Below are 66,343 nucleotides of genomic sequence, written 5' to 3' on the forward strand. Positions count from 1 at the left end.
ATCAAGTATTCTTTCGCCATGCGAGTCATTAGCAACCTTAGATATGACCCTTGGATTAAGACCAAGACGAATTTTATCATCCGGGTTTTATCAAAGCATTGCCAGTGTTACCACCTCCTTGAACCTCAAAGCTGGTGCTCCGAATTTTATCATCCGGGTTGGGGAATGAAGCTACAGCAGCCAGGAAGTCAACACTGGCCATTCCAACACCTCAGACAATGCGATTTTTGGGGTGCAGCGGATTCCACATTTTCAGCTTGAAACTTCAATGAATTTCAGGTAGAATAACAGAGTTTTTGAGGTTGTGCACCAAGTAGTTGTGGTCAGAGAGAGAGAGAGAGAGAGAGAGATGGGAAGGATATTTGTGGTCAATATGGAAGGGAGGACTTACAGGTGCAAATTCTACATCACGCCATCTACAACTACAACTGCTATTTACCATAGGAGGGTTCGTCGACCTGCTGCCCTCTCTGCTTCGCCGGAACCAAAAACCACCGGTGAAGGCCCCAACCTCACCGGATCTGTTGCTGCACCGCCAGATCTGCCTTACTGGTCCGTCGCCGGAAGGAGTTACTGCCTCGTATGCTCGCCGCCGTACCCACAACTTGCCGGAGAAGAACCTCGCTGCTACTCACTACCGACGGTTACTACTTAGCCGCCAAGTCTCGCCATCTCGCCTCACAGGAGTCACAACAACGCTGGTCTAAACAAGATTAGAAGAATAAGACATAAAAAGACAGAAAAGTCCTTCTAATTCAGGGTCAACAAACGGCTTCATTGACGGAGGATCAAAACTGTCCAACGACCAATAACAGTGTCTACTAAGTGGCAATTTTTATTATGGAGGATGAAAAGTGTCAATGCATCAATAAGTCTAGGACCAAAAATGGCATTAACTCCAAAATACAATACAAGAATATTTAATTATGGTTATATTATTATTGCGCCTCACGACCATTATATACTAACAGTACTTGAAAAGAAAACTAATAATAATAATATAATAATAATAATAATATAAGTGGTAATAATAATATCTAAAAGTAATTAAATGTTAATAATAATAGTAAGAATATTAACGTAAGAGTTGTAACATAGAATAAATTGTAATAATTAATAATTATAGTCTAGGATTAAATTTGGAATTGTTAGGAAAGATAGACGACCTCTGGTAAAATTAACTCTTAAATAATTATATATCGATTTAAATATTCTTAATATATTACAACAATTCCATTCCGTGCATCGCACGGGTGAAAATACTAGTTATCTATAAAAACAAAATCCTGAAATTTTAACTTCCCGCCCAATTCCTAAAAAATCTCTCTTCCTAATAAAATATATTGATTTCTACTTTCCTATTCGTACAATAATTTTGGGTTAAAATTCTATTCTAATATTATAAAATAGTGTAATATAATTCCTATTGTAATCTATATCGATACTATATATAAAAACATAATTAAAATTCTATTCTAATATTATAAAACAGTGTAATATAATTCCTATTGTAATCTATATCGATACTATATATAAAAACATAATTAAAATTATATTCTAATATTATAAAATAGTGTAATACAACTCCTATTGTAATCTATACTATATATAAAAACAAAATCCTGAAATTTTAACTTCCCGCCGAATTCCTAAAAAATTTCTCTTCTTAATAAAATATATTAATTTATACTTTCCCATTCGTACAATAATTCTGGGTTAAAATTCTATTCTAATATTATTAAATAGTATAATAAAATTCTATTGTAATCTATACTATATATAAAAACAAAATCTTGAACTTTTAACTTCCCGCCCAATTCCTAAAAAATCTATTTTCCTAATAAAATATATTGATTTCTACTTTCCCATTCGTACAATAATTTTGGGTTAAAATTCTATTCTAATATTATAAAATTGTGTAATACTATTCCTATTCTATCTATACTATATATCAGTGTTGCAAAAATCGTGCCGCTGGCCGCGGCGAGGAAGGCCGGAATCGGCCTCCTCCGCGGCCGCCTCGCCGGCTGAACCCGCGATTATTATTATTATTATTATTATTATTTTAAGTTGTAAAGTGTCAAAAGTTCGGCAAGGCATAACTTTTGATTCGGTTGTCCGTTTTGGACAAATGTTTTTTGAAATCGCGTATTTTTTCGAGATCTATCCACTTGCTGTAGGCGGTTTGGCCCACCAATTTCTAAAAAAAAATGTTTTATTAAATAATTTCTTAAGAAAAAATTATGAGAACCTTATGTTTTATTAATGAATTTTTAAAATTTTTAATTAAAAAATTGTCCCGTGCATTATTTAATAATCTCTCTTTATAATTGGTCAAATTATTTAATTATGGTAAATTAGGGAATAATTAATGATGGTAATAGAAATCCTAGAATAATATAGAATTGAAGAATATTTAATTATTGTTATATTATTATTGTGACTCACGAAATACAATACAATAATATTTAATTATGGTTATATTATTATTGTGCCTCACGGCCATTATATACTAACAGAACTTGAAAAGAAACTAATAATAATAATATAATAATAATAATATATAGTGGTAAAAATAATATCTAAAAGTAATTAAGTGTTAATAACAATAGTAAGGGCATTCTCAATAGTTGAAAATTTTGAGGAGATTTTGCATGTGTGGTTAGGAAAGAGAAAATGGGAGAGAAGAAAAAAAAGAAAAGGAAAAAAAAAAACAAAACAAAAATCTGGAAATAAAAAAAAAAACAAAAAAAAAAATTAAATTACGCGTCTGCCTGGGCGCGAGAGTTGCGCCTCACGCAACGTGATGGTTGGACCAAGGATTTTGTTTTCCATGGAGGATGGGAAGAAAAGTTGAGATGGTATGCCTATTTTACCCTTACTTTCTTTTTTAATTATATTACTCTTATTAATTTGTAGGGGCATATAGATCTTTATACTCATTATTCCTTACAATTCCAAATCTAACCAAACAATAGAATTAGTATTCCCAGTAATTCTTTTTCCACCAACCAAACAATGAAATTCATATTCCTAGTAATTGTTTTTCCATGGAATTCCAATTCCACTTCCCTTAAAATATTTTTCGCGAACCAAACGAGCCCGTAACCGACCACAGTCGCACAGACCCAATTGGCTGAGACCCTGTTCTCGGATTTTGCTTCTCGCATACCTGAGACGGTGAGACCACGATTCTCCGGCTGACGGCTCGACGCCCTCGCTCAGTCGCTCCGCTCCGACTCTCCCGTCTCCCTCACGCTCTCCGGCTGACAACCTCACTGCCTCAGCCATCAGCCAGTCGCCCAGTCAGAGATAAATTATTTTTAATTTTATAATGTAAGTCTGTATTTTTTAAAATTTTATATTGTTTAATTGCTTATACTATTATACTGTAACTACTAAGTCTGAAAGTGTGTAGCTAATTTTTTTTTTTTAATTTGTTTAATTTTATATTGTAAGTCTGTTCCTTTCAAAAAAAAATAAAATTTAAGTCTGTAATTGTATGATTTATCAGTTTGTTTGTATGCCACTATGCCAGTGCTAACTGTTCAGTGTGTTATACAGAAATTAGGCAGTGGTAATGTGGTAGTTTCTATTATTTTATTTCAATTTTGGAGACTTGAATATTGAATAATGGGTTATTTTTCGGTTTTTGATCGGTTATAGCATTTAGGTCGGTCCGTTTCGGTCGGTTATAGCGGTCAAAAATCCCCGTACTCACCCCTAGGCATAACTGTTCATTTGCATCCCCAACTCCCTAAGTGCAACGGACTAACGGGCTATTAGTTTGGGATATTTGTGTTATTTAGTGGGCTCCGATTCGAATAAGAAAAGCGAGTACAACATGGACTAAGAGCAGCGCTTCTCCTCTCCTACACACCCGCCTTACCATTACAGAATATATATATCACTCTGCTAAAACCCTTTGGCTATGAGCAGCTTCGCACTCAAACTTCAGCCTTCGCCTTCTCTTTCACCTCCCAAGCTCATTTCTTTCTTCAATTTCTCTCCGCATCTACCCGCCTCCCGTAAGCACTCTTTCTCATTCTCTTCTTTCCTTTTTTATCATTTTTTTTTTCTTTCAAAAGATTAGTCTTTATTTATTTATTTATTAATTTCTGCTTAGCTATGGAGTATATGAGTTTTCTTTGGTAGAAGTGTTATGTTATTATTATTTTTTTTTTTGGGATTTATACTCTGGATTTTAAAATATGGGGTTTCTTTTGTACGGAGCAATTCATTGAGATTCCTCCACTGTATTTTCATGTGCAGCTTAGGCGAAGTGTAGACAATGACTTTTTAAGGTTTAAAGTTTGCCTAATAAACTGTGATTGAAATCCTATGTTAATGTTTAATGCACCCTGTGGTAAGAACTCAATAATACAGTTCTTACCACAGTTTTCTCATGTGGCAACAACTTACAGCACCCTGTGGTAATTTTCTTGCTTTTCTCATGTAAAACTGTGAACTTGCTTTCTAAGAATTGAGATTTGATAAATTTGGAAGTTTTAGAATATTGGGAAAGCTGAGAATGCTTTCCTTGTCTGGTAATTAATATTTTTTATGTACACAACAGCTTAGGAATCATATAGGTCTTGCTGTAAGTTGTTGATAATTGTTGGATTGCTGATTTGTTAATCATTTGGTGTGGTTGCTGGCAAACTAGACAGGTACACTCAGATCAACAGCTAGTAGATTTCGTTGTGTGGGGAAAGTAACTGCAAAGCCGATTTCAACCATGACGGCTGTAAGTTCATATATGCTTTGTCTAGTTCTGTCACACGTGTACAGAGTTATTATTAGAGATATGGCTTTCAGTGGTGCTTCTAGACTGAGTTGTCTTTTAATTTTCCTCTTTTTCTAAATGGAATAAGGTGGGGAGTGTTAAAGAGCAATTAGCAAAATTATTTGAAGAATCTCTTAAATCAACGTTTCCTGATGAATCGGATGTACAACCAATGATGGCTATTTGCAACAATCCCAAATTTGGAGACTATCAATGGTATGGTTTACATTCTTATTTCATTCTAGGTTTCCTGTCTTTTATCTTTTCTATTGAAAAGCATTTGAAGTTTCAGTGCCAGTTGAGAGTTGAACTATGTTCTCTCTTAGTGCTTGGGGTGTTTTATGCTATTTATATTCTACAATTTCTTATTAAGCAAGTCTTATTTTGGTAGTAACAACGCCATGAGCTTATGGGCTAAAATTAAAGGGAAGGGTACTCAGTTCAAGGGCCCTCAACCTGTTGGACAGGTAATGGCACTGATTTTTGCTGTGCTTGGTACATCACAATTCTGTTTCAACCAACACAGTGCACGTCAATATCCTTTGACAATCAAATGGTTTCTCATTTGCAGGCTATTATGAACAATCTTCCTCAATCAGACATAATAGAAAAATGTAGTATTGCTGGACCTGGGTTTGTCAATGTAGTATTGTCGAGGGAATGGATTGCTCAGGTAGTTACTATTTTTGGTTAAGAGTTGTTGATTCCTTGAGAATGCAAGAAACTTATTATGACATATTATCATTGCTATCTCAGAGCATCCAAAAGATGCTAGTAGATGGTATTGAAACATGGGCTCCAAAGCTTCCGGTCAAAAAGACAGTGGTTGACTTTTCATCACCAAACATAGCGAAGGAGATGCATGTTGGTCATTTAAGATCTACTATCATTGGAGACACCCTTGCACGTATGCTTGAGTTTTCTAATGTTGATGTTCTTCGAAGAAATCATGTTGGTGATTGGGGCACACAGGTAGATTCATATTTCATTTGATGCCTCCATAAGAGAATATGGTTCTAAATTCTGTTTCTATTCTATATGAAATTAATTCTGAGTTTTAATATGTTTTTGTAGTTTGGTATGCTAATTGAATACCTTTTTGAAAAATTCCCAAACTGGGAAGCCGCTAGTCCTCAAGCTATTGGAGATTTAGAGGTAAGTGGTGATACTTTGGTTAGTTTGTTCTGTCTCTAGCTGATTGACACTGATTTATGATGCCGAAAACTTCCCTTATTGATTGGAGTTCATCCTTTTTAGGCATTTTATAAGGCTTCAAAACAAAGATTTGATAGTGATCCTGATTTCAAGGAGAGGGCACAAAAGGCTGTAGTCAGTATTCAGGTGAACTTTTTACTATCTTATTTTAAACAGTTGAATGGTCTAGACTCAACAGATACATCATATTATTGAAAGAGCTTGCAGAAACTGCTGAATAAGCATTCCTTTCTCCCAACAGAGAAGGAACTCTCTTAGTAGAGAGTTATATTAGGCAGATGGTCTCTGTATTTTTTTCTTCATAACTGTGACCACACAAGTCAACTTGTTATTCTTTTATTAATTGAAAGATTGTTTCATCTTTCCTACTATGCAGTTAGAGATTTATTTTGGTAATGGTTCTTGTGTTGCATTCTTTCTTTGTAAATAGGGCGGGGAGGAGAAGTACAGAAAAGCATGGTCACAGATTTGTGAAATTAGTCGAAGAGAATTTGAAAAGGTTTATCAGCGACTTGGAGTACACTTGGAAGAAAGGGTACTACATTGACCTTTTTTGTTCCATTAAATGGTTTTAAATAGCCCTATTCTCAAATCTCAACCATGGGATTTATAGTAAATTAGTAATACATTCTCTGATCTTGTATTTAATTGTTATTCCTTCTACACTATGTAATAAAATGTAATAATGCACTGTCCATTTATTAATTGTGTTTTTGCTGGGAAATAATTGTGTTTTCTTGATTTCCTTCTCAGGGAGAAAGCTTTTACAATCCTTTTATTCCAAAGACTATAGAGCTTTTAAATGAAAAGGGATTGGTTGAAGAAAGTGAAGGTGCTCGTGTCATCTTCATTGAAGGGAAAAAAATTCCACTCATTGTTGTAAAGAGGGATGGTGGTTACAACTATGCTTCAACTGATCTTACTGCTATATGGTAAGTTTAACTTGGAAGGTTGATTTCTGGATGTGCTGCAGGGTGCCAGGGTAAATTCATTAAGAAGTTCACTGTAAATAGGAATATGGTTCATGCTGAAAATACTTGATATATGTTAAGGAGCATGCTAGACTGCATATCTTTATTTGGGAAGTGGGTAGTCTGTTAACTTGTAGAAAGATATGCTTTTGCTTAAAATCTGTAAAAGGTTTGAATGCACTCAAATGTTTTAATATCACTTTTGTGATAAAATATATGTGGGGTTTTAGTAAGATGCTTTAATATCATATTTGCAAATTTATAGGTACCGCCTTAATGAAGAAAAAGCAGAGTGGATGATTTATGTCACTGATGTTGGCCAGCGTGAACACTTTGAAATGGTTTTTGCTGTAGGTGTTTAATACCACATCTTCATGTATATGTCCTATTTGTCACAGGAAACAGGTTCTGATATATTGAAAATTATAACTGCTTTATGTTTTACCCCAAATTTTTTCCAGGCTGCAAGACTTGCAGGTTGGTTTCCATCTGATGAGAATGCATATCCCAAAGCTAGCCATGTGGGGTTTGGTCTGGTTTTAGGAGAAGATGGGAAACGGTTCCGAACTCGGAGTACTGAAGTTGTCAAGTTGATTGATTTACTTGATGAGGCCAAGAGTCGGTGTAAAACTGCTCTCATTGAAAGAGGTATGTCATTAATTGCATGGTTGTTGTCTCTTTAGTTTGACATTTTGAGGCTGGCTTAGTTTTGCCTTCTTGTATTCCCTTTTTGTTCAATAAATTATTTTGGCATAATGTTGACAAAAAATGCAATAGACAATGTATCCTACTCTGACTCTAACTTATCATCAGGCAAAGCGGAAGAGTGGACTGAAGAGGAGCTTGAGCAAACTGCTGAAGCTGTTGGATATGGTGCTGTTAAGTAAGTCCCTTTCAACTATGCACACTTATGCTGCAGCTCTCTCTATCTCTCATCTTGACAAGGGAAATACAATGAAATTCCATGAATCCATGCTGGAGTCGCTTGTTGTAAACTGGGCATTGATGTCCTGTAGACTCGAGCTCAATAGATTTGATAAATCTTTGCGCTGACAGTCTGCAAGCTAACATGGGTTGGACTTTTGGCCAGCTATCCTCATGTTATAAATGGAGACTTTAAATAAGAAACTGGACAGATTAGATTTGAGCTGAGATTTCCCTGCTCAAAGGGATGAAAGAAGAATAACATCTGGAAGAAGAGTTTTGCTATTTTGCTGGGTTACTTTCCCTTTAATACACTGGAAAAGGAAAAACAGTCAACCCTAGGCCACTTTATCAGCTTGCCTCTACTTAGATATCCATGAACTGATTTCTCTGTATTTCAATGGACAATAAAATTCTTAACAGCGGAAAAATGGCTGTGACCAACTGACCAATGAATGGTGACATGATGTGGTTGCTATTGAGTTTTTATTTTTCTGCGTGGGAATGTCTAACAATTTTTTGTTGGGTGTTTGATATTTGATTTAAAACAGATATGCCGACCTGAAAAACAATAGATTGACCAATTACACCTTCAATTTTGATCAGATGCTCAGCGACAAGGTTTGTTGCTAGAATTGCTTCCTTGTAACTACATATCTAATTTTCAACTCAAAAGTTAGTTCTCTTGTTTCTTTCCTTAGTCAATTCCAAGTACTATATTGATCTTACTTGGCTTATTCTCAATTATCAGGGTAATACTGCTGTATATTTACTGTATGCACATGCACGAATCTGTTCAATCATCAGGAAATCAGGAAAAGACATAGAGGAGCTAAAAAAGGTATTTTACCTTCATTTTCTATGTAGTGTTCATTTGGGATGTTATGCTAATTTTATAGGGGTACTTTGTCTTGGAGATTTGGAGCTAATTTATATAGCACATCATCAGGGGGTTTAGATTTTCATCTGGAAAAACATGTGAAGTAATTGAGTTGAGTTTTTTTTTTTTTATCAATATCATACCTGATGTGTCTTATCACCCCTCCCCACCTCCCAAAGAAAAGAAAAATACTGAAGTAACAGAGGAAAGATGATCCTATAACATTCACTTTTTAATTTCCTTTATCTTATTTCAGCTCCATTTTCATCTTCACTTTAACAACCCACCCACCCACTTTATGGCAACTGAGATGAGCTAAGCCTGGCTTTAGGGATTTTTTTTATTGATTGCCCAAGTATCCTTGTAAAAAAGCACAGACCATGGCAATGTTGTAGTGCCTGTGAATGATTGCAGACTTACAATCTCCAAACTAGAATTCTCCACTGTTTTAGTTAATTTTTTGGACTGATGTTATGGTTATTGAACAGACTGGGACACTAGATTTAGCTCATCAAGATGAGCGAATGTTGGGACTCCATTTACTCCAATTTCCTGAGGTAAATTAATAATCCCTATTCTCATCTGCTTGGCATCAATCTTAGCTACGAGAGTATCAATTTTGCATTTTCTTTTCTTTTCACTCTTGTAGGTTGTTGAAGAAGCTTGTACGAATCTTCTACCGAATTTATTGTGCGAGTATCTCTATAACTTATCCGAGGACTTCACAAGATTCTACACAAATTGTCAGGTATGCAAGCTCTCTATGGATAATTATATGAAACTAGTAGAATAAAAACAAAATCTAAAACAGGAAAACCTTCTTTACATAGTTAATTAATGTAGGGAGCCTAGAAGATTAAAGTAGGAAGATAACAAATCTAATCATGGTTGCATTTACCAATTTTCAATATACCTCCTTAGTTGACTGTGTTATCCTTTTGTAAAAAAAAAGAAGTAAATTTGGTTTTGAATATGAAGTGATACGTACTTCCATGGCGTAAACCATCAAATAACATGTCTTGCTGCATTACCCTCAACATGTTGTTCCCATTTGCTGAGGTGGATAAATCATTTTGTGGAATAAGAACTTAGCTGTATCTTATCTTGAGGACCACTATTTCCCTTATAGATTATTGTCTGAATATGATGGTGGTTGCTAAGGTGTCTAAACTTCCCTATATGTGGAGTTTCTCGAAATTAAATAAAACACCTTAGAATTTTGTTGCAATTTAGAAGCTAAAAATGCTATGTTATGCCATGTTTTATCGGTGAAAAAGTACTTTTACATTATCCAACGACTTGACTTTGCGGTTTTCAGGTGGTTGGCTCGGCCCAGGAAACAAGTAGGCTCTTGCTTTGTGAAGCAACCGCAGTTGTGATGAGAAAGTGCTTCCACTTATTGGGTATCACCCCAGTTTACAAGATCTGATGACCTATTTATACTCACCCTCTTGATACTTTTAATGATATTGCTTTGTTATTTCCTGGTATTTAAACCAGGAAATATCCTTGCTTTATACACAAACTTGCCTTTGTAATTTTAGCATGAACATGCATTAACTAGTTACATGAGTTTTTTGCCTGTTTCATGAATTACTTTATGAGAGATAAAGAATCTGTTTATTCTCTCTGAGGTAATATAACATTTGTGAGAGGGAAAATGGTGATTTTACTCCGTTAGTTATGTCTAAATTGTAGACTCAGTTTAGAATTTATTTTGATTTCTCAAATTATTAGAGGACAAATTGTTCATTTTGTTAATTTTTTCTAAGTATATAAAAAGAAACTTTTTAACATTGATTATTTCAAGTGAATGTTGGGTTTATTGTAATGTTGATTACATGAGAACAAAGTGGCCATTATTTATTTATAAATTTCAGGGAAATGAATTCTATAATTGAAAATATATAATATGAATTTCTATATTACACTCATTCACGTGTCTTTACTATGTAAGTGCAATTAAGTCTTTCTACTAATTATTTTTAATAATTTATTTTTCACTGATATATCAAGAACATATTTCTCAAAATTTTTATTGCATTGCGATTTTAATCATGTCATATTACAATTTTAATTATTGATAAAAATTTGCTTTCTAATTATTTATTACGAGAAGGTCAAAATTGAAACACGATTAAAAATTTAAGAATTATTTATACCTCATTAAACATTTAAGAATTAAATTTTTTAATAATAGAGAAAATTCATCTCATATTTTTGTATAATCAACATTACAACAAAGAACTAAATTTAATGTTTAATAATGGAAAAAATTCATCTCATATTTTCGTGTAATTAACGTTACAACAAACTCAACAAAGAACTAAATTTGTATTTAATAATAGAGAAAATTCGTCTTATATTTTCGTGTAATAAAAATATTACAACAAACTCAATATTTACTATTATTAACAAAGCTATTTTGTTATACTAAAAAATGGGCAAATCAAAATAAAAATTTAATTTTAACAAAGTTTATAAGTATTGGATTGAAACAACAACATAACTAAAGGAAAAAAGTTGTATAGAGCAATCATTTATGAGATGTGTCTATAATTTAGGCATAATTAAAAAAAAAAAAAAAAACTCATCTCACAATTTCCTTATTAATCACTTTTATATTCACGTTCATAAGGAAAACCAAATACCTTTGTTTGCATAAATTGTGACTGACTACTTGTTTAGAAGGCTATTTGAAATACTACAGTTGGAATGATTAGAACAATTAATCATTTTGATTGCAAAAATTTTAGTTAGAGAAGTAAAACAAGAGCGGTTTAACTTTTCTAATTTTATCTTCTTTATTCTATTATTCCAATTTTATTAAATGTAAATTTCTAACATTCTAATAAAATGAAATGTATGTGACAATTTCTCAAATTATCCGTTGTTTTGATTTAAGAATTATTGACCAAATATTTAATTGTTTTGCTTTTATTAATTTTATTGCTAGCGAAGGTATCAAATGTTTAGGATATGCAAAAATTCCTTTTTAGTCAAAATAGTGTTATAGTTAGATTATTGTTTTGGAATCCTAGTTGAGAGTTGATTTTAGATGCCCTTAGTTGCTACAAGTGTCTATGCATATAATTATTATTAAAGGAACATTTTCTTATTATTATTATTATTATTTTGAAGATTATTATTATTATTATTATTTTGGGCAGCATAGTTAAAAATAGAAAGAGATGATAATTTGATGGTATCAAAAGTAATGACATTGTATTGGCAAAACTTTATGTAATTATTATTATTTAATAAAATAAAATAAAAAATACACAGCCAAATATTATGAAGTGCGTGCAATCAAATCCGTCGCACGCACCCATTTAAAATGGCAGTAATTAATTGAAAAGCATACAAAACCAAAACAGGAAACAAAAAATGTTATAAAAATAAAAATAAAAAACTCCATTGTTGAAGACTTGTTGAAGAATCCAGAAACAGATTGCATCTATCACTGCTACTTGCAGTACTTTGGCTCTCTGCTCCGACTCATTTTATAATAACCTTAAACCTGAATTTCCAAAAACCAAACATTATTAGATATAAACAAAACTAATTAAGGATGTTATATATTATTGTAAGACAAAAATATATATGTATATACGTACCAATTCAGATGAAGATGATTGATTGATTAGTAACCCTGATCAACCAAATAATCTCCAAGCCTCTCGACAACCATGTTGCACTGCCCAGGAGTCATTGGCTCGTCATATAGTCCAAACAGTAAGCATTGAGTAGTCTTCTTGACGCAAAGACCACCGGGTCCCTAAATTCAATATTTATGAATGGTTTAGATAAGAATTAAGCTAAGTTGATTCTTAGATGATAGATGGTAAGTACAGTTTACGGGGACTAAATACGAGTCTTTTCACTATAATGAGTTATTGAATTAACGTGATTAGGGGTGACAGGGATACCTTTTTGCCTCGGACAACGGCACCCGGCTCGCCTTGAATGACCATGTATTTTTGGCCACCGAGGTGGAGGCCGGTGGGGGCAAGTGACCCGGGTTCATCAAAATCCCTGAGGATGGCTGCGATTTCCTGTGGGTTGAACTGCAATAAATATAGAAATAAATTAGTTAGAGATATATTTATATATAGATATGAATGAATGAATGAGAAGACGATGAGACCTTAGGGAAGTTGGCGCTCTGGGCCCAGAGGCTGCCGTCGTGGCCGAGGATGGCGGCGGCGGTGAGTTTGTTGCCTTCGATGTCGCACATGAGGTGCTCATCAACGTAAGTTTGCCACGACATCTTGGGATAGGGAATGAACTTAGAACAATAAAAGAATGTTAAACGATAGAGCAGAGGAGAGGAGGAGGATAGATAGATAGATAGATAGGCAAAAGCAGGATGAATTATTAAGCGGAGTGGAATGGGATTTATATATGATTTTCAGTTGGAAATAAACGGAGGGGGGAGATGGAGACGACGATCATCGCGGGGGCGGGGAGAGCCACTCACCCAGAGAGGATTACGCACATCCTCACCATTTTTTTTTTTTTAATGAAATCAAATAATAACGGTTTATTAATTATTGATTCTTTATTAATTTTAATTAATAGCTAAATTTGAACGGATGCATGATTATTTTCTTTAATTAATTGTATAAGTTTAGTTTCAGCAAGCGTTGGAAGGTCACTATTGTATTTTGTAATTTTTTTTTTTATTATGTTTGTCTAGCAATTATGTTAATTTTACATGTTGTCAATAAATTCTATGTGAATAACAAATAAAGTAATATATACACACTAATTAATATCAAAATGAAATACATTGTTTACACTAATTAATATACGACGACAATAAGAGATGATATATAATATCACGCAAATGTATATGCATTTCTAAAAAACACACACAAAAATTAAAAGTTATTATTTTCTACTCATACACAACTAAAAATATATTTTGTTTTAAATAACTCTATAAGTTGTTACCAGTGCTGATTTGGAACAAAGAAGCAAGCCCTAAACTAGAAAGAAGAGTAAAAATGGATGAATCGTGAATTGGAATAAATTAAATGAGTTGAAATATGCAGATGTGTATTTAAATAGTCAAACTTCAATTACGTCCCACGAACACTGTAAGTCGGTGTATAATCAAACCAACCATCTTTACTTCTTACATACTAGTCATGTGGGTATTAACGTCCAACTCATCATAATTTCTATCAAACGATATATGTTCGAAGGATATTCCGACCAACTTACTGCCCATTTATCTTCACCATATGAAAGGTATATATGGTTTTTTGAAGAATACCGACTAATTAATATTAAGTTGGACGAAAATGTTGATCAAAACTAGAGAACTTTGCAGCGCGCAATGATAGCATGTCATCAAGACAATATAATTATATATACTAGTTGGTGGTTAGTGGCTCATTGAGAAGAGTTTTTATGTGGCATTGATGCTTGTGTGGTTCTTTAGGGCTATTATTATTAGCTCGAAACCCACCATCATAATTTGGGTTTAATTTATTTATTCACCAAATTAAAGAAGTCTCTTGACTTTAAGAATATAATTGTCATTATATTATTATTATAACTTATAAGGTGTGTCCAATATATGGATGCCATACTTCATTCATCAAATTCCATCTATCCATGCACGCATGCTGCAGCTATCATTCTGGCAACCGTAGCTTCATTAACATTCAACAATATAATTCATCAAAACAACTAACATTGAGTAACAATATAATATAATATAATGATATACGTGCATGGTGGATGATGATTCTCAAATTTCTTCGTAACATAATTTAATATAATCTCTCTCTCTCTCTCTTGGGTGAAATGATTCATCCAAACCCATTCACAAAAATATAATTCTTTCAAACTCACACAAGATTTTAAGATATATTCAAAATTGTGACACGAGATTCTTATTTAATTTCATTATTTTAATGATCCGATTACCTCTAAGTGAATTACAATCAAATTCCAATAAAAGTGAGAACGTACTTATCTCAACCACCTATTAGAGTTCAATTCATCAATGACTGTAAAAAAATATATGTCAATTTTAATTCTAAAATTGACCTTTTTTTTGTGAAAAAATATTCTAAATCTGACCTTAAATATTTTTGTTCTCTTTTATGTTTTAACAACTATTAACTGTCAAATGAATAAATCAGATCAATTTTCACTTTTTTTTTTTCTTTTATAAACATCAGACCGGAAATAGAAGCTAAAGTCAGCTAACTCTCGAGGTTTGACTTGTAATATAAAATTTGGGGTAATTATATGTATGTATAGTACAGTGTTTATGATAAAAGAAAAAAACATGATGACACATGATGTCAAATTAATTTTGTCAAACATTCTTTTCAGTATTTTGTGTCACTTTCTCCTCATTATATCTGTGTTGGTTGGTGGGGGGCCCATTCAATTGGATTGTAACAGAAGTAAAGGGAATTGCCAAATTCCATCTATGCCAGCCTTGTGCATCCAATTACAATGAACTTCTTTCATCAATTTATTTTTTATAATATTTATAAAAATATTATTCCTTCACAATTAATTGTGAAAACAACACTTTTAACATCTAAATTATATCCGTAATATAAACTTTCTTTGTAAATAATTTGAAATGTAAACTTAGTGTCAACTATAATTGTGTTTTTAGTTCGATCTTCATATTAATAAGAATTTTATGTAATTTTCATTAGTCTTTCGGGGATCTTAACTAGAAAGACAAAGAACAATACGTACTTCAACCAAAATTCAAATATTAAACTTATACCCTTTTTTGTTTTTTCTTTTTGATCTCTTCCCAGCAGTTATTAACCCCAACAAGTAATATTGCCAAGATAATTTATAACTAATTATAGGGTGTGTTTGACAATTAGATGATAGATAAAAGTTGTCTTGACTAGTTGATAATAGTATTAGCTAGTTGTAGAAAAAATATTTTGTAAATTAATTATTTACTATTAGCTGATTATATATAAAATGACATATAAGAGTAATAAGTGTATTGTATTATTTTAAACTTTAAATATAAATTTTAAAATAATTTAAATTTATAAATTATTGTTATTGTTGTTTTTATTATTACTAATTATTTTTTTGTTTTATTATTAATAATTAATAATTTTATAATAATAACAAAAGTTAATAAAAATAAAATAAACATAAAGCAATTAATAATAATTTAGTATAACAGTTAATAAAATGATTTAAAAAAATAGCTCATAATACTCTAGAAACGTAGTTTCTATCAAACTACAGACAATGCTATTCTGAATAATTGTCATCTTGGATTTTCATATCATTATCGTTTTAGAGTATTTCGAAATTTGAAAAATGACTTCTGAAAATTATTTTTTAAAAAATAATTTAATTTTTAAAAAATATTTTTATTTTCTGTGTTTGGTTGCATTTTAGAAAATTGTCTTTGTATGTTTGATTCATTTTTCAAAAAATGAGCTATGGTTTCATAAAAAAAAACAGTGTTAATTATTTATATAAAATTTAAAAAATGAACAATGGTTTCATATAAAAAAATTGGTTTCAGAAGCTAGAAACCAGTTAATCATGTTTCTGATTTCGAACTGTATCCGTCGAGAACCAGAGATTGGTTCCTGATGGGAATCATCGATGTGGGTTTTCGTCCGGAGATGGAGAAAGCTGCGCTGGGAAATAACTTCCCCCAAAAAGAGGGTAAGTTATTTTCTAAAAAATTGGCTTTGTTTTTCCATTTATGGGAATCAATTTTCATTGACTCTAATTTTTTCCTTCTGACAAACACTGAAAACCCAGAAAAAATCATTTTCTAGGTTTTCAAAGAAACCATTAGTGTAGAATTAACTTTAACATCTTAAAAAATATTAGGAGGTATGCTATGAATCTTGATCAGTGATTCTAAATCCTAGGACACTAATTGTGCCTTTTCTAATTAATGCAATTTTGCAAAAAACACGAATAAATTATTTTATTTGATCCATTAATGAATATATTTGCATTTTTTTTGAAATGTCTTATATCAAACCTTAAAAATACCAAAAACTCTCTAAATGCAACTTCTTAAGGATGAATGAGCTTGATTATATTAAATATTTCTATAGATCCCCTTGAATTTGCTCTATGAAACTCTGACTAATGATATCTTGTCTTAGAGTAAGACGTCAAATATTCTTATCTTTTTAGAAAGCCTTTATTCACCAAATAATACTTGCTTAGATATATACAAAAATTATTATATAATTATTAAAATTTACTACAATTTTTACCCATATCTTTCTATGTGTCAGTAAAATGGCCATATGTATGGTAACCATCAATCTTTATCTATAATCTTGGGGTTGTATTGGTTCGTAGGCTATTAAAAAAGTACAATAAAATTTTGTGTTCTACACTTCTACATTGCAGTTAATTTTAATTTTAAAGAACAAATACTTGAAGAAAAGGGAAAAAAGTACTGAGATTAGATGAGCACAATTCAATTCAAATTAAACTAGAATCAAGGGTTAAGGGAGTCTTTAAAAAAAAACAGTAAAATCATGCTAAAACATAAGAGCTTTTCAAGTATTAATAACTCGCCTTTAAAAAAAATTTACAATAAGTCGATAAGAAATATGCATTACAGTGGTGTTTTGAAAATCAACTTATTATAGAACCAAATAGCTATGTCAAATTGTCAATAAGCTATTTTATCAAATACCAATTTAATTATTTAATCAAGTTAAACGGTTTCAATTGATCAAATCAGTTAAAAAATATTAATCAGATATTTTACAAAAACTCTCATATATGTGCAAAAAAAAAAAAAAAAAACCAGAAAAACCCATTATCTTAAATAGAGAACTTAAATACAGGGGTCTGCTAAAATTCCATAAAATTTAATGTCGTTTCAGTCCTATCCAAAATGCATCAACTTTCATAGGTGTAAACATCCAAGCAAATAAATAGCTGTCTGCTTGTCCACACAACCATGTCGTGGTAGTTGCTTTTGATAGCTCATCTTCCAAACAAACTTGACAGCTTCGAAAAGGACAACATCAAATTAATATATATTTATAAATCATACAGAGAAAAGTGCACATTCTAGAATAAAAAATAAAAACAAAATACAGGAATACGTAAAGATATTACAGAACATATAATATATAATATATAATAATAATATAAGCAAATCAAAATGAGATAGGCAGCTTGGCGACAATCTTGTTAACAACTGTCAATGAATAAGAAAAAAGGTATACGATGAGGCTGTTTCGAGATAGACTGAGTGTTGGATTTGGCCATTACAGAGATTTAATCAGCCTGAGTTTAATCATCGAGTACTAGATATAGCCCCCAGCCTTGCCCTTTAAGGGGATTTTATCGGGCCTGGGTTCGGCCACCGAGTACTAAATGCAATTATTAGTATCAAGCTCTTACCACTCGCGTCAAAAGTTATAGTTAGTAGCAAAGATGTAACTTATTTCCTTACTTACAGACTGTCATCACATTATTTGAGACAGACTAGGTGCTGGACTTGGCCCTCAAGGACTTTATCCGCCTTTGCCTAACAATCTCCCAGTCTCGAGATACTAGACATGGCCACTTACCGACCCTACCTAATAATCCTAAATACATATATAATAAACATGTAATTTTAATGAAAGTGCAAAAGAGAAACATTATCCCATGCATCGTATCATATCATATATTATTATAATTGACAATTCACACAACGTTGTTGGCAACAATGGTGACAACAACCTCCAGGCAAGAGTAAGTGTTTTATTAATTAGTATTCCATTGTTATAAATTTTGTGTAATTAATGGTTAGTGTACTTTCTTTCTTACTTCAGAAAGGGTTTTCATTTTTCAACCCTAACATCAACTGATTTTGTTTGAGGTTGCCCATCCTTTCACCAACTTCTTATGCATTTCCAATCTTTTTCACCAACATTTGTCCTTACACCTAAATATATTTTATTTTGATTTAGGTGTGTGACGAGGGTACCTCGCAGCCACACAGAATTAACAAGTCTAGGTTACCTAATCTATAGCTGATCATTTTAAATCGAGAAGTTGAACTTGAAACTTTGTGGTTACCAAGCCAACTGTTCATATTCATCGTGTTAAGATTATATTTAATTTTCTACCATTTATAAGTTATAACGAGTAACACTTGTGTAGTAAAACGTAAATTTTTAAAACACTTTTACAAATGTTGTAAAATGGTTGGAGGGCTAGTAGATAAAAAAGAGGAATGGGGATAAATAGAGCGTATTGGAAGAAGTTGATAAAGAGATTGACAGCCATAGCCAAGCTGTTATGGGACCTTCTTCAATTCGGGTCCTACTAGGTTGTCCACCAATTAACAAGACCTACCTACCTCAATTTATCTTCTCTTCAACTTCCAACTCTCATTTCAAATACATACTATATATACACACTATCAAAAACTAATTATATATTCATAAAAGTAAGTTATAGAAAATATTAGAGTTGACATATCAAATTTAGATTCCAAACTGAAATTCATCCAAATATTATAATTTTAGCATGGGTTGGTGTATATAAAAAAAAATCCAATACAACAATATATATAAGATATAATTATACCTGGTATTATTGTCATCTTATAGATCAATACCAAATAGCAAATATTTTCTAGGGTTTAGTTAGTACGTACAATAGCTTATGAAAACCTCAAACTAAGAATATAATGTGTCTTTTTTCTTTCAAAAAAAAAATGTGACACTATTTAGTAAAATAGTTAGCTCTAATTTTGACTTGTTTGACCACTATTAGTTGTTTGACTTAATTAAACAATCAATATAAGTGTGTGGTTAATTAGCTTTTTTGTAACAGCTTATTACTCCAAAAAGTTAAAATTTGAAAAACTGCTCTAAGTAGCTTATTGGATTAGCTTTTAAAAAAAGTCATTTTGCATATAATCAGCTATCAGCTAACATCTAATTTACCAAATATTTTTCTACAATAAGTCAATACTATATACTAATCAAACCCACTGTATCTTTTTATTTTTATAAAATTAAAGGTAAAATTTTACTAAATATAAAATAATGTGACATAAATCACTTGTATGTTGATAATCTATGGAATCCCATATATAGTAAAAGATAAATACTAAATATAAAATTATGTGACATAACTCACTTGTATGTTGATAATTTATGAAATCCCATATATAGTAAAATGTCATCTAATCCATCTTTGGAAAATAGAATAGTAAAGAAAAAATCATGGATATATATATATTCTGACTGGTTCATAAGATTTAAGATATAGTATGACGAAATTGGATATTAAAAAATAAAATAATAAAGAGGAAGTCAAATTTAATAGAGTATATACATATATAGAGTATAGTAGTATAGTTATTGACGAGAGGGAATTTGTCTGACTACCTGACAAGAAAAAGAAGCTTTTCCAGAGAGGAAGAAAGAAAGACTGAAATATTTGAAGCAGATGAGAGCCCACTTTCATTCATTCATTGCCGCTATCTATTCATGATTCCATTTCTTCTTCCCCTCACCTCCATCACTTCACTTCACCATTCCCATCTCTCTGTGGTTTGAAGAAGATGGATCCATGCCCATTTGTACGTTTGATCATCGAGTCAATGGCGGTTAAGCTCCCCTCCGCCACTAAACCCGCCGGTCCCGGAGTTCACCCCTCCACCACTCCATGCTACGCCAAGCTCAAGCTAAAGAATTTCCCATCATCCCAGACCGCCATTCTCCCGCTCTGCTCCGCCGCCACCAAGGACTCGTCTCCGCCGGACTCCTGCGCCTCCGCCGCCGCGTTCCACCTCGACCCGCCCACCCTCAAGCGCCTCTCCGGCAAGCCCGTCGCCTTAAAAGTCTCGGTTTTCACGGGGCGGATGGGGCGCAGCTGTGGGGTCACCTCCGGGAAGCTGCTCGGGGAGGTGCAGGTCAGCGTTGATCTCAGCGGGGCGGAGTCGAGGCCCGTCGTGTTCCAGAACGGGTGGACCAAGCTCGGCGGCGAACCGGTCCTGCATTTGGTCGTCCGGTCTGAACCGGACCCCCGGTTCGTTTTCCAGTTCGAGGGTGAACCGGAGTGCAGCCCCGTGGTTTTCCAGATTCAGGGGAATATCCGGCAGCCAGTTTTTAGCTGCAAGTTTAGCGCCGACAGAAACAACCGGACACGGTGATTAATTGTTATCTTTTATCTCATATATAAGGATTAGGAATTATGAGAAATTCTTTTGACATTTTATTTTTTTTTAATGTTTCATCATCAGATCTCTGCCATCGGAATTTACCTTAAAGAACAGAGGGTGGATGAGAACATTTTCCGGCGAAAGCAGGGAGAAACCTGGGAGGGATCGAAAGGGGTGGATGATAATAATCTACGATCTCTCAGGCTCATCTGTCGCCGCAGCTTCAATGATAACTCCGTTCGTTCCATCCTCCCCAGGATCCGACCGCGTTTCCCGATCGAATCCCGGCGCGTGGCTGATCCTCCGGCCGAACGGCGGCTCCGTGAGCAGCTGGAAGCCGTGGGGGCGGCTGGAAGCGTGGCGGGAGAGAGGGCCGGTGGACGGGCTGGGCTACAAATTCGAGCTGGTTTCGGATTCGGGTTTGAACAACGGAGCGCCCATTGCAGAGGGCACCATGAACGTGAAGAAAGGCGGGGTTTTCTGCATAGACAACGCGGCGGCGAGGAAACAGTCGCCGGCGATTCGGGGATTTGTGATGAGCTCGAGCGTTGAAGGTGAAGGGAAAAATGGGTGCCCTTGGGTTCAGGTTGGGGTGAAACACGTGACCTGCATGCCGGATGCGGCTCTCTTTGTTGCGGTTTCAGCCGCCATTGATCTTAGCATGGATGCTTGCAAGCTTTTCTCCCAGAAACTCAGGAAGGAGCTTTGCCATGATCATGACCATCACTACTCTTTCTCTTAAACCTTTATTCATCATCTTCAAAAAAAATATTTTTGGCCATTGGTCTGAGCATGAAGATGCACAATACAAATTTTTTTTTTTAATTGGTTAACCAATCGACCCAAGAGAACCCATTCTTGACATTATATTATCCTTAGGGAAGTTATGTTTGTGCGCACAAGAGATCTGTCTACTTTGAGAAATATTATTTCTTCTTCTAAATACTGTCTACTGAACTATTGAGCTAAGTTCGTGTGAACGAGTGTGACCTGTATTGATCTGATGAGTGAATTTTTTAAAATTTTTTTTTGGGCTTAGCTTCAATGTACCATAAATATGAAGTTTGTAACAGTTTGTGTGTTACAGATTGATATTGTACAGACAAATTAAACAGTGAGCAATTTGTTTGTCAAAATTTATTAATTTATCATATTCTATATTTGATCCAATAGTGGTCATTCGATTTGGTTCATTTTTTTTGTTCAATTAATTATCGAGACGAGGAACACCCGAAATGAAATACTAATTACAAAGACACTCTCTTCTATAGGATGGATGTTATTAGGTTGTGGTATTTTTATTCAATCTAATTGTCATAATTGAGAAAATATTTGGTGTACTTTCATTTTAAACTCCCAACTTGTATTCCCTCTCATATTTTTTTTTTTTTGAATGAACCACTGAGGCTCGAACTCGTAACTTTCTAAATGGAAGTTTAACCCGAATACCATTAGAACCACATAGTAATGATACAATCAGATATAGTAAGAATATAAATATTCATTTATAATATACAACTAGATATAGTAATGATATAAATATTCATTTGGGAAGAAGAATAAATATTCATTTATAATATAAATGATGACGTATATGATGACATATATGTCTGTTTTAAGTTTCACTCCTGCAGAGGACTCACGACGCCACACACTGAACAATCAGGCATGGCTTTGGCTCGAAACGTCGTCGTTACAACGTTCTTCATCTTCCTCCCATTGATTTCCACATCTGCCGCCCAATCAGTTTTCCCCTTCACGGCGGAACTCGGCGACCTCTTCGCCATCGATCGGATAGTCCGTCACCGGAAAATTCCGAAAGATGATGATTTGTACTGCGATAGCTGGAAGTTCACCGTCGAGACCAATGACGCTCCCAGCTGGATTGTGATCCCGGAGAGATGTCGGGTATTTGTACAGGATTACATGACGGGCGACAGGTACCGCTCGGATTCCGATGCCGTTGCAAACGCTTCTCTGGCGTTCGCGAAGACAGTGAGTGTCGCCGGCGATGGGAAGGATGCTTGGGTCTTCGACATTGATGAGACGTTGCTGTCGAACGTTCCCTACTACGATGCTCATGGATTCGGGTGAGTGAGCTTTTATCTTGGGTATTAGGATATGGTATATTTCGTCGTTTAGTAAAAAAATGAGGAGTATAATTTCATATCAGTATGAAAGAATAAAATCTAATTTTTCTGAGAAGAAAGTACATAATTTCACTAAATTCTTTGAATGTTGAAAAATTGAAACATATAAATTATGCTGAATTCATATTCATCCTGAAAGATTGTATGAGTGTATGAGTATGACATTTCTTATTTTGTTCTTCAACCTATGAATTTTCTCTGGAAAAAAAACCATAAAAACTTTAGGGAAAGACAAAAAATGCAATTTTCCAATGCTTGTATTATTGCTCTTGATTTCAGCTTTATAAATGGTTGTGATTCATAGCATGAGCTCTTTATTACTGTGGATCAATCTTATTATGTAGCCTATGGTGTATACAAAGTCACTCAAGAAAAAACACTCTGCCTAGTTAATTGAATCTAAGACTGCAATTTAATTCATTATATTTAAAACTGAACCACTTGCAATATTACAAGTTAAAATCCACATATGCCCGTTATTTTAAACCAAACACTAGAATCCCAATAATCATGGTGCAATTAGTGAAAAAGAACTTTATTCTGAAAATGGATTTCATTAACAGGTCTGGCATGCTAATTTTTGTTTTTGTCGGTGTCTCTGCCCACCAATGTTTGGAAGAATAATATGTTAATCTCATTCATATTGAGTTCCAAGGTTGCATAAACATTATGTGAACAATAAAATGTTAAAATATCATTTATGACAAACTCACTTTGAAAAGTTAGTGAGTCCTGCCTTGTAATAACAAAAGCCATTCTACACTCTTAGTTACTTTCATAAAGTCATTCTAAACTCTTAGCACTTTTAGTCTCTCAATTGTGATTGTAGTGTTGATTTAATCCCTAGATTAATAGCAAAATGGCAGATTTGGTCCCTACCCTAATGTCAGAACCAAATCCATACTTCATTAAAAACCTATAGAGTATAGACTAAATCTACACAAAAGGGACTAAATGTGTCATTTTTCTAGATGAATAATTTGTTTTATTGTGTATTGTATAATAAGCCTTAGTCTTCATTTTGAGAGTGTGATGGGGGAATAGTTAGATTTGGAGCCTATTGATGATTACCTTGATAAACAGTCACACAACTTCAAATGCTTTTAGTGTGTACAAGGGGCTTGAAATTTTGCCTGCCTGCTTTCTATATATCTTTGTGCTGTTATTGTATAATAATAATGAATTAATGATTGAGTAGATATTTATTTTTCTTTGATTCTGGATAAATAAGAAGAATATAGGGTATTTAAGAGCTTTGTTTATTTGTGTTCTTGCTAAAAACTTTTGACTTTTTTGGCATCTAAAGCTTTGTAATGGCAAGTGCTTTTAATCCTTCTCAGCTATACCTGTGTTGGTTATAAGCTACTCTTTTGGATGCAGGGCAGATATCTTTGATGAAAGTTCCTTTGATGAATGGGTGGATTTGGCTGAAGCCCCTGCCATACCTGCAAGTTTAAGATTGTACAAGGAGCTACGGAAGCAAGGGTTTACAATTTTCTTGCTGACAGGTCGGAGTGAATATCAAAGGGAAAGTACAGAAAAGAATCTGCAATATGCTGGATATAGCAATTGGGAAAGGCTAATTTTGAGGTACTGGGAATTAGGAAACACACACACCCCTATCAAAAACCAAAATTTGTACATCATATCAAACATTTTAGAAAAAAAAAATGCTTGACCAAATAATTTGATGATTGATTATACAATGTTGTTATGAAACAGGGGGCCCTCTGATCAAGGGACATTGGCCACTGTCTACAAATCCCAGAAGAGAAAGGAATTAGAGGATGAAGGCTACAGGATCCATGGATGCTCTGGAGATCAGTGGAGTGACTTGGTGGGATTTGCAGTAGCCGAAAGGTCTTTTAAACTCCCCAATCCCATGTACTACATTGCCTGATGACAATTCTCCAACTTTTATACTTCCTATAACCAAAAAGGCTTTCAACATTTCCTTTTTAGTACATCCCAAATTGTTGTCTACTATGGAAAAACCAATATGGCCAGCACTTTGCCCCTTAATTGGGCCGGCCCTGTGCGAATGTGGATTAGTCTGAGTATGGTACGAGCTTAAAGGTGCCTCCTACATTAGGGCATGCTCAGGACACCTCATGGCCTGACCAAAAAAATTGTTGTCTACTATCCTAAAATAAACACAATTTTTATTCATGTCATCATTCATGGGCAAAAGGAGTAAAAATGTGTACTTTTCATTAAAATTTGTATTATATTTTACAGTATGTAATGAATTTGGGAGAGAGGGAGTAATCCCATTGTTGTACAACCATTTTAAACTGTTTTCTCAAGCCAGGCCTCTTCTGTTGAGATTACTCTTACACCTGGATACATGTTTTCCTTGTGACAGTCTGGATTTACTTGATGAGATCAGATATGCTGATCTGAATTTACTTTCAAGAAATCTCTGAAATTTATCCATTTCTGATCTACCTGACTTATAGTGATATGTTTGTAGTTGATTCATGTGGCAAAAAAGGTGCTTTTCACAACACCATAGGGAAGTCCTCACATGAAGCAGCTGAACTCTTTTCTCAGTTACTATAACCTGAAAATGACCTGCTAGTGGAGTGGTGGACAAGAGGACTAATCAATGGTCATTTCCAACAATTGCCAGTCACATGTTGGGCCAATTTTTTTTTGTCCCAGCATGGATCCATGTGATGTCAAAATGGGAAAAATGACATTCCAAAATCAATCATCTTTTCTCACATGTGAAATTGTTGTCATGGGGCTCATGATATTCGACCCACAATAACAAAAAAGTTCATTAAAAATGATTTGGGTGAATAAAAACAAAATGGGTTATAATGATTCATGCATTTCAGTTTTCACCCACTAGGAGGTTCTCCAAAGTGTTTGTTATGCTCACAACGAGGCAAATTCATATCACTCAGTGACTATTGAAAAAACTTTTAACCTTATTTTGAATTGACTGACCAGCTAAGTAGTGACTCGGACAAGTTCCCCCTTCATACCACTCAGTGGTTACCAGAAAAATTTGAACCACTCAGAAGGATGCAGTTGCCAATAAAGAAATATATTAACCTTATTTTGGATCGACTGGCTAGTTAAGTTGTAATTCGGGCAAGTTTAGCCTTCATACTAGCAATGAAATGGTAGTTATCCTCTGCCAACTAGAGATTTAGTTAAAGCATTTCAACCATACAAGGTACAAGGTAGATGTTGGCATTCTGTTTTGGCATGTTTGACAGATCATAAACTTACATATCTATATGCATTAGTCTTGAAGAAATAGGCCAAGAATGCTACAATGCTCAAGGTATAACAACTCTCCAAGTTGCAATGAGAGTTAGCCAGTACTAACCTGTATTACAACAAGAAAATTCTAAGGTTAAACTAACCTGAATTTAGGTTGAACAATCTCAATTGTCTTGAAACTGCGAGTCTAACAGTAGAATTTTCCACCTTTCTCCTTGACCCAAATCAATGAGAAGGAGGGCTTTGATTACTAGTCTCCTGATCACCAAGCAATGTTCCACAAACAATAGGCTTAACTGCAGGAATTCTAAGACAACTGAGGCTACCACCTGGGACGATAGAGCAATCTGGTTGGGGCCTTTGCATCTGCTTTCCCGGAATGCAGTTGAGGGAGAAATCAAACCCCACATTCCTTAAAGAGAGGTGGTTGCATTCTTGGCTCAACCCGGAGAAGAAATTGTAAGCCAATGTCAAATTCACGAGACTCCTGAGTGAGCAAACCAGGTCTGCTAATTCCCCAGTGAGCTTGTTGTGTGCCAAGTTGAGGACTTCAATGTCACCCAAGCAAGAAATGGAGTCAGGCAAATGACCCATCAAAGAATTGTGGCTCACATCAAGAACCTGCAAATCTGCCCACATCCCAATCCCTTCAGGGATGCAGCCTGTTAGCTGGTTATTGAGGAACAAGATTTCCTTGGCTCTTGAACCCATGTACCCCAAACTGAAGGGGATCTCCCCAGAGAGCTTGTTGTTAGCCAGATTTATTACAGAAGCTGGAGAATTCCCCAGATTCTGAGGCAATTCCCCACTGAACTGATTGTTGTTGAGGAAAATTGCATCAAGGTTCTTGTTGAAGAGGTCATTAGGGATGGGCCCAGAGAAGGCATTGAATCTGAGGTCTAAGTAGAGGAGATTTGGGATGAAAAGAACAGTTGTGGGAAAAGGACCTGAGAATTGGTTGTTACTGAGGTCAAGCTCAGTGAGTGATGTGAGGTCTCTCAAGGTTTCTGGGATTGTCCCTGAAAACCTATTGGTGTTGAGGTGGAGAAGAGAGAGGTCTGTTAACAAAGACAGCTCCTTTACAAGAATGCCTTGAAGATTTGCATGGTTGAGATCTATACCTGCCACAACTGCCTCTTCTTCTTGAGAAGATGATGAGCAGAAAACCCCTTTGTAGTTGCACACATTTGAGCCAACCCAGGAGCTCAAAATCCCCAATGGGTCATTTGAGATTGCAGATTTCCATGCTTGGAGAGCAGTGTAAGCTTTCTGGAGCTTTGATTCTGAGCCACCACTCCCAGATGGGCTTGGACTACCAACCCCTCCACCCCCAATCCACACCCCCCCACCCCCACCCCCACCACCTATTCCAACTCCCACTCCAACACCAAAACCACCACCACCACCACCAACACTCACGGCAGCTTCAATGGCAATGGCTTGGAGGAGAGCTGCAGCCAGAATCCAGGCCTTTCCCATTTTGAGATGAATAGTGAAAGATGCATACATGAATATGATGGAGTTTCTTGTATGGTTGTGTAAATATGGTTGCAATAGCCCACGCTATTTAGTCAGTTCGACCGATCATCTTAAAGCCTTACTCTAACAGTAGTGTGAGTATTCGAATCTCACTGAAAATAAGGTGATAAAGATCATTTATGCGCAAAATGTACACGCAAGAGGTGTGAACCTAGCGCTAACGGAGCGATTCACGATTTAATTCCTTCAATAACTTTTGGAAATGTTTCACGATTTAAAATTAGTTTGGCATAATCGGGAAAATATTTCAAAAAAAAAAAAAAAAAAGTTGAAGCATTGATGATAAAACAGGGTGTGGGGTTTGCATTGTTGGACATCTTCTGGCCTACATATACACAAATTTTCTTCATTTTGCATACATTAATTATTCATACATATTCAACTGTTCATGCAGTGAAATGACTGAAACCTGTTAACACCTAAATGGATTTTTTTTTTTTTTTCTTTCTTGGGATTTTTTGCAGCTTTTAATGCCAATTCGGTGGTTGGTAATGGATTAATCAAACACAACCAATACATTCTGTCACTGTGCCACAAACCCTATAAATACTGTAACATATTCAAACTCTCATTTTCAGACCAAAAAAAAAAAAAAAAGAAGAAGCAGAAATTAAATTTGGGGAAGACAATATTCGAAAATTTGAACATTGTCTAATTAAGTATCATAATTCTCGACGAAGAACATTTATGATACTCGTTCTTTTCGCTTAAGTCACAGGCTATTAGTGTCTAAGTATTACAGAGATGAGTTTTCCAGATCTATTGAGATTATTACAGGAATTTTTTAATGTTTTTGCAGTGGTCATTTTGTAACATGAAGATGTTCCCGACCGTGAAACCATACGAAATATGTCAAATTTAAGACAGCCAAGATTCTTTGTACTAAATCTTGGTAAATTATACCATGGACCATGGTCCACCTTACATTATGAACCTAAATCTAAAATTGACATCTAGATTATGTATCTGCATAATGAATTAATTGAAGGTACATAATACGTAGTTGTAATAGGTACGGAGTATATAATTTATTAACTACAGGTATATAAAATATTAATTGTAATATGCATATAATTTATTAACTGAATATATATAATATGTTAATTACATGTACATAATCTGAATGCATTTTGGACTAAGAGCAACCTTATTCATGTGCATTTTTTGTTAATTTTTTCAAGTCCATGTAGGAGAGAGGAGAGAGGAGGGAAGAGAGAAGAAGAAAAAAGAGAGAGAAAAAAAAAACAAATTTTGACAAAAAAAGAGAAAAAGAAATAGTTTCTTTACGCGCCCAACTGGGCGTTGAGTTTCCCACACACGAGAGTGGCGCGGGTGCTTTCTCTTCTTTCCCCATTTAGTGGACCCTACAATTTTTTTTTTATTTGCAAGAGTAAAAACCACTAAAAATCCCACCCCTCCGGCCATTTGTTAAAAACCCACCATAATTTTTTCCTTTTCTTTTCTACAAAAAATCACTTATGTGATTGCCTTAAGGTCAATTCATTATTCCATGGACCATGATCCACACAGCTCTGTGGACTATAATTAAAAAGTTCATTTTTAATATACTAAAAGTATATTATTTGAGTATTGAAAGTATATTATTTTGTATATTATCAAATAATGTACATTCAATACACAAATAATGTACTTTTAGTATATTAAAATGTATTTTATATTCATGGTCCACGCTTCTATGGACCATGGTTCATAGAAAAATTTGCCCCTAAGGTCCACAATACAAAATGAATATTGGTAAATGCCAAATGGTATAACAATTGCTAAATCTTTGGGGCCGGTAATGGTTCTGACTTCTTACCACAAGGGAAAATTATGACGTGGACCCGAGTTCAAAACGACGTCATCTGAATTTAAAAAAAAAGAAAAAAATTACTTCCTTCCTTTAACTTGCCGTTTGTTTCCAGAATTCGTTTTTCTATATTCACAATTTTTGAACTTTATATTCATAATTTTTGAACTCTATATTCACAATTTTAAAACTCTATATTCACAATTTAGAACTGACTATTCACAATTTTAGATCTCAATATACAAAATTACAGAACTCAATATTCACAATTGCAGAACTTTATATTCTCAATTTTTAAACTCTATATTCGCAATTACAGAACTCTATATTCACAATTTCATAATTCTATATTCACACTTACAGAACTCTATCTTCAACAGTATAACACAATTTTTAAATCTATATTCACAATTTTTAAACTCTATATTCACAAAATAACATATCATTGACTGAAAAAGCGGTGTCACTAATGACACTGTTATTCCATACACGTAAAGCTGCATCATTTTGGACTTGGGTCCACCTTGTCTGGTGGACTCGGGTCCATGGCATAACAATTGGAACACAAGGTTATGGGTCTAATACTAAAGCAGAAGTATTTGAGGGCCTAGCCCAATTGTATATTTGCGGGCCTTACAGTGTGTTTGGCTTTCTTGGCAAATTATGCTGTGCATCCGTATGCACCATGCATGGTGCATACGGATGCAAAAACGACGCCGTTTTATTAAAAACGCGCATCTTCCCTTAAAAAAAAAATTTAGGTTCGATTCTCAGCAACAACATATGAATTAAAATTCCATAATCGATGAACTATAATTCCAGAATCTATGAACTAAAATTCCAGAATCTAATCTATGAACTAAAAATTCCAGAATGAATGAACTAAAATTCCAAAATCTATGAACTAAAATTTCAGAATCGATGAACTACAATTCCAGAATCGATGAACTATAATTCCAGAATCAATGAACTAAAATTCCATAATCTATGAACTATAATTCCAGAATGAATGAACAACATAATGCTGTTGCTGAGAATCGAACCTGAATTTTTTTTTTTTAAGGGGAGACGCGCGTTTTTAATAAAACGACGTCGTTTTTGCATCCGTATGCACCATACATGGTGCATGCGGATGCACAGCATAACTATCCATGCAAATGCTATTAGATAAAATGGGCCATTTTCAACCCAAATAAGCATGGGAACCCGGCCATGTTAGTCATGTATCCTGGAGAAAGTCCCCAATCAGATTGAAGATAGCTTTATACTTTATTAAAGAGAAGATAAAATATAATAATACACATTATATTGGGTTTGGAGTAATAGTGAGATTAAAGCTATTAATTCAGTAGTAATAAGATGCGAGGGTGGTGGTTTACATAGTTGTGTGGATCACAGTCCAAAAAATGACGTCGTTTTGTGTATTTTTTTTTTTTCACACGACACATTGTAACATACATTTGTATAACTCATAATGTATATTATTCTAAAGCATTATATACATTATTTTAATGCATAATGTATGTTATTCTAATTCACAAAGTGCATTATCTTATCATAGAAGTTTAATAATTCTAACACATAAAGTACATTATTCTAACTCATAATATTCAATGACGTCGTTTTGAACCGTGATCCACACAGCTATGTGGACCATGCTCCACACAATAATTTGCCGATCAGAGTGGTCAATAGAATTACTTTAAATGTACCATGCACATTCATTAGATTTTTACTCTTTCAAGTGAAATTTTTGCGATTGAAACAATCCCTTGTCATAGTTCATCTAATACATGTATAACTATACATAATATCTTAGGATATCTTTTTTTTTTTTTTTTTTTTTTTTGAAATTATATCTTAGGATATCTAATATGTCCTATTCATTTAAAATCCATCCGTCAAATACCAACAGCTTCCAAGTTCATACTTTGTGAATGAAGTGTTATGTCAAAAGGAATCCATCATCATAATAGAAGCTTAATTTCAATCCAATTAATGTAAATAGAAGCTCAATTTCAATCCAATTGACTAACCACAGCAAATTTTCAACTTTTTAGATATAAAACTAAAAAACTGAAGAATAGATAACAAGAGTGCATGTTTACTTACACGTACAGTTTTTCATTTTAAAAATCAAGAAAAAACCCTTAGAAGTGTTTTCTTAATAAGGTCTGCCTGCCATTAGTGTTAGGGTTTGCAAAGATGCATGCCCCAGGTGGCATAAAGATTATAGAATGAACCCAAAGAATAATTAAAACAAATACCTCCAAAATCCACCTTTGTTATTGGAGGTAGTGATAGATGACAGGATAGATTAAAGTTAAGGTAATTAATTAGGAAATGAAACATAGAAATGTGGTCTTCCAACACACTAAAAAGCAACTAAAGCAAGCAAGCCTGCCCTCCCTTAGCTTGTTTCAAGAATCCAAAAAAGTTGCTAAACCCCATTCTGAAACATAATCTACCCATATATATAAAAATTAAATTAAAATCACCAGAGAGATAGAGAGAGAGAGAGAGAAAAGATTATTCCTCAATGCACTACCAAATGCACCTTCTATTCCATGAGGATGGGATTGAATCTGTACACTACATACATATATACTGTGCTGCTAAAAATTGATGATAGTTCAATTCATGAGTAATAATCTTTATATATATATATATGGTATAGTGTGGTTGGTTGTGGGAATAATCCAATAGAGAAGAGACATATTCCACCTTTCAAAAGCACCCAAAATCTTGCATAAAGTGAAAGAATTGAATACCAACTTTTTAGGTTGAACAGGACAGGACAGGACCTGCCCCTTCATTGCATGTGGAAACAGACACTTCCCAGCCTCTCCATACTTCCAACTTGGACTTCCCTTTCTTTCATTTTTATATATATATACCAAATATAAATATATGAAGAAATAATATTAACTTTGGTGCCTAATACTTTTTTCTTGATACAATGAACAGTTTTAATTTGTAGCAAATATCGGGGCGATTCAAGCACGCACTATGAGATTAATTCGGATTCAAATTAGGTCACACATGCAAAGTTTGTGGTGCACCCTTCACAAGAACTGAACCTTTAATCTTATAGTTGTATTAAATGTTCCAAGCTACTAGGTTTGAACTCCTTACCCTTGTTTGGGCGGAGGCTTGGAGGGTCGAGTCCAATATCTTGCCATCAAAATGTGACGTTGAATTGATTACTCCGATCTGCAAGTATAATAAAATGGAATTAAACTTTCGCTATTAGTTATAGTTTTTAGCGCACTCATAAGCATTGCATCTTAATAATTAGTATTAGTGCAACATTGATATAGTGGTAAACGAGTTGATCCACACTTTGGGGTCTCATATTGCTTAAAAACAAGTGATGGATTTTCCAACTCTTCTATGAATTAATAAAATAAAATCCATATTATTTATTATTATTATTATTATTATTATTATTATTATTATTATTATTATTATTATTATTATTATTATTATTATTATTTTATAATGTGTATATACTTACATATACTTCAATATAATTCAATGTCCTTATGTATATATATAGTATATACTATATATACCAAGGCGGTGGCGAGTTAGGTGATGATCCCAAAGGATCATGACTGCATCATATCATATATATCATTTGTATTCCTTCTGTATAAATATAAGAAACAAGTGTATTAAACACACTTTATTTTTAATCTCTCCTATAGCAGAAAGAATCACATATTCAGATCTTGGCTTAAAATTGCAGTTTTGATTTTTATTTTTCCAGTACTTTTAGTATCTTTAATGTTAATTTGGTCATGCTCATATATAGTAGTGTATTTATTTGGATAATGAAATAAATAAAACTAAAATAAATAAATAAATGATGTAGAGTAATCTTTTTTTTTTTGAAAATTGATGTAGAGTAATCTAATCACATATATAGTGCCACATTAGGAAATGATGAATTAATAATGGGTGCTCTGTCCAAAAATCTTCTCTCCAACATCTGCTAGTCTCAACTACACAACATGCTTAAAAATTGGATGAAGCGCGTCACTACGTTAAAAATTATAATTAGTAACAAGGTAAACTTTATTTCCTTATACTTATGTAACAACTGGTGTCATATTTATATGACAGGATACTGGATTTGACTCTCTAATTAAATTTAACAATATGTATTGAGAAGATATACTATCTTAATTATATAATATTAACGAGAGATTCAATTCTTAGTTTAAATTTATAGTGACTGTCAAATATTAAAAAAAAAAAAAAAAAACAAAGCACCAATATATATTTATATGTTAAGTGGTAATAAAGGTGTCTGTTGTCCTTTTAATTCCTTATTCGAACCTTTATTCCATTCCCTTCATTCAGAAACTACAATGAAGCTGCCATTGCAGCAGAGCTGCCTTTCACTACCTCATCTATAATTACCTTTATTACATGAAACTCCAGTATATGTAAAGACAGATAAACATAATAAAGTTCCATGCACTGCACGTTACTCTCTCTCTCTCTCTCTCTCTCTCTTCTCTCTCTCATACATATATTGTTAAATATAATATAATTACTGTATAAATTTATGCAGAAGGAAAAGGTGTCGCATCTGGTATAGAATAAAGTAAGAAAGATCACTTACTTACAAGTAAAGGAAAGGGATTAGATTGCACTTATAATGTGAATTGTGTTGCTTCTAGCTAGCTCCGCATGCTGCTAATAATTTATCAAGATTCTATGTTTCCTAAAATGGGCTATTATTGGTTTTCATTGCATATCTTATAGTCTAGCTACAAAAATAGCTACATTTTCAATATGCAATTCCCATTTTCCAACATATATGGACAAGATGTGTGTATATTATTAAAGATTTCATGATTCCGCGTCTAATTAGTTTTATAGTGAATGATATATGATATAGTCGTATGATTGATCAAACTAAAATAGTAACATCTATCTATGGGGCATTAATTTTCTAATAACTTTGAAATGTTAATTATACACCAAAAGACAAGTGTACGTGAGATATATATTGGGAAAGATGGCTAAGTCTCGAGAAGATGCTATTTGAGAATCTAAATAAAAGATTGTACTTGTGATTCTCAAGTGGGTTCGTGATTCTTTAAAAAGTAGGTGTTGAAATGTTATAACCATATGACCTGCCCCAACCCATTGCGGTATAACAATTGTTGGGCAGAGGCTCGCATGCAGACAGGGCCGGTTTTTAGATTTTTGTGGCCCTGTTCGGGTAAATAAATAAGGCCCTACCAAAATTAAAATCTATAAAACTAATACCGTAATTTTATTATCTAAATATATAACAAAAAAAAAAATTATCCGTGCATCGCACGCACACTGCACGGATAATTGGGCAATTATTTGTTTGAATTCAAGCAAGGATAACATAAAAAAACATAATCGATACAACTCATTTCATCAATTGCACTATATAATATTCATTGTTATAATTTAAAGATTATAACAAATCTTTTCCGTGCAACGCACAAGTAAAAATAGACATATTATGGAATGGAATAATAATAATAGTGTGCACAAGTTTTGAACCTTAGACCTCAAAGTTAAAATACAATAAATACATGTTCTTACCATTTCTTTATAAAGCCTTTTAAGTTTAATTAAAAAATTTTAATTTTTATTTCTAAACTAACTAGGTAAAAATAAAATATTGAGCTTCTAAAATTTGAGCCCCTCTAAAATTTGGGGCCCTGTGCGGTAGCCCAGCTTGCACAGCCCAAAATCCGGGCCTGCATGCAGAGCCTTAAATTAGTCCAATACCCTACTATTAAAACGTGGCATTGAGTGTTACACAACTATATATAATGAAATAAAGTTGTGTCTTCGCTACTAACCATAACTTTTGATGTAGTGTAAGCGCTTGATTGTATCAAAACAGGTGTTTGGAGGGGATTGTTGAGTGGAAACGTGGCTACTAAGCTAGAGCTACAACAATTACCTTTGAAATAAATTTCAATTTGAATTATAAAAGAAATAGTGAAATGAAAAACCACAATATGTTATGCCACACAAACGTACATTGTTCAAAACAGTGATGCTTTAATGCTGGAAAGCTATAAAGGAAGGCCAATTAAAGCAAAGCCTTCACAATCAGAAGAACAAATTAAAAGAAGATAGTAATCTCCATCAACTCTATAAAAAAAAAAAAAAAAAAAAAAAAAAAAAGTAGTGTGAAAGTAAGGCATCAATATAATCAATGCGATATTATAAATCAGCATTACATTTCATTTCTGTAAAAAGGAAATATATATATATATATTCTCTATATATATCCCAACAAGTATTCTATCTCTACTAAAAAAAAAAAAGACTGTCCACGTACGTAAGATTCGACAAAACAAAGTTTCCTATGCACTTTGCAGAAATCCTGTGGTGTTAACAGAAAAAAATTATACAAATATGTAAGGAAAAAAAAAAACAAAAATAAAGAAGAAATAAATAAGAAGAATATATAGTTATAGCTTAGCTAGTAGGCATATATAAAGATGATAGTGTAATCATAATGGTTATGATTTTGATGCAATATAGGATTCGCTTCTTCTTCTTCTTCTTCTTCTCCTCTTCTTCTTCTTTGGGTCTTTAGTAGTCCCCCACATTGGTTTCTGTCAGAAGAGAGCAGCCTTTCTAGGGCTTTCTTTTTTTTTCTTTTTTTGCTTTTTCTTTTTTCTGTTTTACTTTTTCTTGATTTTTCCAACCTGGGTTGTTGAACAGTTAGTTCAGTTGAAGCCTAGGGAAGAGTTCAAGAACAAGGGAAAAAGGAACAAGGAACTATGTTGTTGGTCCCTTGGCTTGGGTGTATATATGTGTGTTTGAGAAGTACTATAATGATGGTGAAAATGACCTTGCATGTCTCTGTGGGATCCGATGATGATGATGATGGTTTCTTTTTTTCTTTAATTTTCTTCTTCTTTTTTTGTTTTTTTGCTTCTACCCATGATGATCCGGGTTGTCAGGATCTGGCCAGAAGGGTGTGTACTTCAGCCATTCTGTTTCTTGTTGGTTAGCCGCCATTGATGAGCCCTGCAACCATGCACCAAACCCAAAGTTATTTGACGGTTAAGATCACAAGACAAGACAGGGTTTATCCGGTGTACATTCTAAGTAGTGCCGAGGAAACACCCATGTTTTTGATCTGTTCTTAGGTGGAGTGAAGAGACAACAAAAGTGCAAGAAAAGACAAATAATGTTTTCTCCTTGTTATTCGAGTAACTAATTAACTGATTTAGCTATGCCATTTTTTTTGTTTTGTTTTATTGCATGCAAAGCTAAGGGTTTCAAAATAAAAGAAAGCAGCTTTTGAAACTTCACTGCTTTGATTCATTTTTCGTCCCCCAATTCTTCTTTCGGTTATCAAAAGCTGAAAGAATTGAAGCCGTACGTAAGCCTCTCTCTCTCTCCCTGTACACATTCCACATTTCACGGCCTGTGGTTTCACATTTGGGACATATCAGACCGACAGATCCCAATAACACTTACTCCCATCCCATCAAGTTTTTAAGGAACAAAATCCTAAAATGTATGTTCTGATGATATGCTACATAAATGCTCATGCCATTCCCATGCAGTTTCTGCTAGCTTCTCCATAGTTGCCAGGCCAAGAGTACTAGGAAGAGGGTGATGAGTTTCGATATCCTTTATGTAACAATGGAACTTGATTTATACGCAGTAGTTACAAGTTCGACTTCTATCCAATGAGAGGAAGGTCCAATTCTATTGACCTTTTTTATTTGAACCGATCAACTAGGACAACTTAGGTTAGTTTACTTTCTTGTTGACTAGGATCAAAAGGTGGATTTTATCTAGTGCACATTTTCGGACAATAATTGCGGGTTTCTACCATCATCTAAAAAAAAGAAAAAGTAAAAGGGTTTGGTCTTGCCTATGTCACACTGTATATGTTGATGCATCCATATCAGTTACCGATAAAAATCCAAGCTAAAATATACACAAGATTTAATTTGAGTCAAATCCCTCTAACTTAGAATTTGGGTTTGTATTAACTATGTTATCTCATTTTTCACCTTGATAAAGATGACTTGTAATGAAGTGACAAGTGACAACTTATGTATAGTTTAATGGAAGGAAAAGGGATGGAATTACAAGAAAGCTAAGCGACGAGGAAATGGAAAATCTAAGAAGAACTATGTTGTCTGTTCTTTCCTTGTATAATATATATTCTTTACAAGTAAAGCCCATGAATCTAACTTACTACATACTGTGTTATCAACAGTTATTGCGTGGACTATTGTTTGGCGTAATTTTTTTTATTTACGTAACCCACTACAACATATATTTTTATAACTCATAATGTATATTATTTTAAAGTATAATGTACATTATTCTAAAGTATAATGTACATTATTTTAACACATAAAGTATATTATTATAACACATAATGTACATTATTCTAATACATAAAGTACATTATTCTAACTCATAATGTATATTATTTTAACTCATAAAATTCAACTACGTGGTTTAAATAAAAATGGTGGTAGTTAGGTGATATTTTCTTTTCAAAATTTCAAAGGTTTACCTAATGGAGATGGAGGACATGAGTTTATTATTATTATTAACTCAGATTTTTCAACTTTGCCGAACTATATATTGAACCCCATTAACGACATACCCTAAGTCCGTTCATTTAACTTTAAGACTCAGCATCAAATTGTATACTTATGTGCATAAGTTAAGTAGCCCAACGATAAACCAAACCTCCCAGAGATGAGTTAATTGAAGAGAGTTAGAAGCTGAGAGCATAAAATAGGAAAGAATAAAGAGATAAAGAGGAAAAGAAAAAGTCTGCTATGCCCCCCCGCTCTCCTCCATCCCCCTTTAGCTGTGTTATAATAATGGGCATATATGTAAAGGAATAAGCATATGATATGATATCTTTCTTGTCTTTAAGTTCTCATCCTTATTAACTTTTATACTAGTAGCTAGCTTGGTGGTATTAATAATGCAAAAGAAATTAAAGAAAAATAAGAAAAAAAATAATGGGGGAATTAAAATTAAAAGAAAAGAAATTAAAGAAGATTAAAGTAGATAGGCTTACTTCTTTGATGTCACTGGAAGTAGTAGTGCACCCCATTATGAGTTCTTCCAATTCAGAAGTAGACCTTCCTCCCAGTTTATGATGTTGTTGTTGTTGTTGCTGGGATTGCTGCAAAAAACATTCATTTTTTGTGTTGCTTAGAACAGACCAAACATAATCATGCATATGATCATGCACTGTCTCCAACAAGAGAAAAAACATAAATAAATTTAAAAACCCTAGATGGGTAAAAGCATGGAATTATTACTTGTTTCCTAGGTTCCTGGCTCGCATTATAGTACTGGGAATTCTTTAATTTGTTTTACTTTGTTTGGGTTTTTGGTTTCTTGGGTTATAGTTTACCTGGAAGTTATCGCCGGGGAGTATGATTCTGGGGACGTGGAAGGGGTCGTCGTCGAGGATGACGGAGGCGTGGTGGTGGTGGAGCGGCGGCGGCGGAGAGATGATGGCGGAGATGGTGTGTGACGGCCTGCTTATGTTGTGGAATGCCGCCGCCAGTTGGTGATGGTGGTGGTGGTGGGGGTCGTGTGTCGTCACGTGATGCGCACGGTGGGGATCGGCGGCGATGTCACGCCCTTCGCACGTGCCTGTCGCCGGAACTTCCCTCCCCATTGAAGCTTCCGCCCCCACTGCAATCCCCGCCTGCACAATAATAATAATAAATCCTTAAAACAATTAATTCTTTTTTTTTTTTAATAATAATAAAAAAGACAAAAAAACATTATTTTCATTTTCGAGTTAATCCAGAAACCCAAACCAACATAGATTGTTCATAGATGGATATATTCAAATCAAAAAGACCAATAGGTCGTGATTACTGAGTCAAAAGTCTGATCAACTTGACTGGGATTACCAAAAGAATACAATATTGTTGTTGTTATCAAAGATAAGTGTAGCATAACTTTCATGCTGCATGCTTAAGCAATGTGAAGGTGATGATACTTAAGGAAAGAGACATGCATGTGATTAACGATGGAGATTGTCGAACTTAATTAATTAACGTTGTATATATAATGTAGCGTCGGATACAAGGATGTTTAATTTGCATGCAAACAGTGAACTGAAGTAGAGAGATTAAATAAAACATTAATGAATTAATTAACAATTTAATTACCTCATCAAAGTTTTTCCGGAAAGGGAGGAAGCTAAAATGGTCGGCGGTAGCTTTGAGCTGTTGAATCTCCATGGCACTATAACTAGACATGGCGGCACCAACCGCCACAGAAAGTTCATCTCCATGGGAATGAATGTTCATATTATCCTTCGAAGAAGAGCAGCTCCCGCTCCCGCCGCTGTCCCTTTTACTAGCCGGGTCATCGCCGCCGGAAGTAATGCTCCTCTCCGCCGCCACGGCGGCGGCGGAGGACCAGTTACACTGCCTGGGTTGTGTTTGATAAAAGATCTTAGAGACAACGAGCTCCCCTTCTTTCTCCTCCTCGTGCTGCCCCAAATGGTACTGGTGCATCACCCAATTGGTCTTCTCGGGTTTCCGGTTCTTCCCGAAATTTGTGTACAGAACCAGTATCTTCTTGCACCCTTTCTGCTTCCCGTTGACCATCACCGGCCGGGTTTTTCCGGTCTTGTGCCACCGCGTTTCGCCGCCCTGCAAATCGCACTCCGTCTGTATCTTCCGCCGCTTCCGTGTCCCCGTCGTGTACGCCTTCGACGGCCTGTGGAAAAAATGTCTACTCAACCCATCCCTCGTCACACCTAATAAACAACAATTAAGTCTGTTAGGTCTATTTAGGTGTAACAAATTAAACAAACGAACAATTAAAGTTAACATTTTTTTGTTGTTTTTCCTTTGTATTAAGTATGCAGAAGAAGACAGACCAGGAAGTTTCTCAGGATGAGTGTAGCAGATCCCATCTTCTCCTTCAATGGTGGGGATGAACTCATCAATCAATGGATGAGATTTTGATTCTTTAGCTACTACTTTAGCTTCAAGGTGCTCTATCAATTCTTGATCTGTTGGGTCAAACTTCACCCCAGCTGGTAGACCTACCCAGTCCTGCAAATTCCATATATACAAAAATCATATCACCCATTGCATATATCATTATATCCCTCCCCAGAAAAAAAAAAAAAAAATTCCAAAAATATATACAATATACAAAGGGTATAGAGAGAGAGAGAGAGAGAGAAAGAAGAAAATGACTGTTTTGTGAAATGAGATAAATTAGAATAATTAAGGAACAAGCATAATTCTGGTTTCTATATACTATGATTCTTTTTTGTTTTTTATTTTCTTTTACTGAATGAAAAATCTGATGTGATAAACATAACATACCGGCTTTGCTTCAAGCTTGTGGCCACAGCCAGGACACTGCTTGGATCCACAAAGCTGATGCTCTTCGAGCTTAGCATCTATGAGATCTGAACTGCTGATAGATCCTACTTGACTGCTGTTCTTATTCATCTCTTCCTTAACTTTCTGCACTTTTATATATATTCCCTAATTTCCACAAAATCTAATAACTCTATCTTCTCATCAACTCAAGTGAAAGCAATCTCTCCCCATAAGGGTATGTGTTTCAATTCTGCAAGACAGAAATCAAAAGAAAAAAAATGGAATTTTTGGTGTGGAACTGGAAACTTTTCAAGGAAAGAAAGATAAACTGAGGTTAATTAATAATTAACATACCATATGAGATGAACTAATCTAGGGTGAGATAAAAGATGGGAAAAGGGGCCATTAATGATGAAGAAAACAGTGGAGAGGAAGAAGAAAGGAGGTGAGGAGAGACGTATAAAACCAAGCAAGCTTTAGGCACTGAAAAACACCAGAATTTGCTCCTTAACTTTAACTCAAAGGACAGCTGCACCCTGCCACTATACTACTGATGAATTCAAGAGATAAAGGAAAAGGTGTCTCAGACTCTCTCTCTCTCTCTCTCTTTCTCTCTCTGTCTGCTGTCTGCACTCACCTTTATCTTCTTCTTCTTCTTCCTCCTCCGCTTTGCTAATCTGGGCAGCAGAGAATTTTAGATGTTTCTCTCTCTGCGGCTGTATATTTGTATCTGATGTGAGAGAGAAGAAATAAAGAACGCAAGAAAATCTGGTGTTTTTTTTTTCTTTCTTTCTTTGGTTGCTTTCTAAACCGGTTGTATTTGTAATTTAAGTCCCCTTATAAGTATACACCTTGACAACTAAAGTAAAAGCTACGGAAACGCCTTCTCAAAAGCACACCTAGCTACTAGGTACCATACCGGTTGGGTACACAAGGTTTTATATATATTGATTTTTATACCGTATTTTGAATGGAATGTTTACAATCCGCATTGTGACCCTTACGGTAGCCGGTGAGACTCAATCCTGAGTCATTGTTTCAAACTTTACTTTTGTGACCAACTGAGCTGTCCGGGCATAATATTTATGTATTAGTCACATAACAAACACATTTTAAACACTTTCACGATGTCAAAGGACATTGTGGTCTAGTGACATCCATATGGGATGTTGTGGTTTGAATCATCTATGTATTAGTTAGATAACCACGGCTGGAAATTATGGAATTTCCGACCACCTGAAAATGATCTTAAATCAAAGTCGAAAACCTTGTTCCGACCACTTTTGGTATCCGAAAAAACCTTTGTTGCTATTTTCGACCACTTTTTACTTTCGACTTGATTTAAGATCACTTTTAGGTGGTCGGAAATTTCATAATTTCCAGCAGTGAACAAACACATTTTAAACACTTTCACGATGCTAAGGACCATAATTGTGGTCTAGTGACACCCATATGGGATGTATGGGATGTTGTGGTTTGAGTCTCAGTGGATGTAATATTGACTTTTTGTGCTTGAGTAGATTAATAAATTAAAGTAGTAAAAAAAAAAAAAAGACTTTTACCATCTATTTTTACAAAATTGTCTTATAGCTAGTTAGATATGATGTATGCCAAGCACATTGTGCTCAGATGGCATGTAGTGACATTTTCCATATGGGAGGTCACGAGATCGAGCATGAGCCTCCGTGGTTTAGGTTGAGAAAGTATGTTTGAACAGATACTACAATGTCAGTAGCATTAAAAAAAGATACATATTTTCCTGTTTTCTTTAAATATGTATAAATTGTATATACCTAGATATACATATGAGGATTATATATAGTACTCCGTATCTATTAGCGCATGACAAATATATTTTAAACACTTCCACAATTTATTTTTTAAAAATTTTCATATTGCAAAATACATTGTATTTATATATCATGTTTTCTTTAAACTTCTATACATGTATGCCATCATGTATAGGTAAAAACAACCGACATTTTAAAGAGTGAATTATACCGTATTTGGCACACTTTCTCCCTCATAGCAAATCCATATCAAACATGTACTCCATGCTCTACTTTTTCATAATTATCTTTTTGTGTATATGTATATATGTATGCTGCATTTATAGTATATATATACATCTAACTTTGTATATATGGACAATTTTCATTTGTAAAATAACTTAATTATGAAATAATCCACATACACTCAAACACTACTAATATGTTCTTCTCTCCATGCAGCACATATAGTACTACTTAAAAGGGGGGGGGGGGGGTATACATACAGGGTAGTGTAAGCTAGATAGGGAGAAGCTTATATTAATTAAATGAGGGAAATTATTAATTAAAGTTACATATATAAAGACATCTTTGTGTTAGGATAAACAAAACAAAATAATATGATAATTTGATGCAATATGAGGTTAAAGAAAAATTAAAATGATAGTTACTCACATGGGGTTTGGGCTGGGAGTGGTGATCATGATTCTCTTGGCATGGATGTTTCAGAGAGAGAGAGAGAGAGAGAGAGAGAGAGAGGGTACAAAGATTGCTTGATATGCAAGGCAAATGAGCAGTGTACTTGATGGACCACCACCACCACCCTGCTTAATTAAATTTTTTAATTTGTATTAGTATATTAATATCCCCATCATGTGTTTTAGCATACTATTTAAATTGCATAATTTATTTCTTTATATGAATATTTTAAAAGTACCAATTAACACCCGTATTAATACAGTCATGTATAGTATATCTACTTGTACGAGGTACTATTGGCTCTGATCTCATAATATCAGTACAACAAAAATAGGACAGACCGGTCCTATCATTTATTTTACCGTCCTTTGGTCATCTCAGACCAACGATTAGATTTGATATGTAATTTTTACCTAGCCCACATCTATCATTAATTGATCATTCTCCTCTATACATATATATTGCTATACATATATATATATATATATATATATATATATATATATATATATATATATCATAGTCAATATCTACATTATTTATTTGTTAAGTTGTGCAAGTCATTCTATACTGGTCTCTCAATTGTTCTTGACCCCTCACTGTTTTCTTCTAATTTTAGGTATATCTCATAATACTTTATTTGATATACATACAATAATTCCATATATTGTACACATGCAAATAGTGGACCCCACTAATGGATGGCCTGCTCATATTGTTTACTTCTATTTTTATTTTTCACCATTATTATTACTATTATTAATTTTTTTTTGAGGGGATAGTCAAAACTAAAAATGATGAAAGGTCTCAGAGCAGTGTTCCTACAACTCAGGTGGCTATGATTATATTTGTTAATTTTTGTCTGACATTTTGCTCCAATGGCAAAAAAAAAAAAAAAAAAACAAACAAAAAACAAAAACAAAAACAAAAACAAAAACAAAAACAAAACAAAACAAAAACAAACAAACAAAACAAAACAAAAAAAACAAAAAAAAAACAAAAAAAAAAAAATTCTAATATATTATGTAATTGTAATGCTGCATTTGAGTTTCTATATATTTTTGTACCAAATTTCATTTAATTTGTTCCAATAAAAAAAAGATTCATAAATAAATTTGAAATAATAAATATGAATAAGGGTCAAATAGGCTATCAAACTGCACACAATAATTCAATTAGGTCACTGAACCTAAAAAATCAACAATTGGGTCCCTAAGCTAACCAATTTCAAATATTTTTTTCAATTTGAAGGTTTCCAATAGGTCAATCTTCCAAATTAGTTATTTTTTAAAAAATAAATTTAAAAAAAAAAAAAAAAAAAAAAAAACAAGACTCCGGCCGTCTCCGGCCGGTTTCTTCATCTCCACGGCCGCAGACGAAGAAATTGGCCGTGGAGACTGAGAGTCTCCGGCCGGAGTCCAGTTTTTTTTTTTTTTTTTTTTTTTTTAATTTCAAAATAATTAATTTTTAAAATTTATTTTTTAAAAAATAATTAATTTTAGAGGATGACTTGTTGACCTGTTGGAAACTTTTAAATTGAAAGAATTGTTTGAAATTGATTAATTTAGGGACCTAATTGTTGATTTTTAAGGTTCAATGACCCTTATTTGGTTATATTCCTAATAAATATAAAGAGTTTGACACTAATGGCAGACCATATACATTATATATAATAAGATGTGATATAAATAATTTTTGAAAATAACATCTTTTCAAAAATGTTATAATAAAAGATGTTATTTTCAAAAAAAAAAAAATAACATCTTTTATTATGAGATATTAGTATTATTTTATTTAACTTATTTGATGTGTTAACGAGAATTTAAATAGAATTAATAAAAGTAATGAATTAGAAATGAGTGGTCAGTTCAAATATTTTTCTTTTGTTTTATTTTATTTATTTTTTTAAAAATCCAATCCCTACAAAATTAAAATAAAAAGCAGTCATAAGCCGAGACCATATTTTGACTACACATATATTAAGTTGACCATTGACTAATGTTTGTGGGTGGAGCCCTCACAGCATTGCACTGTTTTCTTTGCCTTCGATTATTTATTTATTTATTTATTGTTTAATACCGTCCGATGGACCTCCTAACATTATTTTAGGACATTATTAAATATAAAAGAAATAGGTTACGTTAAATGGATGTTCTATCGCTAGCTTGACAGGTTGTGTACTGTCTCTTTAAAATAAATAAATAAATAAATAGAAAAATAGAAAGAAAAAAAAAAATCATCTTGGCATTCTGTGCCTCGTGCCCGACCCAATTTGGAATTCAACAACGTTAAACGCCGTACGCCACCTCGGATAAAGCAATGATCAGATCAGAGCGAAACCGACCCTTTTCTCATATTTGGGCATTTGGCATTTTAATTTTAATTTAGCTAAAATAAAATGAATAAAGATTTTTAATTTTACTTTTTACACAAAAAATATATTAAGAAATGTTTTACAATATCATAACAAAAACGTAATATTACATTATATATCAGGAATAGCATTTTATATAGTCAAATTTATTATATTATAAAAAATAAAAGTTAAATTAGACTCTTGAGCTATCCTTAGTTGAATATTAGAAAGTTTGAATTATGTTTAATTTGTTATTTGAACTACTCAGTTTTGAGTTCAGCTCGACAGCAACAGAATTAAATTGGAACATTCATCGAATTTAGTCCAAATAGCTCACAAATAGATTGACTCATTTACACCCCTAGGATCGTTGGATGCATGCATTTTGTGGTGTCAAACTCTACCTAAGTCGAATTCAAATTAGTATTAAATTAAAGTGATGGAGATATCGAATGTTAAATGAGGGAAAAAAAAAAAAAAGAACTGAATGAATAGAAATTAGGGCAATTTTGATTTCAATGAGAAGAGGAAGAGTCTACTATTATTAAGTTTGATGATATGATACATAAGTGGGAGCTTTGGAGAAAGTCACATCTCAATTAACATAATATTCATAATATATTTTTTTTTTTTGTTAATCGGTAAATAACATGTGAATTTGATTAGTACCGTCTCCAAATAAACTCAAATAACATAACAAATGAATCCATGGCTGAAGAGCATAACAAACTTGAGTAGTATAACATTAGTCAAATCAATTTCAATTACAAAGATTATATGCATGTTGGCACATATTTTTTCTTTAAAAAAAAAATAGGAATATTGTGTTAATATGGTACGGTGGTACTATATAGTATATAATACTTTTAGTGTACTTAATAGTCACTGTTTAATAAATACATATAGAATTGAAATGCTATATATAGGGATAATTGAATGGATGATGCACCTACCTACTTAGCTATGGGTCCAGAATTTCATGACACCTACAATTTCAACTTCTTTTCATGCATCACACATAGGAAGAACAAAAACATCATAGATCGAACCAATATGAATGCATGTAACATCTTTAAGACTGGCCTTATATTCTTCTTCTTCTTTTTTTGATAAAGATAAAATAGACCATTTACCTATATACCAACGTGCAATCAGAAACTCGAACTAAAAAATATTCAATTAAATCCTTAAACTTGTTAAACTTGTGCAATTAACTTTTTTTTTTTGAATGCTTGTGCAATTAACTTATTTAACCTATAATATCATGTTACTCATAAGTCCTAAGTCACCTGTCACGTAAGATGCTACCTAAGATGCCACTTAGATTAATATTTTTTTAAAAATATATATTTTTATAAAAATTAAAATAATAATATTTATCTATATAAATAATTAAATAAAAAAAAACATGGCATCTTGGGATGTATCATGTGTGTGTATATGTATGTATGTATATATATATATATATATAGGAGCGCTCATATGCGGCGGGGTTTTACCGTGCGGCGGTGCGGTCAAATTCCAGAATACACCAACAGTGTTAACAATATGTACCAACAGTGTAATAAAAACACACCACAATGAAATGTAATAAAACATCACAAAATACACAACAGACTCAAAAAAATACACCATATAACTCACCACCCCCAATGGTGTATTTCCGAACAGTGTATGGTGTTTTTACTCACACCATTTTGGTGATGCAGGACTCTGTTTACTCTATTTTGTGTGGTGTATTTTCCTAACGTTGATGGTGCATATTTGTTGAACTATTGGTGTTGCCGCACCGTAAGACACTGCCGCACCTGAACTCGCCTATATATATATATATATATATATATATATATATATATATATATATATATATATTATGGGAATGGGATGAGGTAGGTTGTGAAATGGTTAGCTTATGAATAGGCATGCTAAAACATTAATGATTAATCGAAAAAGTCCTTATACTGAAACTGGCCTGGCCACCACTCAATCTCACTAACTTTTTACCTTCAATTAAACCCTTTCCAACATTCACCAAATTATTACTACATTTCACCTCCCCATGCTGGGACACACTATCATTACTATCTTCATCTTTCTTTTTGTTTCCTCCCTTCTACCTTTTTCATCAATACATATATAATTTCATATATATATATATATATATATATATATATATATATATATATATATATATATATAAATTGATATATGATCTGATGGAAGAAGCAGGTAGGAGGAGCCATGGAATTATATTCAAACTAATTAAAAATATTATATTTCTAAATTTGGGTAGTGACAATGGGAATAATATGTGTTTTCCTTTAGTGTTTGCACAAGCAAGAGAGGAAGAGGGAAAAGTGAGTAAAGAAAAAGAAAGATTGTGACCATAAAAGAGTGAGACAAACCAATATGTTAAAGAAAGAAGCAATGACAAACTATGAAGATGACCAAAGAATAACCCATCAAAATTTTATTCCTCTTGTCCAATATGATAATTGAAGTTGGTAACTAATAAACAAGTTTGGATTTTTTTTTTTTAAAAAAAAAATGCATACCGCATGCAAACCAGTATCTCGATTACTGTAAGAACGACTTATTCGAATTCAACTCGAGTCATGCCCACAAAATTTATTTCTCACGCAAGGGTAAGCTTGGCCAAGTTTTTTTTTTTTTTTTTCCATTAATAATTGGAGGATGGGTGTTGTAGTCATGTGAGTTGGGTGTGACTCCCAATATTATTATGTATATCCCAACATGAAAATTTTGGGTGTTAGGTTCATCTAATATTGGCCTTCCCTTTTTGCTTACTCCATCCTTAAATTTCTCTATCAATCTTTGACTTTTTGTAATATTGGACAAGCAATAATTATCACTTCATCTCCTCTAATTGCATGATTATTTCTTTGGTTTTGACAACAAAATTTGGGACTTTTCCTAGCTATATGGCAACCCAATCTATTCCCCCTCCCCTCGGCTGATGTTTTATCTCAAGACTTTTGTTTTAATGAATTCTTTTGAGAACTCTTTTTAGATAATTATTGAGGAGTCAAGCTGATATGCTCCAGCTGGATTATAGTTTGTCAAAATACATTTCATGATCCTTCGGTCAGAGTTAGATTGGAATTATTTGTTACCTTTTAGTATACGATAATATAATGATATATATGTCCAAAATTTGTACACATTTAACTAACTTTATTTAATAATTAATTAGTAGTTGGATTATTAGCCGATGGGGTAACCCCAGCGAGATAAGTTGGTTGGACAATTGACTAGATAATCACAAGATTTTAAGTTTGCCTCTCTGTTGGATACATCAATTCAAAATTTAAATTATGAATGACTGAGTGGATAAATCGAGCATGATTGTTATACTAGAAGGTCAAGAATTCAATTATTGTCAACCCCTTTCAGTCGCGCCTGTAGCATAATGTCTTCCTAGTGTGATTTATCTTTTTTTGTATAGTTTGCGCGCTATTACACAAAAGTAAGGTCAACCCAGTGCACACTATCGGATAATGACAGCGGGTTTTTCTTGTCATCGGAAAAAAAGGTATACTTATTGACATAACTTGTATTATGTATCACAACAACCTTTTATAATCATTAATTATGTGTTAATTAGTAAAACAAATTGACAATGATGTTTGTATCAACTATCATAAAGAAAAAAAGGAAAGAAGAAAATTTGGGGGAAAAGAGATAAGAGTGCCACAATTCTAATCATCTTAGGGAAGTGTAATAATTACCTTACGATGAAACATATGCTTGCAAGTTTCTAGCTACATGGTTAATACCATTAGCTTCCTTTTAATTAATTAATTAATTCGAAACTAATTAATAAATATTAATCATATCAAAAGAAATAAAATTTAATAAATAAATAATAATAAATCTAGTAATTGTAATTAATCAGCGTAATGTGTTAATCTTTGGATATCCTACCAACCTCCAACGCCTAGGCTAGTTATGAGTGCATGACCGCCGTTTTGTCCTCCATTATTTATTACTCCGTTTTTTTTTTTTTTTGTGTCTCCAAACCACAAATTGGAAAAATAAATATTTAATTAATTATAAACAAAAAGTTGGTCCGGAAGACAATATACCTGAAATAATGGAGATAGGCCCCAAACATATGATTTGACCCATGATGTCGTCCTGCCTATTTCTCTACCCTATTGTCAAGTATTTCATGACCATGTTAATACCCAAAGAATGGATGTACCAAATGGTTAGCATGCCAAATGGGTAAAAGAAGCGTCAATAGTGTTAAAGATGTTCTGCCTTAGATACTAAGGGCTGATTAAGTCATGCACGCGATCCAATTAAGTTTAGGGAGCCTGTTGGTAGTCTTGAACTTGACTATGAAGAGAACCGATGCGATTCGAAGGGTACAACTGGATGGTCGGGAGCTATTGTTATTCCTCTGATAAGCCCATGGCAAGGCGAAACCAGTTCGACACATATGAGTGTAAGGCTGGTCCCATGGGGTATGAAGGGCCTCTGATAAGCCCATGGCAAGGCGAAACCAGTTCGACACATATATATGAGTGTAAGGCTGGTCCATGGAGTATGAAGGGCCCAAGGACGTTACATGTGCGTTGTGTGCTGCACCAAACTCTATGCCCATGACCACTATGCTAACATCTTGTTTAATTGTGGAATGGGGGACAAAATGCCTCATAATTAATTTAGTTTAATTTACACTCCTGTGTCTATAAGAACTAAAAGTAGATTAATTGTCACATAGCACTGTGCCGTACTAAAGAGATTTTGTCCTAAGACATTGCATTGTGATATTTAACCTATAATGCAATCGGGTACACGATCAAGAGATTTCATCCCAAGACAGTCTTTATTGTCTAGTGATGCTTAATCTTATTGATCATTGATAAAAACTAACCCAATAAACCATGGATTATCATCCAACAACCATTAGAAACATTGTTTCTTTGGTACAAGGAAAATAAAAAATGAGTCTTAAAAGACAACATAACACGCACTTTGGCACCCATTTAACCATTAATTGCCTCGGAGAAAATTGTAAGGGCATATTGGCAAAACCCAAACACAATTTATTGTTACCCAGACTGGGAATAGTATTGTCCAAAAACCTGAGAATCATATGAGCTTTGTCAACAGCTCTGGGTCTTTCCTTAGGGGCCTGAATCCCAAAATATTCCAATTAAGTTTCACAACGAAACAAGAATGAACAGTTGAGGAAACAATTACAAGAATCATACATGATACAGTGAAGAATCTGTGCATACCAAATTGCCTCGACTGTATCTCGCAATCTAAGATTCACCTATAGTTTAAGAGTGTACTTATTTTTTCCATAAATATGGCCAAAAGGTAGCTCAAAAACTTTCAAATGTCCAAAAAAAAGGTTGTCAACTTGTGACTTTCCCACTGAAAAAATTATTCGGACTGGAACTGGCTGCAGCTGAAAAAGAAAATTATTTGGACTGGAACCAGCTGCTTACGGTGTCATAACTTGGAAGATAAAGAACTGCCAGAAATGAGAAAAAGTGAGCAACTCCATTCCAATTCCAAATACAGCTAACAATTTCTTTAGGGGAAAAGAATAATAGTAATAATAATTACCGTCTCCATAGGACGCCATGGTAAGAGGAGATGATATAAGTTTTTGTGCAATTGAAGCAATATCCTTTGCTGAAACTTCTTCTATGGCTTTCAAGAAATGCTCCACAGGTTTCCTAAGGAAACCAAAAGAAATTACATAAATACTCCGTATCAAAACTTCAAATGGGCATTGAATTTCCTATGTTTTATATATATCTGAAATTCCTTTTAACAGTAAGAGTCGTATATATGGTAGAAAAAGGCTAGCAACCTACAATATGTAGTAGCAGTTTAGAAAGTAGAGACATAACCAAAACATAATTTCCTGTTTTGTGGATTGAAAGGAAGTTGGGGATTAATCTCTTCTGTTTTTCATGATACGGAGTTAGAAGTTTTTGAGCCACAAGTCATTTGACTTGTATTGCAGTATAAATAAATAAATAAAAGTCAAAACTAAACACAGCATTACTTTAGTCACACTTTTTTCATGTGTCATGTACCATTATTTGTGTCAAAAGTAAAAACTAAACTAAACATGAAAACACCATAAGCAAGGGTCACCTCTCTCCGTATGTCAAAATTTGTCTGCCTATGTCTTCTGATGCAACCATCTACAAGACAGAAAACAACCATAAGCACATAAGAGAAATGATTGTAGTGGTTTTAAAAAAAAAAAACAGAACATCTGCCAAAAGAAAGTAATATGTCAAGAAAACAGAAGAACACATTCGGTACCCTGGACTCTAAGTTCATTAAAATGGCAGATTTTGTTGCTTGTTTAGCACGATCAAGCTGCTGTTGGTCAACTGTTCAGTGAAAGGACACAGAGATCATCAGCAACGTTCTTCAATTTGAAAGATTAATGGAAAAGTTTTACAGGGCCAAATTTCAAACCTTCACCCGGACTTGCAATGGCAGTGAGCTCTTTAACAGCGATATCAACAGCTTTTGATGAAAAATCAGAAGACTGTTGCATGAAATAAAGACCTTCAGTTCATGCAATATACACTATGCAAATAGGATGGAAAACAAATAAATAAAAATCATTTATAGCACGTTGTGATCAACATTGCTAGCTATATGCACGCGATATGAGAATCATCTTTAAGAACTTCTCAAGCATACTTGTTGAGATACAAGTTGCCATATGGCATCATATCTCCAGAAACATTTTGGCATCAATCAGAATAGTAAAGTAATTAAATAAATTCTTACAGTAGTTGCTTGAATTCCAAATAACCCAGTGCTATTGAAAATGCTGCTGAATGCAGAGAACGCATGGACTTGCGGATACTCATTCAATACACGAAGATCTGATCATGGATTTAGCAAAATGATATAAGAGCAAGGTTAGTTGGGAGAATTAAAATTGCTGAATTAATACAGAGAACAAGAATCCATTCAAGTAAATGCATCTATGTCCTGCATGGATAAGACTTGGTTAATCATTGACCATATTGATGCACTTACATAGCCTTGAATACATTCCCTTTCCAGGACCACCAGCAGAGAAAGAACCACCCCCTCCCATAAGCATCTGTAAAATCCTCACAATTAGCAAGTCCACAAAAATGATTTCTACTCAGTATCAAGTTAGCAACTCAAGAATACAGAAGATAAAATCCAAGGAAACATGCAAGTGCACATCATTATAACTGGAAAATTGGGTGATTGGAATCATATACAATGACAATACCTGAAGCACAGTCAAAGTCATTGCATCCTTTTCCTTATGCCAGCCACCAGGAAGTTCAAAAGCAAGGGCAAAATGAGTTACCTGTTCACAACCGAAATTAAAGAAACTTATCAGGGATAAAAGAAATTTTAAAAAAATAAATAAAGAGAACCATTTAAAAAAGAGCAAAAGAGCAATGAGACGCACCCCTTGTTCAGCTTGACAACGGTAATCACCCCCCACATATATAGGCTTAGGTTCCTCAGCACGAAGAACGTTAGGTAAGTCAGAGAGCAGTGGTTCTGCAATCCTCAACAGTTCCTCATGTTCTACACCTGATGCAGCAAGGACCATGCGAGAAGCTGTGTAATTCTCCTATAAAAGAAGAGTAGATCAAGAAAAGCGATGAACAAATAGAGTAAAGATTAAAGATGTAAAAAATCATGAAGGTACTTCAGGAAATCATTGATATAAATTATAAACACTTACAGCAACAAAATCCTCCAAAGCTGTGCCATCCAATTTGCTAAGTGAGGCTTCACTTGCCAACAGAGGATTTGCAAAGGGGCCAGCATAACCTGCAGAGTGAATTGCCTCCAAAAGTAAGGCCTGTGGGTTCTTAGAGAAGTCAGCAATCTCAGTTTTCATCTTCTCGAGCTGCACAGATGAGACAAAACAACTCAATAAAAAATCCATGATAATAGCCTTCAAGTATAAAGTCCAGTCTGTTTCACTAACTATCAAAAGATACCTGTTCTTTAACTTCCCAATCCAAAAAGGCAGGATTCCTCACAGCATCTACAAGGAGCTCCACCATTTGAGGAACATATGTTTTCAAAGCATCATAAGTATAAGTCATTTGTTCTCTTGAGGCAGCAGCTTGAACACTACCACCAATAGCTTCAACTTCTCGGACAACACGCAAGTGGCTGCGATTCAATGTGCTTTTGAAAGCCATTCGTTCCAAGAGATGTGAGGCCCCAAATGATGCTGGTTTTTCATAGATTGATCCACTGTCAACATATAATCCAACTGAGGCAGCCGGGCTCTGATCCAATGAATTTATTGTGTTATTAAAATTTTAAACAAAAGCACCCTAAATGATATTCAGGGGAAAAAAAGAAAACATGACAGGCATACCGCTGATGTTTCTGATGCTATTTTAAGACCATTTGGCAAGGTTGTAATTTTGGTACTCCCAGGTTCAACATGATCGGGTAATGGAGGTGGCAGAGTAACACCCTTTAGTGGAAAGTCTAGAGGAGGGAGGGCACTAGACCGTTCACCAGTTAACCAGCTAAATAGGCCACCAGAGGATGAATTTGTTGCAACAGCAGTCGAACTTGCAAATCTGGTCAATGCCCTATTGCTGGCCCGGCCCTATTATGGCATTCAACACCCAAACATTTGAAATTTTTTAAGTACAATGATTTAAATAAATACACAAACTCTATGTATGTGCCACCAAGCAACCCCATTTCCAAAATTCAAAGCTACAGTAATTGCAAGCATGTAATCCAAGCTTAAGAACTTAAGCAAGAAGAATTGCCTGTATGCAATGATCTGATATTCCCTCACTTCCTACATCTCAGTCCTAACATTTTATCCAATCCATCATTGCCGAAAATGTTTCATGTTTCAATTTTTCACAATTACTTCTTTTGGCACAAACAAACAGAAAGAAAATACTCCTTAAAAATATAAATTTCCTAACTCTAGGTAAGCTCGTCTCCATTGAATAATAAAAATCTACATATTTCCTCAAGATCAATAAATACAGTAATCAATGAGCTGCATATCAGATCTATAAACAAAGACAAGGCAACACAAAACAACGACAAAAACACAAAACAAAAATAATATTGAAAGTTTAAACACAAAACTAGCTGATTCAGTCTCGCTTTTAGCATTGAAAAAAAAAAATCTTAACACAAGCAAAAGCATACACAAAGTCGCGTGTGCATAGATAGATGTGTATGAAGAGAGCTTAGAGGCGGACCTTGAGGGCTCTGGCGCGAGAAGCCGCGGTTCTATACATGATTCCGGCGATCTATTGATGAGTGAGGCGGTGGAGAAAGCTCTGGAAGATGCGGAGAGTCAGTCCGAGGGTTTGGGATGAACGGCGGAGGAGATGAAAGAAAGAGGCTTTGCGAGTTGGTTGCCTTTTGGGGGCTTGAAGACCGGCGAACTAGGATCCTGGCACGTATGACCCCCTCCTATTGCGGGGCTTTAGGCACGTGCCACCTATTGGGCCCTTATGCAGTTACGTGCGAATGAAGTGGACTTCCTTTCAAGCCCAAATCTAATCAATAAATGATACGGATTGTTATGATGTGCAATCGTGTGCACCTGCACGATACACACGGGTCTATATTCATAATTTTTACACTGTAAATTCTTAATTTTTAAATTGTAGATTCATAATTTTTTTATACAATAGATTCATAATTTATATACTGCAAATTCATAATTTATGTACTGTAGATGCATAATTTCTAAACTGTATAGTTATCAAATTATGAACATATAATTATGTGATTTGTGAATACAGAGTTCAACAATTGGGAATATAAACATAAAAAATTATGAACATATAGCTCTATAATTATGAATATATATTTATAAAATTATGAATCTATAATAGTGCACATGGTTGCACAGCATAATTTGCCATATTTTAGTATCAATCGTTATGTTGTGGATCCTGGTCCTATACGACATTTTGAATTTTATTTTTGATAGCGCTTGTGTAATTATAATTTATTTAATTTGTATTTAATACTAATATAGTTTACATATAATATTTTTATTTTGTAATTCTAATATTATTAAGTTATAAAGTTTATAAAATATATTATTTATAACTTTATATAATTTATATAATAAATAAATTTTATATTAATATTTATATAAAGATACAATTAATTGTATTAATTAATACTTGTAATAAATGTAATATAGATCAATTATTATATATATAATAATGATTGTGATTTGTGAATGATCCAAATAAATACATAGTATATAATTGTCAAGCACCTTGTGTTCAAATGGCACATATGTGACTCTCCTTTATGGAAAGTTACAGGACTGAACCTCGATGGTGGGGTATACATGGCTCTTTGTGGCTTGTGCTTCAAAAGTAGGAGACTTTTGTTCTTTTATTATACACAAATTTTTAAATTTATTATATATAATGCCATCTAAAAGCATTTATGTATAAGTGAAAATATATATATATATATAAAATACAACAGTTAATAGAATTACAAAGAAGAGTTATGAATAAAATTTTCAAAACATCATAATCATTTAATGAAAAATTGAAACAATCTAAATAACATTTAAACTCCAAGTAACCCGCCTCTATGGCCAAAATGCGTCTTCATGATTACTTCTTATTTAAAATTACCCTTAAAACATGGTTTTTTTTTTTAAATTTAGTTTCCTCAAATTTCTCAATTAGATATAAAAACAAACTCATGTCGATTTTCATTTGTTGTCATACAAAATAATGAAAGAAACAACATCTAACATTTAAAAGTAAGACAAATAGTCATGCTTGTAATATGAATAATAAGCACAGCAATCATGCAAGCATGAATTCAACACACGTTTTGCTCATTCTATTATAGTTCCACATTTTTAACGTATTGCTTGTTCATTTTTAAATAATAACTAAAAATGAATTTTTCATATAGGGGCTCTTTTTTTTTTAAAAAAAAATTTCGTCTCAGACTTATAAAATGTTTAGATCGACGCTATCCTCTTCTATAAATTATAATAACTCTCACCTTCTCTCTCATTTTTTTCTCTCTCCGCCACTAAACAAAAATTGAGCATAAATCACTCTAGGGGATGCTCTTTCAAGCAAAGACTTTGTAACATTGAATACCTTAAAACTTAATTATAGTAAATTGGAACCCCAACTATTTTGCTCAAATAGTATGCTTACCATGTTACAAGTAAAAATCTTCATAAATGTTACCTATAAGTCTTCATAGATGTTACCTATAAGTTTTCTTGATTTGACCAAATCCCTTGTATCCTTCACTTAGTTGCATGTGTAATAATGCGTGCACATTATTATTGTTTACGTTTTACAAAGATTTTACATGTAATATGAGGTTGATGTGCAAACTCAACGGTAAGAGATCTATTGACTATAAACATGATTTTTATCAACATATAATATGTAATTATGTAGTCGTCTAAATTTGCACAAAAAAGTAACACCAAGTTGCTCCTTCATAAGGGAGGTTGTGGGTTTGAGCCTCAGTGAATGTGATATTGGTTCTTTATGCTTTATTTGGTTGATAAAGTAGTTATGAACAGATATTGCATTGTAATAGAGTCAATATTATTTTGAAAAAAAATATGATGTGATAGTGTGATACAAATACAAATTTGTTTCCATAATAAATGTCGTAAGAACATGACTCACATAGTCACACAAGTGCGATAATACTCAAGTAACGTTTAAAACGTCGTGAACAATCAAATTTGTTGGACACAATTTTCTAACTGCGATTATCATTAAGTCAATTAGTACATTGATCTACTTCGAGCTTTACTAGGTGTCTTTCTTATGTCCATGTATAACTAAACAACAAACACGAGGTTTATGAACCTTCATTTATGAAATGATGTCCCGAGATAATGATAGAGCTTGTAAGTGTAAAAATATTACACATTGGACCCTATTATGTTGGCTTAAATTAGTTGTCAAAATTAGTTAAGTTTTTAGTCACTGATCAGCGCCAGGAGGTGAGACAACAAGGAAGAAACTCTGTCAAAGATCTCTTAGTCAAGACCCTATTTTCAGGGAGTCTTTTAAATCAAAATGAGCAGCTTAATTTGAGGAGTTAGACTGCACTTTTCAGACCAAGAAGTTATCTATCTATTCCTATAAATTGCTACTTTGGGATCATTATTTTTTAAGATTCAAGGATTAAAATTCCATATATATCATTCCTCAAATCCTCCACTGTTTTTTCTATCAATATATTCGCGTGTTGAAGGTTTCTCAGTTGGTTCAAGTACGTTGTGATGAAGATAGCATGCACGTCAAATCCATGGTGATGCTGGAGTAGTGCGTTGGAGTAGTGTAGTTTATGCTTTAGTGTGTAATGCACTCTCTCTTGTACTCCATGTTGATCATCTAGTAGATTGGGCTAACGTGAGTGGCCCCGCAAATGTAGGAGTGAGGCTCCGAATTGCGAGAACATTTACTGTGCATGGTTCTATTTATTGCTTTAATATTTAGTTTCTTTATTCTGTCTGAGTAGTTCCTGGAGCTAGTCCAGTGTAATAATTGGATTAAAATTAATTAGGAACCTTTAGGCTTTTCTTGCATTCAAGATCCACGAGCTTTTTCAGAGCTTTATAGTTTTGGGGAGAAGGCAAAAATAAACCCACAAACTATTTAGGATAAATTAATTGTATATTCAAATTATAAAAGGCTTTATATTAATTGTTGAACTCTTTAAAAAAGTGTAATTAGAATATTTTTTTAACCTATAAATTAAATGTTATTGTAGATTATATTGATATGACATTTATATGTAATTTTCTTTGTATACATGTACGTCATGTAAATTATTTTAATTTTTTTTAAAATATTGTCTTTAGTTAAATGAAATTAAAGAAAACTACAAGTTATGTTGATGTGGCTTCTACGTCACATTCATGTATACAAAGAACATTATATGTGGGAGCCACGTCAACCTAACCTGTAAGAGTTAATTCCAGCAAAGGTTCTCTGACTATTGCGATTTTTTGAAATTGGTTTTCGTTTTTTAATTTGGACAAAATAAACCCTTGACTATAAGATTTATTCCAGCAATGGTCCTTCCGTTAAGTATCAGTTTTGTTGGTGTTAAGTAGAGGGGTACTAAGGTCATTTCCTTTATTGTTTGAATTTTTCTTTCTATTGGTTCTTCTTTCTTTTTCTCAGGTTTTGCACTAATGGGTCCCCAGCGATGTGATAATCGAAGCAGATGATATGACCTTCCATCTTCACAGCTTATTGGTTCAATGAAACTTCCAGTATAGTGTATATATAGATAGACTCATAGAGTTGTTTCTGTGTTTGATTCTCGAAAGCTGTTTAATGTACTATGCAAAGAAATACATTCTTGAACTTTCACGATCGAGCCGAAAGACGTCCTCATCTTCCATACCTTCAGAGAACGAGCAGAGAGAACTTCTCGAGACTATAATCGCAAATCTCCCGACAGAGAAAAGTTCTAGAGCATCATTAGCTACTCGAATTCTGTTTGGATTACTACGAACGGCGAACATTCTCAATGCTTCAGAGAATTGCAGATCGGCACTGGAGAGAAATATTGGATCGCAGCTGGAGCAAGATACGCTCGACGATCTTATCATTCCCAGCTATTCCTATATAAACGAAACTCTCTATGATGTAGACTGTGTTGAGAGAATTTTAGGTTATTTCCTAAGCGGTTTAGAAGAGGGACCGGTGAATAGAATCGAAGGCGAGGACGAGCACAACAGTGTCAGATCTGCAGCAAAAATGTTAGTCGGGAAATTGATTGATGGTTACTTATTTAAAATTGCCTCCGATTCTAATTTGAAGCCGGAGAAGTTTTGCGAACTCGCCGTTTCTCTGCCGGACCAAGCTAGATTCTTTGACAACGCCCAGCCGTTGACATATATCTAAAGGTAGAGTTTTTTGCACTTTTGGTTCCACGACTATAGTGACACTAGCCGACTTTTGAACCTTGCAATTTTAGTCCACGACTATTGATTTTTTTGCAAAAATGGTTCTTCCGGCCATTTTTCTGTCAAAATTCCACCGGAAAAAAATTCTTCATTTTTAACCGGGCTAAAATTGACATTTTACTTATCTCAACCAAAAAATAAATAAATAAGCGATTGCATTTGAGAATCTCCGCCGCTTCTCTCGCCGAAAATCTATACAACGAAGCTTTTCCGATGTCTTCGAATGATCAAGTAGGCATGCTGGCTCCGCCTCCAATGCTGCTGCCGGATAACCCAACTAGCCCGGGGAACGCCACGGCCGCTCCGCCACTTACTGACAGCCCTGCCTGCTCTAGGAACTCCGCCGCCTGGGGCAATAGTATGTAGCCCAGTAATATTGTATGTAGTCAAATGTTAATTTTTTTCTTTTATTTTTTGAGATAAGTAAAATTTCAATTTTAGCCCTGTTAAAAATGGAGAATTTTTTTTCCGGTGGAATTTTGACGGAAAAGTGGCCGGAAGGACCATTTTTGCAAAAAAATCAATAGTCGTGGACTAAAATTGCAAGGTTCAAAAGTCGTGGATCAATTCTGCTAGTGCCACTATAATCATGGGACCAAAAGTGCAAAAAACTCTCTAAAGGTATAATAAAAAATTGAATTTACCGGAGATAATATACTGAAAATTAGGTTTCATTTTCATTAATTTAACCCTAAACCATTAAAACACTCAACTCCTGCGAGAAGCTCCTGCCATTGGCGGAGACACTCCGCATTGTTCAGAGATGCATTGATGCTATCGCAGCGAGAGCTTCCTCTGCAGATCCGTCGTTATTCGGATGGCCGATGAGCAACGGCGCTGCCAACTGGAAAGCAATTCTCAAGGAGAAGAAAGTAATAAAGGAAATAACTCTTGTACCCTCTACTTAACGTCAACCAAACTGATGTTTAACGGAAGGACATTGCTAAGATAAATCTTATAGTTAAGGGTCTATTTCGTCCAAATTAAAAAATGAAAATCAATTTTTAAAAATCGAAATAGTCAGAGGACTATTGTTAGAATTAAGTCTAACCTGTAATAACACGTAACTTACATGTTAAAAAAATGTTCTAATTACATTTTTTTAAGAGTCAAATAAAAATATGAGATTATAGTCCCAAACCTCCTTTGTGATCCCAAAGTACCAATAACTAATACACCAAAATATGGGCCCCATAATGGGCATCCCGTCATGAGTCTATCATCTCTCATATATATTGGGCCAATTAGGGTCCACCACAGTCTATCCTCCATTACCCATCATATATTTCAAAAAAAAAAAAAAAAAAAAAAAGTCGGTAGACCATCCAGTCCACGTTGACCAGCTGCTAAAGGGAAGAAGTACGACCATTGACAAAGTTTTTATTTTTTATTTATTTTTTTATTTTAGGAGAAAATTGACAAAATAAAATAAAATCTTAGCTACCTCATTACTCATGTTGAATGGTTTGCAAAACGGCCCACGTTTACAAGCCGTCATTTTGAGACCTTTCAATCTTAATTGAAAGTACTAATGAAGTTATTATAAAGTCAAACAAGAAAAACCCCATTCATTAGGTTTCATTTGACGTTTAATTGCTTATGCATGTGCACCGTGATACATCAATTCGTGACTCGATTTATTTCACTATATCATGTCTTAAATAAATGTTCCCTTATTCATTTAGCATGTCTAATTTAATTATTGATATTTATTTTAATTACATAATTCAACATTTATTTTTATTTATTGGGTGTTTTTTTTATTGCATATTATGTGTACGTGTTTGTAATTTGTCCATTAATGTATACTAAATAAACCTTTTGAATTGAATTTTGGACTAGATTACATGTCGACCCTTAGCTTGCTAGTTAGTCAACATAGTGGCAAATTAAAGTCACCTTAAAACTAGTGGGATCCTCACTTGATTCTATGACATTTTAAATGATATTAATTATTATGAAAAAATTTAAATGATATTAATTATTATGAAAAAAAATATTAGAGTCAATAGTATTAACAAAAAATTATTATAAAAAAATTTACAAAGTTGATTATGATTTACTGTTAATAAGTAGGCAAATTATATTATGCACCGCGGTGCATAATCGATTATGCACCGCGCGTCTTTTTTTTAAATGAAAATTAACAGTGTTTATTTCCGCCGTTTCGCACCATTTTGCAAAAAGTAACTCTGTTATTCAGTGTCATTTTGTATACACTGCAGTTTCAGTTGAACACAACTACAGTTTCATTTCGATATACCTATAGTTTCATTCGATATTTATAGACTCAAATATGTGAAAATGTTATTTAATTTTATTTTATATACACTATAGTTTTATTAAAACACAACTACATGATCATTTTGATATAATTAAACAGCTTCATTGTACAATATACACTCAAATATATGAAATGTTATTCAGTTTCAGTTTATATACACTGCAGTTTCATTTCACTATAACTACAGTATCATTTTGATATAACTGCAGTGTCGATTTGGATATACTGTAGTGTCAGTTGGTGTTTAATATACCAAACAAACGGACTCCGTTAACTCTAACGGCGGGCCGTTTCTTTACTTAAAGAAATGGCGCCGTATATGGGCCGCGGTGCATAATCGATTATGCACCGCGGTCTATAATATAACAACTGTAATAAGTAGGAATGGGCATTACCATTAAAAAAAAAAGTTATATTTAGTAAGATCATCCAAATATACTTGTATTTTAAAAACAAATAAATTTCTTCCGATGTTATTAGAATATTTATTAATATTTTACTGAAAATTGTTCATGTATAATACATCTCTATGGCTAACCAGGCTACACATGATATATATATATATATATATATATATATATATATATATATATGTTTATCAGTAGTAATTTAAAGTTCTATGAACCCGATAGGAATGTAATAGTACATTACAGAAAATAGTATATAATCTCATATTCTCTTAGTAAAAAATCAAAAAAAAAAAAAAACACAAAAAAAAAAAAAAAGACTTTTTGTTCTTGAACAAACTTTAAAATTTCAGGTATAATTTTTCTCTTATTATTATACCATTTGATTAAATTAATTATATCATCTATCAATATTTTATATTATATTACAAGTTTCACTTCTTTCTTCCCTCTATAGGCTAACTTCAATTCCAACCCAATATGCATATATATGTCACGTTACTTTTTCATTTTATATAATATTATTATGGGCGGCGAATTGACGACCATACAAATACATACATAATATTTTATAAAGTGATTGACATACTAATGAAAACAATGTTAATTTTACTTGTTTTACTAATTCTTTTTTTATATTCACTTTTTGGAGTCTAACTGGGCATTAGGCGTGGTTTTGAACGACGGACAAGAACACAACGTCATTGAAAGGTGGGCAAAATATTCTTTATTTGTTGGATTTAATTTAGGCCATGTTCATGAGGTTAAGGTTTTCTCATGATTCATGCGCGGTTTAGCAGCGCCACACGTTGCCGGAATGTTTTTAAGTCAAACCTCGTAATTTATTGAGACCACTTTTTTAATTATTTATTTATATTATACGTGCTGAGAGAACACGTAGTCATTATCTCGAAATTATGTAGATAAACTCTGCTTATATATAATAATACGCAAACAATAAAAAAAAAAAAACAAACAAATTGAATACATTAAGAATATCATATACAACAAATTCAACCAAAATGATACTAATAAAAAATAAATTCATAAATTTGTAGTACAAAAATTATATTCCAATCCACCCGAGTCACCCCTTTTGGGCATAAGAGGCCATTCTTGACCTCATATCACCTAATTAATTTTCTACTCCCATAATTTCAATTCCAGAATCTAGTATATTATTGGAATATTCAATGTCTCTGGAAACGCCATCAATAATTTATTCAACAAAGTCATAATTACTAAACCGCCCTCCTGCGGTGAAGGTCCAATTATTCCTTTCGCTTTACTTTGTTTCACATTTACCATTTCGGCAATCAATTTCTCTAAACTTTGACTTATATTTTTGAAACTTAACTTATGAAAATGCTATAATATTGTTCGTAAAAGTATCATACTTTTTAAAATACAAGTATTTATTTCGTGCGATGCACGAAAAATATGTTATAAAAATATACATTATATGAGGTTTATTCATATATAAAATTTTTGTTATTTAATAATTATTATGTGTGAATTCCTATGATAAAATTATGAACATAAATATATTTACAATTAAAATAATATTTAAGGTGGGTGATTATTACAAATCTTAAACTATATTAAAAATTTAGTACATAGTATTTAATATTATAAATTTTTAAGAACTTAGTAAACTACAATAGTAATTGAATTACAATTTTAGAGTCACCACGGATCAAAATTTTTAGACCTTTGAGATTTCTAACTCTATATGTAGCAACATACAATTGACATTTAAAGACCAAAATCACAATCTTAGTTAGAACATTGATTTTTTTCTTCTAAATACTATCGAATTAAATGTGTAATCAATAAAAGATGATAACTAATAATTCGAGAATATAATCTTAATGTTACTAAGCCTATTTCACGTCAATTAAGTTAGAGAGTGTTGTTGGATAGTATCCGATGAATCCACGAATAACGCATCTTTGTCTCCGTAGTCCTCAATATGTATATCAACAATCTTAAATATTAAGCCACATAGCTATGCTATATATTAATTTCAAACTTATGAACTTTGGGGTTGCATGCATGCTTCTTAAAGCCATATGGCTTTAAGATGTAAATGTTGCATTTAATTTTCACATCTTAAAGTAATTTTCACATCTTAAAGCCCATTTAATTTTCACAAGACATTCACATCTTAAAGTCATATGGTCTTGTGAAAATTAAATGCAACATTCAATTTTCACAAGACCATATAGCTTTATTATATATAGGATAAGACTATAAACATATTTGAAGGATTTTCTTTTTTAATATGATATAACAATATATATTAATAGGCGAGGTGGTTGGTAAGAATTGCAATCCTAATTAATTTTGAATGAAAGTTTGAATGCAATGAGAGAATTATGTAATAAAAGAATTATAATTCTATATACACTAATAAATGCTTAACGGTGCATACTTTTGAACGTTTTTAGAGATGAGTTATTACCATTTGATCGAGATCCTTCGAGTATAGTGATTTTGCCACGTTTAGTCTTAAACTTTCCAATTGACCATTTGTGGTCCTTCGACTTTTGAATTTAACCACTCGTGGTCCAAGTTAACCATCCATGGTCTTCAAACTTTCGAAATTTAACCAACCATGGTCCTTTCAAGAAGACCACAAGTGGTTACATTTTGAAAGTTGAAGGACTATGAGTGGTTAACTTGGACCACAAATGATTAAATTTGAAAGTCAAAGGACCACAAATAGTCAATTTGAAAATTTATGACTAAACGTAACAAAATCACTATACTCGGAAGACCCCATGTGACATTAACTCTTTTAGAGATGGTAGTAAATATCAACATAATGTCATTAATACTAAAATTAAATTTATATTGTTGAAAATATATAAAATAATGACTTCTCCCCCCCCCCCCCCCTCCCTTTTTTTTTTCCCCAACATTGCCGAATTAGTGCTGCATGCATTCCTAGTCTAGAATGGGAAATGACAAAACAAGATGGCATTTGGCATATTGTGTCCTAACATACATTTCTTCAAGAAACACTATATTTTGTTTTGATGGAATAGACACAAAATTAATATAAAGCTTGTTCGGAGTTACTTAAAATACAATATTTGTTTCGAGAACTATGTACAGATCATAACTACATATATTTTATAGGAGGCATATATCTCTTGTATTAATTAAGAGCAAGCTCATTAATAAAGTTTTTCATGTATTTTGTAGATTTTCAGATTGAGTTGTGGAGGAAATAAGTGGGAGGAGCTGAGAGAGAAGGAAAATGAATTGTTGTAAATTAAAAAAAAAAAAATTGAGACCCACCTAATGAAAAAAAAAAAGTTTATTGTAGGTGTGCGTTACGCACGTAAAAGCAAATATTTATATTATCTATCCAAACCACAATTTGTATGTTACAAATGTTACTCCGTATTACTTTGGCCTAGTAAATAGCTTTTGGCAAATTATAGTAGAGTAAATATTCAAAATGGTCCCTCGATTATAGTTATATTCACAAATTGATTATCGACTTTTAATTTCAACCAATTAAGTCCTTAACTTTGTAATTTTATCACGATTTGGTCCTCCATCTATTTGACCGTTTGTTGACCGTGATCGACGATCTTCAGAAGAACCTTCAGCTCTCGTCGGAGCACGTGGAGGACTCCAGGATGACGTTGCACTGGTTCAAAAACACGTCGTTTTCTTCGCTCTGGTACGAACTCAACTACATTGAATCCAAAGGGAGGATGAAGAAAGACGCCCGGATTTGGTAGATTGCTTTCGGC

General features: G+C 33.5%; 7 protein-coding genes across 10 annotated transcripts; 3 read left to right on the forward strand and 4 right to left on the reverse strand.

The window, feature by feature from the left end:
- Positions 1-3,808: 3,808 nt before the first annotated feature.
- LOC109186710 (arginine--tRNA ligase, chloroplastic/mitochondrial-like) lies at positions 3,809-10,405 on the forward strand. 2 transcript variants are annotated; one of them, XM_019336816.1, is made up of 18 exons: positions 3,809-4,028; positions 4,671-4,747; positions 4,875-5,002; positions 5,178-5,253; positions 5,358-5,459; positions 5,543-5,758; positions 5,861-5,941; positions 6,044-6,127; positions 6,432-6,536; positions 6,755-6,933; positions 7,238-7,322; positions 7,434-7,620; positions 7,786-7,855; positions 8,448-8,517; positions 8,648-8,737; positions 9,265-9,333; positions 9,426-9,524; positions 10,095-10,405. In XM_019336816.1, the coding sequence occupies exons 1-18, from the start codon at positions 3,932-3,934 to the stop codon at positions 10,203-10,205; spliced, it is 1,926 nt and encodes a 641-aa protein (XP_019192361.1). In that variant the 5' UTR covers positions 3,809-3,931; the 3' UTR covers positions 10,206-10,405. The 2 variants fall into 2 exon arrangements, with proteins under 2 accessions (XP_019192361.1, XP_019192362.1); XM_019336817.1 differs by having other exon boundaries at positions 3,945-4,028; positions 4,667-4,747.
- Positions 10,406-11,998: 1,593 nt separating this feature from the next.
- Positions 11,999-13,271, reverse strand: LOC109186713 (profilin-like). Its single transcript, XM_019336820.1, has 4 exons — positions 12,924-13,271; positions 12,706-12,843; positions 12,394-12,554; positions 11,999-12,296 (listed from the first exon to the last, which is right to left on the reverse strand). The coding sequence occupies exons 1-3, from the start codon at positions 13,044-13,046 to the stop codon at positions 12,420-12,422; spliced, it is 396 nt and encodes a 131-aa protein (XP_019192365.1). The 5' UTR covers positions 13,047-13,271; the 3' UTR covers positions 11,999-12,296; positions 12,394-12,419.
- A 6,869-nt stretch (positions 13,272-20,140) lies between these two features.
- Positions 20,141-22,086, forward strand: LOC109186711. Its single transcript, XM_019336818.1, has 2 exons — positions 20,141-20,929; positions 21,024-22,086. Exons 1-2 carry the CDS (start codon positions 20,343-20,345, stop codon positions 21,682-21,684), a joined length of 1,248 nt encoding a protein of 415 aa, XP_019192363.1. The 5' UTR covers positions 20,141-20,342; the 3' UTR covers positions 21,685-22,086.
- Positions 22,087-22,551: 465 nt separating this feature from the next.
- Positions 22,552-25,454, forward strand: LOC109186712 (acid phosphatase 1-like). 2 transcript variants are annotated; one of them, XR_002055165.1, is made up of 4 exons: positions 22,552-23,032; positions 24,473-24,682; positions 24,815-25,064; positions 25,221-25,454. XR_002055165.1 is itself a non-coding variant. In XM_019336819.1 (3 exons), the coding sequence occupies exons 1-3, from the start codon at positions 22,611-22,613 to the stop codon at positions 24,990-24,992; spliced, it is 810 nt and encodes a 269-aa protein (XP_019192364.1). In that variant the 5' UTR covers positions 22,552-22,610; the 3' UTR covers positions 24,993-25,065. The 2 variants fall into 2 exon arrangements, 1 of the variants encoding a protein (XP_019192364.1); XM_019336819.1 differs by lacking the exon at positions 25,221-25,454 and having other exon boundaries at positions 24,815-25,065.
- An 826-nt stretch (positions 25,455-26,280) lies between these two features.
- LOC109186181 (leucine-rich repeat extensin-like protein 4) lies at positions 26,281-27,908 on the reverse strand. The gene has a single exon (XM_019336106.1). The coding sequence runs from the start codon at positions 27,836-27,838 to the stop codon at positions 26,555-26,557; it is 1,284 nt and encodes a 427-aa protein (XP_019191651.1). The 5' UTR covers positions 27,839-27,908; the 3' UTR covers positions 26,281-26,554.
- Positions 27,909-35,907: 7,999 nt separating this feature from the next.
- On the reverse strand, positions 35,908-41,853 carry LOC109186112 (NAC domain-containing protein 102). 2 transcript variants are annotated; one of them, XM_019336022.1, is made up of 7 exons: positions 41,688-41,853; positions 41,051-41,300; positions 40,594-40,771; positions 39,875-40,470; positions 39,103-39,402; positions 38,761-38,868; positions 35,908-36,725 (listed from the first exon to the last, which is right to left on the reverse strand). In XM_019336022.1, the coding sequence occupies exons 2-7, from the start codon at positions 41,177-41,179 to the stop codon at positions 36,633-36,635; spliced, it is 1,404 nt and encodes a 467-aa protein (XP_019191567.1). In that variant the 5' UTR covers positions 41,180-41,300; positions 41,688-41,853; the 3' UTR covers positions 35,908-36,632. The 2 variants fall into 2 exon arrangements, with proteins under 2 accessions (XP_019191567.1, XP_019191566.1); XM_019336021.1 differs by having other exon boundaries at positions 41,405-41,853.
- Positions 41,854-50,928: 9,075 nt separating this feature from the next.
- LOC109186464 (mitochondrial-processing peptidase subunit alpha-like) lies at positions 50,929-55,320 on the reverse strand. Its single transcript, XM_019336454.1, has 13 exons — positions 55,135-55,320; positions 54,276-54,515; positions 53,887-54,183; positions 53,625-53,792; positions 53,343-53,510; positions 53,157-53,237; positions 52,931-52,997; positions 52,676-52,773; positions 52,355-52,427; positions 52,196-52,266; positions 52,022-52,071; positions 51,482-51,594; positions 50,929-51,386 (listed from the first exon to the last, which is right to left on the reverse strand). The coding sequence occupies exons 1-13, from the start codon at positions 55,171-55,173 to the stop codon at positions 51,334-51,336; spliced, it is 1,518 nt and encodes a 505-aa protein (XP_019191999.1). The 5' UTR covers positions 55,174-55,320; the 3' UTR covers positions 50,929-51,333.
- Between the last annotated feature and the right edge of the window lie 11,023 nt (positions 55,321-66,343).

Source organism: Ipomoea nil, unplaced genomic scaffold (assembly GCF_001879475.1).
Source record: "Ipomoea nil cultivar Tokyo-kokei standard unplaced genomic scaffold, Asagao_1.1 scaffold1407, whole genome shotgun sequence".
Classification (NCBI taxonomy): Eukaryota; Viridiplantae; Streptophyta; class Magnoliopsida; order Solanales; family Convolvulaceae; genus Ipomoea; species Ipomoea nil.

What these genes read in the sequence shown, in the direction of transcription:
- LOC109186710 (XM_019336816.1), top strand. Translation starts at nt 3,932, where the DNA reads ATGAGCAGCTTCGCACTCAAACTTCAGCCTTCGCCTTCTCTTTCACCT. An exon ending in CGATTTCAACCATGACGGCT is followed by an intron (nt 4,748 to 4,874) that starts GTAAGTTCATAT and finishes AAATGGAATAAG; the next exon opens with GTGGGGAGTGTTAAAGAGCA. An exon ending in GCCCTCAACCTGTTGGACAG is followed by an intron (nt 5,254 to 5,357) that starts GTAATGGCACTG and finishes TCTCATTTGCAG; the next exon opens with GCTATTATGAACAATCTTCC.
- LOC109186713 (XM_019336820.1), bottom strand. Translation starts at nt 13,046, where the DNA reads ATGTCGTGGCAAACTTACGTTGATGAGCACCTCATGTGCGACATCGAA. An exon ending in AGAGCGCCAACTTCCCTAAG is followed by an intron (nt 12,844 to 12,923) that starts GTCTCATCGTCT and finishes TATTTATTGCAG; the next exon opens with TTCAACCCACAGGAAATCGC. An exon ending in CCGTTGTCCGAGGCAAAAAG is followed by an intron (nt 12,555 to 12,705) that starts GTATCCCTGTCA and finishes TATTGAATTTAG; the next exon opens with GGACCCGGTGGTCTTTGCGT.
- LOC109186711 (XM_019336818.1), top strand. Translation starts at nt 20,343, where the DNA reads ATGGATCCATGCCCATTTGTACGTTTGATCATCGAGTCAATGGCGGTT. An exon ending in GACAGAAACAACCGGACACG is followed by an intron (nt 20,930 to 21,023) that starts GTGATTAATTGT and finishes TTTCATCATCAG; the next exon opens with ATCTCTGCCATCGGAATTTA.
- LOC109186712 (XM_019336819.1), top strand. Translation starts at nt 22,611, where the DNA reads ATGGCTTTGGCTCGAAACGTCGTCGTTACAACGTTCTTCATCTTCCTC. An exon ending in TACGATGCTCATGGATTCGG is followed by an intron (nt 23,033 to 24,472) that starts GTGAGTGAGCTT and finishes TTTTGGATGCAG; the next exon opens with GGCAGATATCTTTGATGAAA. An exon ending in TGGGAAAGGCTAATTTTGAG is followed by an intron (nt 24,683 to 24,814) that starts GTACTGGGAATT and finishes GTTATGAAACAG; the next exon opens with GGGGCCCTCTGATCAAGGGA.
- LOC109186181 (XM_019336106.1), bottom strand. Translation starts at nt 27,838, where the DNA reads ATGTATGCATCTTTCACTATTCATCTCAAAATGGGAAAGGCCTGGATT.
- LOC109186112 (XM_019336022.1), bottom strand. Translation starts at nt 41,179, where the DNA reads ATGAATAAGAACAGCAGTCAAGTAGGATCTATCAGCAGTTCAGATCTC. An exon ending in TCATCCTGAGAAACTTCCTG is followed by an intron (nt 40,471 to 40,593) that starts GTCTGTCTTCTT and finishes GTTGTTTATTAG; the next exon opens with GTGTGACGAGGGATGGGTTG. An exon ending in TCCCCGGCGATAACTTCCAG is followed by an intron (nt 38,869 to 39,102) that starts GTAAACTATAAC and finishes TGTTTTTTGCAG; the next exon opens with CAATCCCAGCAACAACAACA.
- LOC109186464 (XM_019336454.1), bottom strand. Translation starts at nt 55,173, where the DNA reads ATGTATAGAACCGCGGCTTCTCGCGCCAGAGCCCTCAAG. An exon ending in GGGAATGTATTCAAGGCTAT is followed by an intron (nt 52,774 to 52,930) that starts GTAAGTGCATCA and finishes ATCCATGATCAG; the next exon opens with ATCTTCGTGTATTGAATGAG. An exon ending in TTGGAATTCAAGCAACTACT is followed by an intron (nt 52,428 to 52,675) that starts GTAAGAATTTAT and finishes TTCATGCAACAG; the next exon opens with TCTTCTGATTTTTCATCAAA.